The sequence below is a fragment of the Solanum verrucosum genome, unplaced genomic scaffold (genome assembly GCF_900185275.1).
Source record: "Solanum verrucosum unplaced genomic scaffold, falcon-dt-bn FXZP01000207.1, whole genome shotgun sequence".
NCBI classification, from domain to species: Eukaryota; Viridiplantae; Streptophyta; class Magnoliopsida; order Solanales; family Solanaceae; genus Solanum; species Solanum verrucosum.
This window is the reverse complement of record NW_026019996.1, coordinates 3,707,537-3,779,625: the sequence shown is the minus strand read 5'-3', so window position 1 is coordinate 3,779,625 and position 72,089 is coordinate 3,707,537. Positions and strand designations below refer to the sequence as shown.

Sequence of the window (72,089 nt, the reverse complement as noted above, 5' to 3'; positions counted from 1 at the left end):
GTTCTTGTTATATATTTTGTTGAAGTTTATGGGAACTTCAGTTTTTAGCTATTATTTCTGCTTTCAAATACTTAAATGCCTTAGTTTTGATTTGTTGCTTGGTTTGGGTTGTAGTAGTGGTTCTCCCACTAGAGTGTTAGTGTGGGTGTCAATCACAACGGTCTGGGTCGTGACAGATCTTCATCAAAGTAAAGAACATATCATGTCACTATCTTTTCTATGATTTCGAAAAAGATGAAGAATAATTTTTTTTTTAAAAAAAAAAGAGAAAAAAACTACACTATTAGAAAGAAAGAATGAGAAAAAAATTACACTATTAGAAAGAAAGAATGAGAAAAACCTACACTAATAGAAAGAAAAAATGAGAATGAAAAATAAATATTCAACCTCTCCATGGGTGATTGTAATTTATAGAATAATCCATAAGAATAAGTTGAAGAGACTTGTTATTTAAGTAGAGAATAAGAATATATGGAGGTTTTTTGTTACTCATTAGATATAATTAGAATAGTAAATATGATTGGTTTTTTTTATTTAATAAATAAAATATTTAATGAAAAGAATTAAGGAAAAAATCTCAAAAAAAGGAGAAAACAGATAAATATGAATGGAGGTCATAGAGGGGGGTCACATCACCTTGTCTATGTTTCTCCTTTATATTATATATAGATTATTTTTATCTTTCATCTTTCCTTATATTAACTTTTAACGAATAATTTTTCATATTATTATACCGCCCCTATATATGTGATAACACGGGGTTGTTATTTTTCCTTTGACGAATCATGCTTGGTTGAATAAATTGAAAATTGTTTACAAGTATATGAACTATATCTTTGTTGGGTGTATGATGAACATGTGATTATATATATGATTTCACAAATAGAATATATTCTTTAATTTTAATTTTTTTCATTTTTTCGGTAAAAAAAAAGATGAAACATTTCTCAGTTAACTATTGACAGTCAGATAACTATCATTGATTTATGTACACAGTCAATTGAGAAGTCACATATGAGAGCTAACAACAAGAACATCATCTATTATGTTATAACTTATAAAAGAAAAACTAATATACAAAAAATAGTTCTAAAAGATAAAATGCAGTTGTTCTCTTCACATGTTCATATGACATCTAAACAGTTTAATGTGGAATACACATGCAAAGCACATCTGGTTAGATGACAAGAAAAATACACAACAAATATCGTCTATAAGGTAATATTAGTGAGATACGACTAATTACATGATTCAACCTCATCAAATTGAATTAAATATATACATTATTGCATTTGATTAATAAACAATTTCTTGACCATCTTCATAGGTTCACGTGAATAAGAGATATATATGGCGATCCACATTGTACATTCACAAAAAAATCTACAATATTATTTTGTGCTAAGCTTATAATTTAAATTTTCGCTTAAATAAACAATACTATTTACTATAACATATATTTTCAAAATTGGTAATCACGTGCAACGCACTTGTCAAGAAACTAGTAGTTACTATATATAAGAAAGAAAACATTGGTCAAACACGGCAAAATTTGTGCCAATATAACTTAAACAAATACTTTCTGAATTTGCTTCTTTTTTCTTTTTTGGTTGAATTCAATAAAATGTTACCAAAATCATACTTTCTGCATCATCAAAATTAAAACATCACAATACATGCTCTAGCCCCTAGCTAGATTAATGGTAATCTTTTTTTAAAAGCTTATTTATCACTAGACAGAGTGCCTAGCAGCCTTTTATTGAAAATAAGAAAAAGGGTCTGATATACCTTTTAAATTTCTATTTAGAAGTGATATAGCCTGCATTATGAAAGTGACTCATATATACCCCTATTGTTTTACAAATGACCACATATACCCTTTTCTTTAAGGGAAGTGAAAAAAATAATTTTAATTTAATTTTTAATAGCTTTTTAAAAAAATATAATCTATATGGGGTATATTTGATCCTCCCCATACATATTTTTTTTGACTTTTTTGTTTCAACAACCAATTTAAATTTATTATTTTGATGGTCAAATTTACTTATGTTTCACTTTTTCTTGTAAAATTTATTATAGATGCTCCAATATTTACTCTACAAATACAAAAACTAAATTACAATATAGCCGGAAAAATTAGTTTTAAATTTTTCTCGTTACACTAAAGAATGAAAGAAAAATAAAATAAGAAACTCAAGAAATGATAATCAAAGAAATCAAAAAATCATTTATATATGAAAAGATTAAAATATCAAACTTTGCTAGAAGGATCATGTATACCCCTACATGATTATTTTAAAAACAAATTAAAAGTCAAAAATATAATTTAAAACTAATTTTCTTACTTTTGTTAGATGAAGGTTATATGTGAGCTCCTTTTGTAACTGTAGAGGTATATGTGAGTCATTTGTATAATGGTAAGAGTATATATGAACCACTTTCTGTAACGACCCAGACCGTCGTGATTGGCACCTACACTAACCCTCCAGTGGGAGAACCATTAATACTAATTAATTAACCCAAGAACTAAACAACTTAATCAAATACTAGGCATTTAAAGATACGGAAGCAGGTTTAAATGCAAGAATCAAATAGAGTTTCCATAAACTCCAAAAGTCTAACCACGACTAACAAAACATTGCGGAAATTATTCCCTAGAACCTGAAAGTCAATGTACCAAAACTCTAACAAGGAACCATAAGTCTAAAGAAAATGGGTACAACCTAATTAAATATGTGAATATCTAAAGTACTAATCTAAGTTCGAATAAGATGGACTTAGCAAAAGGAGAACTCATGGTACCCTGGAAGAACTGGCTCACCCTTGAATTTGAATCGATCATTGGTCTTCTAAACGAGGTCTGTCAATAGCCACCTGAAGATGCCCTGTACTCAACAAAAAAAGAGCAAGTGCAACATCAGTACACAACCACAGTGTACTGGTAGGATCACACAGATATTTCAATAATTGAAACATATACAACTAACCACAACATAATTAAACAGGCATATACCGAACATATACAATATCAATCATCATTTCAGGATCAATGTACAATTCCACATTCTCAATAGGGAAAAAGGGAAAATATACCCCTGAATTATCGTAAATGGTATGCAAATACCCTCTGTCATACTTTTAGGACATTGGTGTCCCTACCTTTCAAAAACTAGAGCATATATACCATTTACGATAATTCAGGGGTATATTTGTCCTTTTTCCCTTAAACACATGTATGTGACAAGTCAATGGTCCTCTCATGGAACCCATACCCAAACTGTTAGTGTACCGGAATGTGGTACCCGATCCCAATTAGTGTGCCGGACGTGACACCAATCATATATATGCACCGGAACGTGGCACTCGATCCAAGTTAGTGTGTTGGAACGTAACACCTGATCTCCATTCAATAAGCCACAATCACAATGTACATTCTCATAATCATACAATCAAGTGTTGGTTCATGGCATACAATCAATCATTCATGCTCATTTAAGATTAGTGTGATCAATTGTGCAACATTCGCATACATACATGCATTAAAATAAAGTAATTACTAACATACATCACACCAACATGAAATCACAACCATCACTTAATACCTCTAACAAAGCTTGATTCCTCCTAAGAAACTTGATTCTTCCCTTTCCGATTTTTTTCCGCTTGTTCTTGGTCTACAAACAATCAATATAACGCAAGGATCAATAAACGAGGCCTAATTACTCGGATTACAATCAACACTATCATGTCTAGGCCAAACCCATGATCCTAATATGCAGCTAGGGGTTTTTTCCCACCATCCAAATAGTTCCAAAACCCTCCCCCAACAATAATTACCCATGAATTTATATTCTACGGATCGAAAAACGGATTCGGGGAGTGAAAACCTTACCTTTAGCTTCAAGAATGGTGAAAAACTGTCAAGAAGTCGCCCTGGTTAGTCTCCTAACTATTTAAGAATGAAGTTTGCAGAATAATGACGTTTTTGGGTTTATTTCCGACTTAATTCGCAACTGGCTCGCTATGGTGGCCACCATCCCACCACAGCGGCCCCGTCCTGGCGAGAATAATCCCGCCCTGGCGGCTTGCACGGAAACAGTGAGTCGAATTAAGAGTTCCAAACTCCCATTTCACCACACACCTTCAACCCATGACACTCAGAAACTACCTGTTCACACTAAGATCAATTTCGGGAGTTCTACTTGCCCGTATTCAATTCCGTAAAGTCGTACGAGTTCCTTTACGTCTTAGTTATCCACTCGTGCAATCAAATTCATTATTAGATCTCTCATTTGTTACTAGATTTCCCTAGACCTCATTGACTCCAATTTCGTCCAAAACTGGACTAGGCTAGGAATTCTCAAGTTACTATGGAAAAAAAAATCGGCCCAAAAATTTTCCCCGATGGCTTTTTCTATAACGACGGGAACAAGTTGTTACACTTTCATAACGAGGGGTATATTAGCTCTAAATGACAAAGTTGAGAAGTATTTAAGATCCTTTTCCCTTAAAAATAAAAAAATATCAATAGAAATAAGTACAAATAAGGGGATATCCAAAAAGATTAATGATACTCAATATACACTTGAGCGTGTTTTTTTCATTAACCTTTTACCACTTTGTATACATATAATTCCTTTAGGGATATCCAATAAAATTGAAAAATACATTAGTAATGGTTAGCATGGTACTTGAGCATGAAAGACACAATCTATATACACATATATTTAGTAATTCCAATATATTTTTCATGTACAAATCTAACAAAGAAATAAAACCTTGCCATTATACATCATGTCCCTTACTTTAAAATTTATTATTTCCTTTGTTTCAATTTTTGTGACACATTTCAAATATTGAGATTCAAACAAGTTAACCTTTCGCCATATATAATTTTTTTATATATCTTTTAAATATTTTGGATTGTCAATTATTGTGACTTTATAGTACTTTTAACGTAGTTTACAAATATATAAATTTCATTTAATTTTTTTTTGAAGATTTCATGCGTAAATTTCCAATCAAACTTAAATTATTTGACTCACGAAAAATGAAAAGTATTACATAAATTGAAACGGAGGAAATACAATATTATCATTAATTAGCAACCTTGTATTGGAATGATGATGGTTGTTATCTAAAAGAATGTGAATAAACCCTTTGAGGAGCTTGCAAAAGTTGAAGGGCAAAAGTAGGTGTATTGGCTTGTGAATATTATTAAAATACAGTTTGGTTCACTTCCAAGCAGCCAACCTGTAAAGTCAACTCCTAACAGTACCTATGTTTTCTTATGTTAATTAATTTTCTAATTAAACACTGCCCTCCTATTATAGTTTTATTTTAATTATATGATATGGCTGAAATTGGTGAAGCTATTAATGCAGATCTATCATCCTTAGAGAATGAGGAGGCATGTCTGTCCTTTTCTTAAGGTCAAAACACATATACAGCCTAGACACTTTAACTCGACTTTGTTTCATTATCCTCTAACTTTATTTTTACGTACCATTTAAAAAAGAAAAATTTATTAGTATAAATATTTAGCGGGTGTTAGATAAATATTAAAAGGGTAAAGCTATATCTAATTAAATAATGGCATGTATTTTATTTTCTCCAACTCCTTTGGATTAACTTTATGTTTACATTAATTATATCAATTTATCATTTTTAAGCAAAATTAAAAATATATAATTAATTAACTATATATATTCAATTATTACAAAATTTATTGCTCAGATCGATTAGTGATACTGATTAATCTAAGTATCAAATTTATATTATTATGAATATATCTATTTTTTCAATTTATGTGGCGTCGATAAAATATTTGACATCATTCTAATAATTATAATTTTAAAATTTGATATAATGTCGTTCTCCTTGATCTACCTCTTGACTTATCATTTTAACAAGACAAAAAGGACAAATATACCCCCGAACTATTATAAATGATATGCAGATACCCCGTGTCATACTTTTGGGACATTGGTGCCCCTACCGTCCAAAAACTAGAGCATATATACCATTTATACTAATGGACATACACGTGTCATAATCTTATCCACCAACCCAATATTTATTAAATATCGGATCGACATATAAAATTGCGCCACGTGTCCCTATTCTAGTTTTTGGACGGCAGGGGCACCAATGTCCCAAAAGTATGACAAAAGGTATCTGCATACCATTTACGATAATTCGGTGATATATTTGTCTTTTTTCCCTTTTAACATTTTGTTTAGTCCTTTATAATATAATGTAGAATATAAGTGATATTTGTAATTTCATGTAGACCAAATGAATTATATAAATTAAAATAAAAACAATATTATCTTTAGCATAGAAAGAGTTAAATAAAAAAAGGAGGTGCATGAAGAAAATAAAAAGATAAGTAAAGTAGATGAAGTAAAATTAACGATAAAAAAATGTTGATTACTGACGTTAAAAAAGATCTCTCATTCGCTTACAAGGTGAGTAATCTCATCAATTTATCCAGCATTTTGTGTTTAAATAGTAAATAAAAATTGACATGGAGAATTAAAATAAAACAAGATTGAGTTGAAGTGTGAAAATGAAACTTAAAAACAAACTAAAGGAGTTGCATATTGTTTGGCCTTTTCATAATATCCACAAGTTAAAAAGCTACTCATTAATTCCCCATCATCTTCACCACACAAACATAAAATACATACATGCTACATGACATGCATAAACATATAGTAGTATCACATACATGAGAGAGCCCATGCATATATGTCACAACTGCTACCATAAATAAAAAATATGTCGATGGGGATCGAGAAGAAATCAATATTCCCACTTATTCCTTAGTGTCACATCATACATTAGTATATTAATTAAAAATAATAGGATAAGGTGGATCGTCGATCGAGTGAAGGTTGTTGAAATCGGAGGGGTGAAATTTCCTACATGAATACCTAAAAATGCTTCTAACCTAATGAAGAATTCAAAGGCATATTAAAAGAGGATTAAATTCATCTACGTACCCTAAACGTATGCATGAGTGAATGAGAATAAAAATGATAATTATTCTGTGCCAAAGGTATTGTTGGTCTCTACTCTCTTGGTTGTTCATTGATGTGATCCTAAAACTAATGTATACTTAATTAACTATATGTTTAAATTAATTCAACAAGTAAAAATGAATTGGTTATATATTAAGTATTGGGTGGAAGTGATTTTCATTAATTGATTAAATACTCACTCCGTCCATTTTTATTTGTCCACTATATTATTTTGGAATGCTCAATAATATTTGTTCAGCTTATAAAATCAATAAATAATTTATCATGTATGTTGTGTCTATTTTACTCTTGCTATCAAATGCTAATTTATTTTTCAATGTTTAGATGAGTACTTGTATTCAATATGGGTGATTTGGTAAAATTACCCAGTTTTTCAATGTTTAGATGACGTGTATTTAATATGGGTGATTTGGTAAAATTACCCTTATATATCATTTAGGGGTCGTTTGGTGTGAGGGATAATACCAAATAGTCCCGGGATTAAATTATAGTACCGCTTATTTAGTTGTTTGGTTGGCAAGTTCGGGATAACTTATCCCGGGATTAATAATTAATACCGGGATAAGTTATCCCTCTCTTGGGGTGGTATAGTAATCCCGGGATAACTTATCCCGGGATAAAATAGGTAAATGACAAAAATGTCTCTTTCAACCCTTTTGTTATATCACTTTTTACATTAATGAAGGGCATTTTTGTAAACAAATAAATTGTTCTTAAAATTTATTATTTTGAATACAACAAACCAAACACTCAATAAAAAATAATCTCAACACAACTTATCCCATCATAACTTATCCCAACATAATTTATCCCATCATAACTCATTTTCAAACCAAACGACCCCTTAGGGCCTCTTAATCCCTGTGTCAAGTTAGTGGACAATGAATAGTGTACCATATGAAATTTAGATCCAACTCTCTTGAAACTTTTTTTTTTACCTTTTCCTAGGAGCTCTAATCTTTTTGCTCCATTAGTGACTCGAACTCACAATCTTCAGGTTGAAAGTGAGGGGCACTTACTAACTAAGCAACTCCTTCTTGTCTTTTCAAACTTATCAAAAAATTAACTATATTAAAGGTTATAATTCATAGTGTCCTGAAGCTAAATGTTGATGGATGCTCCGAAGGCAGTTCTGACAGAGCAAGAGGTGGTGAAATTCTCAGACCAGGCTCGTGGCATGCATGCATATACTAAATTGTATGGCCAAAAAGAATAATAATTATGCATAGCCCTGGCTATCTTTCCAGGTATTCAAATTTTGATAGTGTGGTCATAGGAATAACCTCAATCAAGTCACTATTTATTCATATCACTTCTTGGCAAGTAATTAAGTGATATTATTCAACAGATAGATCAAGGACCTCAATAAAAATGAAAGCTTTCTATTTTTCAACATTGATTCCAAGAAGAAAATATATATGTTGGCTAACTTGGGTGAAAGTATTGGGAGAAATAGGTTCTTCAATTTTTCTGGCGTTTTTTCAAGTTAAAGCTCTCATGAAGAATGATCAAGATAGTCCCCTATGTGTTGGCATTAGAAATGTCAAAGGGCAATTAATACATTTTTGCTTAGTTATATTTTGACTTATGTTTCTATAGCTAAGATAGGTTATTTTCTCTATGATGATGAACTTTTCATTAATAATATATCCCAAGGTTTTTTGCCAACTTATGATCAATAGGTTGGGGTTTATATCTAACCCTCCGTCAAAGGGTAGAGAAACTCTGGTATATATAAAGATTATACACGCAACATATATCTTGCATTAATTGGTTTGCTAAACACAAGTTTATGCTAGTAGATAGATTATTACTCCGTCCACTTTATAAGAAATGAAAAAGTTCACAAGTAATTAGCTTGGAGATGGCATAGTATCTACACATAACAAACTTGTGGTACAAATATACATGAGGTGATCCTAATGATTAGATCAGTTTCAAATTTAAGAAATTATCCATGACTCATACCCTTAAATATAAAAGAAATCACGATATATATAGTTGTGGCAAATATATATATAGCATTAAATTGATCGAGTCCTCTATCTAAAACTAAATATGCAATTCATTGCTATAATGTACTATCTTATTCAAGAGGCAACATATATTCTATCAATCAATTTGGAATTTTATCTCAGTATTAATGAGCATTATTTCTAAAACATGCTTGACTTTGGTGAGGACATCTTATAATTTCTTCGCAAAAATATTTTTCACAGAAAAGAGTCATATATATCATTCGTTTTGCATGTTTAGCTCTTATTTTTACTTTTATAAATACTCAGGATACATACTGTTAAAACTAAAATGAAAATTTCAATGAATTTATAATTAATTTTTAAGCTAAGCCCATTCTACACTGAAACATATACACATGCATTCAAGGAGATTCCCAAAACAATGACAAAATAAAATCAAAGTATCTCTTAGATATATAATTATTTGCACTGCTAACTGACAAAGAAAGTAGTTTTTCAAGAAAATTAGGTGGATTTAATTTATTTTTCATTTATTCCCATTAGCCAACAATGTTGAAGAGTAAACTAAAATGATGAGATAAATAAAACTAATTAATTGTTACCTAGGTTTCCTCAATGATATATGCGTACAAATTGTGAATAACAACAAGACAAGTAATATACATAGGACAAATTAAAGATCATAATGAAACAAGTACCTCAAAATCTCACTTAGAATTAATATTGTCTTCATTCACAAAGTCAGATCTAGGGTACTTGCCTTTTTTGCATTATTTTCCTCTGAAGTAGTTGTAGTAGTAGTATTTGATGAGAACAAAGAAAGGGAAAGAAGGTCCCCAACTTGTTCACCTTTCAATCTTTTTTGATGATACTCACTTGTTGTTTTCAATGAAAGGTTCAAATCGAGATCGATTTCTGAATCTTGAATCTTTCTTTTATTTGATGAGGATGTGTTTGTTGTCGTTCCTACAACTTCTTCTCTCATCCACCATTTTCCCCTTGAGGAAAGAGAATTATTCTCTTTAGTCCGCATTTGTGTCATCATTTCTTGTTCTGATGATCTCCTGTTGAATTGTTTGGCTATCTCATCTTTATCTCTATATGTCATTAGGAGATTTTGTTTTGCTGAGCTTGTTCCAATTTGAGTTGGCGGCCAAAATCTTTGATTATGACGATTTTGGTTTTTCTCAATTTCAATGTTTTTATTCCATGAAAACAAGTGTTCATGTGATGAGTGACCATTGATGTGACTTGCAAAACCATGCCTTGTACTAATACTAGAGCCAACCCCAATATTCATGTTATAAGGGTTGTACAACGAATTAGCTTGACGATTCCACAAAGCATTATCGTACCTGAAATATATATAATCAGAGACAAATATATGAAAAACAAATATTATATAACCAAATGAAATTCAAGTTTCTTTACCAAACTTGGAATAAATTATTTAAGATATCATAATAATAATTTGTACCTTAAGCTCGAACTAGAAGTTTGATTAAACCCTTGTAGCCTAGGAAGTTGTGTAAGATTGAAAATATGATGATCTCCATTCTCAAGTAGAAATCTTCCGTCTGTAGAAACTGCTAAGCCATATAGAATTTTAATAAGACAACTATTTCAGAAACCCTAATTTTGGCAAAACGTAACTAATTAATGAGACAACAAAAACTTACTTTGATTTGGGTCATCAGTTTTCTTGCTTCTATACATCTAAAATGGTACCCCAAATAAAGAAATCAGATGATTAAATTAAGCTGTAAATTTCAGAAACTAGTGAGATTTAATTATCTCGTATTATACCTGTAGATGGCTCTTGACATGTGCTATGCTAAGGCCTTTAATGTTCATAAATTGAAGAACCAATTTTGGTGTAGCTCCTAAAAATAAAATAAAACAAAATCATTACAACTAATTAACTTTGAATTAAATTACAAAGATCTATTTGATGAATTGGTTTTGTAAGAATTTGAGATAATATATAATAAAATAAGATTATGTGATGAATTATACTTACTATCTTGGCCACCTAATCTTTCAACAGCATGAACAAAGCGAAGATGGAGCTCAGGCGTCCACCGTAGCCTCGGTGTTTTGGAACGGACATATTGCCGTACACTTGCTGAATTAGTTTTTTTACCGTTCTCTTCAACAGTACTGTTACTAGAGCTGGATCTTGTTGTACCTTGAGCTTTACTATTTTCTTCTGTCTCGATATCGTCTTCCTCCTCCCCCTCCTCCTCCTCTTCTTCGAATTCAATTTGGTTTTTGGGGTTCGATTTTGAATCTTCTGTACTACTACTACTTCCACCTTTCATCTTACCTCTTCCCCGAACAAATTAAAACACTAATTATATCTCTTTACAAGATCGATGTTGAAAACAATAAGAAAGAAGAAAAAAGAATTTGGTGTACTCCTTGTAGCAAAAGTAAGAAAAAGTTGCTAGAATTAGGAATGAAATTTCTTCAAGAGGCATATAAAGAAAGAACAATTATATTGTTCTCTCTCTACATTTGTGGACTTTTTGCGTGATTTGCATGGATGATGTAGTAAAGTATACATGTACATGTGTGGTGATAAATACTTGCATGTGTACGTCGACTCTTTATGTTTATGTAATTATGTGTGTATGTATATACATACTAATTAATTAAATCGTACATGTTGAATTCTAGTCAATTGAAGTAAGTAAATGGCACATTCAAAGGATAATAATAATGACCTATATATAACATACCAACTTGTATGTGTATCCACAACTCAACAAGATCAAGATGTTCTTCATTATATATTACATTAAAAAAGTATGACATACTTTCCTTTATATAGTCGGTTTAAAGAAGAATATATAACACTTTTTTATTTTCTACAACACTTTAATTTCAACTTTTCACGTGACATGTTTAAGTCAAATTAGGTCATTCTATATTTTATTTTCTTAAAAATCTTCTATATATTTATCTTCATATTGTTGACGAAAAATTAAAATTAATGAAACAAGTATGTTTTCCAGAATATATATAATATTCATGCTTGACTCAGAGTTGTACTAATGATAAGGTTTGTCAATTACTACTAATTTGTTCCATTTTATATGCGGTTTGGCAGTACACGAAGTTTAAAATGTCAATTTGATTTTATTTTTAATATATTGTGTATTATAAATAGTGAGAAAAATATGATGAATAAATATTTTAAATTTTAAATAATGGAATTGTGTCAAAGAATAATTGTGGAAATAGTGAAAGTATTATTTGGAAAGAATTGGAGCATATGATTTTGTATAAAATGTGTTAGAAAAGTAGTTAGATGAATATAGAGGGGTAAGCTAAGGTTAAGTTTAATATTTTCTTATATTATTTTGAGATAGGTTTGAATGCAACATTTAATATATTTTTCAATGTAAAGTAGGAAATCCAGAATGATATTGGGTTTTTGTAAGTCCTAAAAATTAATTACTAGGATTGATAATGAACTAGGATACAAACTTGATAATGAACATAGCAATCTAGAATAGGATACAAACTTGATAATATAATGAGCATAGTAATTAAAGAATAATATTTTTTTTTCCTTTTCATTTTTATTTTGCTTCTTGTAGTTTGTTGTTGGCAGTTTGCATTGAAGACCTATCCTACTTAAAGTCAAAATTAAATTTGAGACGTCTATACATTGTACCCTTTTTAGTTTTGAGGTCCATGATTCTGAATAGACCATTTGAAGGTTGTTTAAAATAATTACTCTATAGCCATGTTCTATTTGTGTGGCAGTACATACATTGTTTTTTATTACTAATATGTTTAATTAAAAAGGTAGGAGTGTATTGACTTGTTCTTCATTCTAATAGTTGTAATATTACTCTTATTTCTTATTCTTCGATTTCAGTTATTATATATTGTTTCATATAGTTGATTACAGTACTATTTTACTGTAGTATATATATATATATATATATATATATATATTGCTCATTTGCTCTGCTAATATAAAAAAAAAAAACCGTTCTACTATCGAGGTAGCTAAAGATTAGATATATATATATATATATTAGATGTATGTTATTGTTATAATAAATAAGATTAGATGTATATTCTAACATTACAAATATTATTTTGTCTCAAGTAAAATAATATCACATAAATCGAATTAGAAAATCTGAGTGCATTGTGATCAACTTAGGGGTGTACAAAATCGAACCAAAAACCGAACCAAACCGTAAATCGAGTCAAACCAAAAAAAAAAACTGACTAGTAGTTTGGTTTGACTTGGTTTGGTATCGGAAAAAAAAACCCGACTATATTTGGGTTGGTTTGGTTTTAACTAAAAAACACCAACCCGAGACCAAACCAACCCGACATTATATATGTAATTTTAAAATTTTATTTTATACATAAAAATATTTATTTTGATATAATTTTAAAATATTTCTTATACTATTTCATAGTTTTTATCTTTTAATATATTATTTCAAGTTTAAAACTTAGAATTCGGAATGGTCCAATAAAGATTATAGTTCATAGATCGATGTTGATAATTATAACAAAACTTAATCAAAATCAAATTAATACTAATGCAAAAAGAAAATCAATTCAACACTAAGAATGACAATAATATTGAATATTTGTTCTTTAGTTTTACATTGGTTTAGACAATTAAAACACATAATCTAATTTTAATTTTTCTTAAATATTTAGTAATGTAACTAATACTTATTAAACTTATTTTAGCATGATTTAGTACTTTTAAATTATGATCATTTTCATGACTTTGCAATATTTATTTTATATGATGATTTCATTATTATTTTTTATTGAATATTTTTGTGTCATCGGTACTCATCTCATATTTTATGTTATTTTTTTAAGAAACACCTTAGATAATTGTATTTTGGTTGGATTAAAGAAATATTTGGAGCACAAGTTAATTTTATGTTTGTATGCAAACTTTATCGAAAAAATTCAAAAATCTGAAAAAAATCGAAGTTTATTAGTTTGGTTTGATTTATAAATTTAAAAATTCGACACAATAGTTTGGTTTGGTATTTGAAAAACCCGAACCAACCCAAGGTTAAAAAATCCGAATTTTATTAGTGTGATTTGATTTATAAATTTAAAAATTTTACACAAATAATTTGATTTGATATTTAAAAAATCCAAACCAATCCGATCATGTAGACCCTAGTGATCATCTTGTTTGCTGCTTTGTAAGATGAAGATTCTGTAAGTAAAGTGGGTAGGTGCAGACAAATTCTATAAATTAAAATAATACTACTAATGAATAAGCAATTGAATTCTTTTTTAACACTTTGCTAACTTATGTCATCTATATCAGAATTATATATGTTCAGTCAGACCATGTCTCCAGTGGTACTTAAAAGACAGAAATTGTCAGATCTGTTTCACCTTTTATTATTTAATTATCATAGACAACAGTATCTTCAAATTAAATTAGTATGAAATATGATGATAATAGATAATCCAGATAACTACTTTCATATGTCTCAAACTATAAGATTTGAGAATCTCAGATGCACATGCCCAATATGCTTTTATAATATAAGCTCTATATTGCAAATTCCAAAGTTATATACCTCATCTCGATTGATCACATATGAATGATATATATAGTTTCTAATAATTATTCCGATAATATGTATATAATAAAAATCATGATTAGAGTTAGTCCAGATAAAAATCTCCTTGTTTTTGACTTATTGACATTACAACAGGCTTAAGAGCAAGGAATGTGTAACATTCCGGAAATTTCTAAGTTAAAATTCGAATCATTCTTCATTTGTGTATAAGATTGTATCGTGTGATTCTTAAATTGTTCTTAGGTGTTATGATCAATTCTTAAATGTGGGAATGATTTTGGATATGAATTAAGGTCACTAGAACCCCCTAGCACAAAGTAAAAGTTATGATTGTTTTATCAGAAACTACCACAACAAAGTTTTCTGAGTCTGTGACCTATGAATCCCTTCTAAGGACGTAGTTCAAACTACGGCCCGTACTGTCAACTCGTGAAAATTTTTAGAGAGTCCAATTCCTACAGATCCATCTACGGGTCGTAGTTTGGACCCGTAGAATGAACTTTTCAGCCTTGAAAGTTCAATATGAATTCCACGGATGGGATCTACAGTCCGTAGATCAAACCACGAACTGTAGATGGCCCCATGGAAGGCTTTCGACAACTTTTTGAGTGGAGTTTCTTTTGTCTTTTTACTTTTTCTAAGCCCAAGCCATGACGCTTTAACTTCAATTAGGGGAATATATTCCACCAAGTACTTAGCTTTCTTTTATTTTACTCTCCCAATTCGCTCAATTCAAAGAAAACTTCAAAGCAGACAAACTAGGGTTTCAAGGCTTCCAATCAAGTTCTTCTTCAAACTTCTTCGATAACTTTGTTCAGGTATATATGTAAGGTTATTCATAGTGTTGGACTAAGTTCATCTTCACGCCCTACATCTAAATTCAGTGAGTAAGAGTTAAATCTAGTTTACTCAAATTAAAGTTCTATGATTTTTCCTGAATTTGAATTGTGTTATTATTCCGAGTTTGATTTCCTAACTATGAGATTATGGTATTCTATTCATTGAGATCCTTGAATTGTTGTTCATGCTTATATTTTCACATGAACCCTAGTTAATGAGATTTTGTTGAAAATTTTTGTTCGATTATTTCCATGCATTGATTTTGGAATTTAAAGTGAGTCAAAGTATATTTTAAAAGTATTTTTTTAGAAGAGTTTTAAGGTGAACGTTAATGGCCCCAAATGTTTTATTTTTACATTGAGAAAAAAAGTATTGTTTCAAGAAAAGTATATAAAGTGTCACGACAATACATGGCTCACAAGGCTCAATAATCACAGCCCAATAGGCACAATTCTACAATCAACATGTATCAAGTAACTCAATGTCAAGTAGATCAATCACACGTAATAAGTGCACCAATCACAGTTAACAAGTAAGTCAAACATAAGCATCAGAATGCATCAAATCACAATAATCACTCTTTTGCTGGAACCATTTTCCGTCAACTTTGTATCGTATCACTAGCCATAATCATTTCTCATTGGTCTTAGATCATGTCACTAGCCGGAACCATTTTTCATAAGCTTTATATAACTAGCCGGAATCATTTTTCCCATTGGTTTTATATCACGAGTCGGAACCATTTCACATCGGCTTTGTATCACTAGTTGGAACCATTTTCCATCGGCTTTATATCATATTACTAGCCGAAACCATTCCTCATCGGCTTTATATCACATGTCTCACCGCGGTGTACAACAATCAATGCACATAAGCAAGTTCATACCATAAGGATGAGACAACAATTCATGCCCACATTCATGCTATCACAGCATTTCATCAATCAATCAATAGGGACCACAACAAGGCAATTCACAAGCATTATGATCAACACATAACCTTTTCATCTCAACACATTTGTATTCATTAAGATTTGTCAAGTGGAACAATTAACCCTTCACCTCATTCTCATTACTCCCAAGACACATACAATATATGAAGGGAATACACGAATTCTACTAGATTACAAGGTTTAGGAGATCACTTGCATCATTTCAACCAACTAGTCCCTCCAAGACTTGAGTCTTTCCCTTCTGACCAATGTCCAAAGTCACACAATCTACATCAATCAAGTATTCATAATAAATTTCTGGAAAAAAATACCCAACTCATATACTTGAAAAAATAGGTCAATCAACAAAAATCCAATTTCGAAAATGAAGTTTGAATTCGAAATTCTTTATTTGAAATCATTACCCAAGGCATTTGAAATCCATTGGTGAAAACCATTTCGAAAAAGGACTTCAAATTAGTTCACAATCTCCATTTGAGTTTAGAATTCGAGTTCTTGAAAAACCTTGTCATTTGCTAAATAAATTCCCAAATTTTTATGTTAAGATCCATAAATAATCAAAGGAAAAATGAAGTTTTAGGGTCACAAAAGCTTACCCAAATGATTTAGCACAAGAAATCTCTTCAAAAATCGCCTCCAAGGATTTACCAAGCTCAAAAATGAAAAATTAGGCTTAAACCCCGAAAATGACAAGTCAAAACCCCTCTCTAACCCGCAAAAGTCAGGGTCTTCGCTTTCGCGAAGGTCACCAAGGTGACCAACCCTAGGCGATCGCGATGGTCAACCTGGCGTTTCGCTTTTGCGAAGGTCAAGAAAGCGACAATTCCTTCGCAAACGTGAAACACAACATATTCCAAGCACCAGAAAATCAGCCAACTCTCAACATCAAAAGGACCCTCATAATTTATTCAGAACCCCGTCCACACAAACTATATAAGTAAATTGATTAACTTGAAGTTCTGGACTCAATGGAACAGTCGAAACACAAATTTGGGGTCTCCTTGACTTGACATCCGTAAAAACCACAAGAAACTAACACAATGCCTAAAAGGCTAAATCAAGCTCGCGACCTCTCAAAAATCAACCAAAACCTCACCTAAGCCTAAAATCATCCCCCGAATCCAAAGGAACTCTTAGAATATTGATATGAGCATTTGAATCCCGAATGATGATCAAAGTCAACTCAAAGGCTAAATTTCCACAATTTTCCAACTTAGGATCTCAAATCCTCAAAAAGACTCCAAATCTTAAACCGTCAACTCTCACATATCAGATTACACATTCTAGGGCCGATGAAATCGAAGGAATTCCATTCTGACACTCAAAACTTCAAAAGACACCGAAAACTATTTTTTAACAATTTAAGCCTTTCAAATTCAAAGCATACCAAATCCTCAACTTACAACTCAAAGTTCGAAACCAATTTTTAAAACTCAATTAAAAACAACTCGGGGTCAATATCGGAATTGTCAAAATGGTAAATTCATGAAACTTTTCAAAAATGACCGACCGAGTCATTACATAAAGAGTTTTTCAGAAGCATTTCAGTCAGATAAATAGAAGTTATATTACCCTTAAAGAGGGTATTGGTTTCACATTGAAAAGAGAGTTCTATTTTTAGAAAGGTATAAAAAGTTTTTCAGAATTTTAGAAAGATTGAGTATAGAGTAGTTACCTCTTAAAGAGGTCCTTTGAGAACTTATCTCAACCATAGAATACTTTTACTTGAGAATTGAGTTATATATATTGGGAGTAATATTGAGAACTGATATGGGGAAGAGCTCAGACAACTCTAATTCTCCATAAACCACGTAGCTAGCTTGGGTTAGGATCGCACTGACTTTCGGGCAACTCTTCACTGCCTTTGAGCAGATCTTTTAGTGGTTTCATGAGCTGAGTTTGTTTTATGCCCCAGCAATAGTATAGGACAATTCTGATAGAGTGGGCGATACGTTGTATCATCACGAGTCTCATAGTGATGGTTTTCGGTTAGAGAAACTTCAAAGTGAAGTAAAATATATTTTAATATATATTTCAGTTCAGTATTTGCTATTATTACATCCTTAGCGTAAGAGCTTAAATTATTTTTTCCATAATGATTTATACTATATTTCATTTGAGTTACCTTCAGACTTTTAGCTCAGTTATTTGTTATTCAACTATATTACATACTCATGCATTCAATGTGTTGATGTCATTTTACCAACATTTTTTTATGATGCAGATTCAGGTACTTAGGATCTTCAACAGGATTTCCATTGAGATCTGTTGGAATGTATGCGTCCACTTAAGTCGATGGGACTAGGTCCTCAACACAGTTACAATATTGACAGTAGAGAATAAATGCTGAAAGTAAAGATTGACAAGAGAGTTTACGTGGAAACCTCCTTGCTCAAGGGAGTAAAACCACGACCTGGCCTGCCAGGACTTTTAGAACTGTTTTTCACTAATCTTCTCCAAGCAAAAGTAAAAGCCAGTTACAAACCGAGATTAGCCTGCTAATCCCAACTCTAAGTAACACCTCTTATTACTTAGATGAGCTAGAGTAGATACTACACTACCCACTATACTAATCCTATTCAGATTAATATAGACTTTTAGAGTAAGAACCTAAGTTACCATTAACCTAGTTCTTACAATGATTCAAACAGGTTGAAACGTTTCTTATCACAATGAAACGAATTCTACAATGTAAGCACTATTACAAGCAAACAAAATACAGCTGGTACAAAAAGTAAATATATCGCAGCACTTCTATCAAGTCCCTTGCTGTTTTTAAGCTTGAAAGTTTCTCTCTTTGAATGAATGAATAATTTGTTGTTTGTTCTTGGGTATATTTAGACATGAAAAGTTATTATCCAATGAACAAGCAACCTCGTTGCTTCTGATTGGTGAAGTACTCTGCAGCTTCACCAACCTTCTGACGCAGACATCTTTCCAGTTGTACAACACTTTGACCACTGGACGAGTATTCATACTCTGCAGAAGACCAGGTCCCTACACTTGTGAGGAGATTATCAAAACATCAAGAAGCATAAACACTTATCAATTTCCCCCTTTTTGATGATGACAAACAACCTGCATAACTCCTCACATGAGTGAACAAACATTCATTTAAATACATAACAAATTCCCCATTTGTTAGTGCACAAGTAAACCACAGTTCCCCATTAGTTCAATGCCCCTATTCCATAGCCAAGTTACAACAAGACTTCCCCCTTTTGACATCATTGAAAAGGTGAAGCAGTAAACATATACAAATTAAATGCAAGGAAATGAAGAATTCAGGGCCTTGGGCCATACAGAACATGTGTATGTAAGCATAAAGAGAATATTAAACCACACATGAACAGGGCACAAAACAAAAGAGAGGTTCATATCATATATTCTGGCCACTGTAGTTTGTCAAACTAACAAAAAGCCACAGGAGTATATGATGACAAAGCGGAACTTCAAAAGAAAAGACAGACAACAAAAGAAACAAGACACATTTAGGACAGAGGAAGAGAGGGAGTAAAAGTACGCATCAACAACATCATGCGTTCATTTGCACACTCATGGGCCTGTATCAGTTGCTTGTTTAGGGACTTAATTTCCTCGTTGAGAGAGGCATTTGTCTTCACCAACATTGTTTTTTCATTTCTTAACTCTTTGAGCGTCAGCTCGTGACCCTCACTGGTACCAGGTCCCCTGGAAATAGTCTTCTGCAATTCAGACTTGAGCCTAGTGATTTCAAACTCCTTATCACTCAGAATATTGGTCAGATCAGTCACCTCTCTCCTAAGAGTAGCCTGCTGCTCTAGAACATCCGCCACTTGAGATCTTCATTTAGCCTATCCCTCAATGCACTCACATTCTAGTAGAGTAGACATAGTGAACATCTGTTTGGTGGTACCAGGTACCCCTTTTCCCACTAGAACTTCAAAATGATTAAAGACAAAGTTCAGTAAATACCCATAGGGAATGTCGTGCTTAGCATTCTTCCATGTCATTACTCTATGCATATGTTCCAGCATGATGGCATGGAGGTTGATTTCCTCAAGCTCATCAAGCTTTTCCATGAGGAAAAGATCGGCAGCAAAAGCCACTGTTCTCTTCTCAGTCCTGGGCACCACTACTTTGTTAATGAACTCGAACATCAACTGATACTCTCCCTTAAGAAACTTCTTAGGCATCCCTACACGCATGACATCTCCTCATTTTGTAGCAAGCTTTGAGAAATCACCAGTAGGTTTATAGCCCTCAATAGTTTGAACTTCTGCCACAGGCACTCCCAGAATGATTCCCAAAGTTTCTTCATCAAGGTGAATCTGCACATTCCTGACAATAGTTGTGATTCCACCATCTTCCAGTAATTCCATTTTGTAGAAGAATTCACGCACTTCAGGTTCGTGCAAGTATGGAATTGGTGGTTCAAACAGATGATTCCAGCCTTGAATGGTAACAGCATCAACTAGATTGGCCATATTAAAAGTTGTTAAACTATCAGGGTCAAAGACTCTACCGTTTAAAACTCTTTGTTGCTCCATTTTCTCTACCTGCTCTACTCTAGTCAATTTCTTCTCTTTGATTTGATTTGTAACCTTGGGACCAGGTCCTTTTACGGGTTGTTCCTCTGACTGCTTTCTTTCCTTTCTCCTTTTGTAAGAGGTTTCTATTTTTTAACTTTCACATTCATCGCAGGAGATTTCTTCCTCCCCGTTTGATTTCCCTTTGATTTAACCCTTTTTTTCTTCAATTTCTCTCCTCTTTTTTGCCACATACTTGGCAGCATCCTCAGATTCAGTCTCATTGTTCTCAATAATCAGAGGAGTAGAGGTAGGTTGGTTAGGTTCAAGCCCTTCTCTTCTCCTCTTCCTAGTTCTTTCAGTATGGGCTTTGCTTGCCGCAACTGCACTCCCCATAAACTTTTGTGTTTCGCTCCTTGTAACATACTTCATTTTGTCTCCTTTAGAGTGAGACAGAGCCAACTTTCCCTTCCCCTTTCTCTGTAGCTCCTTTTCTTGTTTACCAGATTTACCAACACTGTCAATCTCAGACGTACCTTGATTGTTTCCAACTCAGGAACATTTACATGAGATTGGTTTCCTCCTCGCATTCTCCTTGAACACCATCTTAGTGGAACATCTTCTTCTTCTTCTTCCTTCTCGTTCACAACATCAGAGGATTTTGGTGTTTGGTCGAAGACAGGCTCACTTCTGTGAGGGACCTGATCCGGTGACTCCAATTCATGCTCACTTCTGTGAGGGACATAGATTTTTTGGGAGCCGGTTTATGATTTTTAATTTTGAATAGGAGATGGAAGCTAAATAGTAACCCTCCAAGAGAGATTTAAATTTAAAGGGTATCGGGTCCCAAAAGAGGCGACCCTTGGTATTAAAAGCGACAAGACGTTTTGAAACTGACGCGATGAATGGGAGAGTGACACGTGGCAGTGATGTTGATATTTAGACAGTGTAGTATAATTGATACTCACCTCATGAGGACCAGGTCCTTCTTTCAGTTTGTAACTCTGCCTGTGTGATTAAACCTTCCTTTCATCTAAACACACCATGAGTGTATACCTGCATTAAGGTGCCAGAAGTGAATTCTTTTATGACAAACAGTAAAACAAGCATAGATACCTGCCCTCCTTAACATAATCAATAAGAAGGATTTTTGTGCAAATCTTGTCACGCCCCGAGCCTACACCCTGGGCGGGACCGGCACTCGGAGACCATTGCTGGCCCCAAGCGAACCCTTGGCCTGGCTTTCTTAACTCAGTGGAAACCTAACTCAACAGAATAACTTAATGCAATGAAAGGTTATAAAATAACCAACTGATAAAATCTGGCCAAAACGGCAACTCGAGTCTCAAAATATAATATTTACATATATACATAGATGAGAGACTCAAAACCAACTAACTGACTGACTGACTGTCTATGAAGCAAGCCTCTAAAATACTGAGATGGATGTTGGGACAGACCCCACAACATCCTAATAAAACAAAACTAGGAACACAAAATATCTGAGTTCTCTGGAATGCAAAGAGGCTCACCACTGACTCTGGAGTGCTCGACTGGATCAACGGCGTGCTGGATGCTGATCTTGGGTACCTGCGTCTGCATCATAAGACGATGCAGGCCAACTGGAATCAGTACTTGGAATGTACGAGTATGCGAGCTGGACCGCTAAACAACAACTTAAGCTTGAAAGAAATACAAAAGAGAACTTACCTTGGCTCTGTTCAACTCATGAATAACTAAACTCAATATAAAGCAATAAGACACATGCAATATATATAAAGCTTTGTAAAACTATTTAAAACATGACGTAAAAATCATATTTATAATATCATGAAAATACCATGCTTCCTCTCAAAGTCTACTTGCGCAATGCATGAATGAAGTCCCATACCCCCATCCATACTAAGCAGAACTTATCGAGGAACCAAGCTCTTTCTACTGCTGTGGGAGTTTCTCTAACCGATAACCACCACTATGAAACTAAGTGGTGATACAACGTTTTACCTCACGTTGCCCAAGGACCATCATATACCTTGTCGTGATATAGGACCTTACTATTGCTTAGTGGATCCGCTAGCTTAACTTTTGTGGTCATCTAAAAAGTATGACCCGAGAAATCCCATGTTGGCTACATGGTTCTATGGGGGCTGTGAGTTCTTTGAACGCTCCCCCAATTCAGTGCTCAAGACTACTCCCAAAAATACTTTAGCTCATAAGTGTTTTAAACACATCTTTCTTTAGTTGAGATAATTACTCAAAACTTAGCCCGAAGGCACTTGAAAACTCTTTCTAAAAATAACAAATCAAAACCATATTTTTTTTAATATGATCATTGATGACTCAGGATATTCATACTGCTTAAACATTGATGGTATATCTAGAGACCATACTGTTTAAACATTGATGACATACTCGATTTGTCATGCTAATCATATTTTAGAAACTCTTTTACAAAACTCATTTTTTCTTTTTAAAAGAGATAGTGCTCAACTTCTCAACACTCTTTTGGAAATCTCAGTTTCATCTCAACTTAAATATGAAAACACTTATAAACTTCTTTGGGAAATACTTAGTTCCCTAATTACTTTTGAGAAATGAACTCAACTCTTGACTCTTGACTTAACTCGAAACTCTTGACTTAACTGAAAACTCGATAATCTTTACTCGACTTGAAACTTGAAACTCTTTACTTAGCTTGAAACTCTATACTCTTTGCTTGACTTGAAACTCTATACTTAACTTGGAACTCGATACTCAACTTGGAACTCGAGCCTTAGAATGAAGTTAAAACGTTCGACAACGACTCTTGGAAAGCTTTAAAGACTTGATTTGACTTGCTTAACTTCTAAGCTTGGCTCTAACTTCACTTGACTTCTAACTTCACTTGACTTTGATCCTAACTCACCTTGAATTGGATTATGGATTCAAGGGTAATGATCTCATGTTTACGACACTTCTCATTTTCTTACTCACTTGCTCGAGTCTTGAAACAAGTTAGTAGAAATTGTAGACAACTCCTCACAAAGACTCAAAGGGATTTCCTTAGAATATTTGAAAGAATTCTCAAAACATAACTCTCAACTCTACCTTGAATTATGAATTCAAGATTTTGATCATGTTAGGAATGACTTTTAGGTGCTTAGAAGTAGCTTTGAGTAGTTGGAATCGAAAAGGAGTGAATGTGCACTTTAAATGAACTCAAACGGGGCAACCGACGACAACTAGATGGGGCAAGTGACCCTGGCGCCATGGGTGGCGCGGGGCACCAGCCCCTAAACTTCAGAGGTGAGTTTGGGGCGCTCAAGAAGGCGCGTCGCGCCAGGCCCCCAACCCAGAAATTTCAGCAAGCTCATTTTCTCATTTTCTCACCTTATTTCACCTAAAATCGAATGGTTTCTTCCCCAAATCACTTAGAATCATTAAAACCCTCAATATACCATAGATTCAACTCAAAAACACCACCGGAAACATACACCAAACCAACAAGAAACTTCAACAACACAACCACAAACTTCAACCAACACAACCACAAACTTTAACAAATACAACCAACAACTTCAACAAACACAATCAATCTTTTTCTCGAAAGTAAAACGAGTTTGGCGTGTGGGGGAAAGGATCACCCAACACTAAAAGCTCACATACCTTAATAGGGATCACCCCCGACGATACCACGACAATCTTCTTGCTTGATCTTCTCTTTCTCCTCTTCTTCTCTTCTTCTTCTCTTCTTCACTCAAAACCCTCACTGTCACTCTTTTAAAATGGTAAAACTGATCTAAAAACCAGTCCAACACTAATATATAACCAAAAGAATTGGTTAGTGAAAAGACCAAAATGCCCTTAAATTTCCGGACGGATTCCCTGTCAACTGCCCAACTTTAAATGGCCATATCTCACTCATACAAACTCGAAATCGAGCAAAATCGGTGGAGTTGGAAAGATCATTCCACAAGTTTCGCAACCATAACTAGAACTACTCCTAACTCATCCTGAGCTAGGAGTTACGACTGCTCGAAGTTGGCCAAAAATTCACTGATTTCCATACTTAGCCAAATTTCCAAAACTTTAAAATTCTTTCCAAAAATGAAAATTTCCAATTCTAAGCCTCTTCAATTATTTCACATTGCCGGATGTTACAAATCTGTCGAGGGGTTAGGTGATTTTGTGCATCCCTAGCCTCATCCTATTTTTGATGAAGAATTCTTTACTTAATGGTTTTGTAAAGATGTCAGCCAACTGGTCTTCAGTTTTACAGAACCTCATCACCACATTTTGTTTTTCAACATTGTCTGTTAGAAAGTGATGCCTTACATCTATGTGCTTTGTCCTCTTGTGCTGGACCAGATTTTTGGCCATGTTCATGGCACTAGGTATTATCACAAAAAAAGGAATGGTGTTTGTAAGTACACCAAAATCTTCCAGTTGCTGCTTGATCCATAACAGTTGTGCACAACATGATGCAACAGCCACATACTCTGCCTCTGCCGTAGACAATGCAACGGAATTATGCTTCTTTGTCCCCCATGAAATCAAAGCTGATCCAAGGAAGTGTGACATGTCTGACGTGCTTTTTCGATCCATCAAAAATCCTGCATAATCAGCATCAGCATAACCTTTAAGATCAAAAGAGTCACCAGTAGGGTAGAAGAGGACTAGGTCCTGAGTTGCCTCAAGTATCTCAGGATGTGTTTGGCTGCCTTCAGGTGAGACTCATTTGGTGCTTCTTGAAACCTTGCACACATCTACGATGAACACTATGTCTGGCCTGCTTGCAGTTAGGTATAGGAGTGATCCTATGATTCCCCTGTACATAGTTTGATTTACCTCCACACAATCTTCATTTATATCTAGTTTCACACTTATGCTCATAGGAGTATCCAACACCCTTGCTTCGAGTAGGTTGAATTTCTTGAGCAACTATTTGATGTACTTCTCTTGGCATATTGAAGTGCCTTGAGAGGACTGTTTGATCTGTAAGCCTAGAAAGTAGGTGAGTTCCCCATCATGCTCATTTCGAACTCACTACTCATCAAATCAGCAAACTCTTTGCAGAGTAAGTTTGAAGTTGCTCCAAATATGATATCGTCCACATATACCTGCACAATTAAAAATTTCTTACCTCTGGATTTTAAGAACAATGTATTATCAATTTTACCTCTCTTGAACCCATTGGTGAGAAGAAACTTTGACAGGCGTTCATACTAAGCTCTGGGAGCATGTTTTAACCTATACAAAGCCTTGTCCAATTTCAGCACATGATTGGGCAGGTCTTCATCTTCAAAGCCTGGAGGCTGCTTGACATATACTTCTTCCTTCAGATTCCCATTCAAGAAAGCACTCATGACATCCATTTGAAATAATTTGAATTCCATGTGAGCAGCAAAAGCTATCAAGATTCTAATGGTTTCCATTCTGGCTACAGAGGCAAAGGTCTCATCATAATCAATTCCCTCTTCTTGATTGTAACCCTGTACCACCAGTCGTGACTTATTTCTAGTAATGATCCCATGTTCATCAAGTTTGTTTCTGAAGACCCATTTGGTCCCTATAATGGTCTTGTAGAGTGGTTTGGGGACCAGGTGCCACACATTGCTTCTCTCAAACTAATGAAGCTCCTCCTGCATTGAAGTTACCCAGTCTACATTCTTCAAAGCTTCCTTGATGTTCTTGGGTTTAGTGGATGATATGAATGCTGAATGTGCAACTAGATTTCTTGATTTAGACCTAGTTTGAATTCCTGAGTCAAGTGGAGAGATGAGATTGTCTAGTGGATGTGACGATTGATGTTTCCATCCGGACTTTCTGGTAATCTTTTCTTCTCTGTCAGCATCAGAATCACCTTCATCTTCTTCAAGATTTTGAGACAATGTTTCATGTGATGAGCCAGAGGGACCAGGTCCTCCTGAGTGTCCTGCATCATTCTTTTTTGTACCCTGATCATTCTGCTGCTTGTTCATCAGTTCCTTAAACTCATATTCCTCATCGTTCTCATTTATTGTACCTAATTCATCAAACTTGATGTGCATTCTTTCTTCAACACAAAGAGTTCTTTTGTTGAACACCCTGTATGCTTTGCTTATAGAAGAGTACCCAACAAATACACTTTCATCACTCCTGGCATCAAACTTGCCTAAATCATTCTTTCCATTATTCAAGACAAAATATTTGCACCCAAATGGTTTAAGATGCGCAATTGAAGGTTTTATGTCATTTAACAGCTCATAGGGGGTTTTCTTGACGATCGATCTGATAAGGCATCTGTTTGTCACATAGCACGCTGTATTAACTGCTTCAGCTTAGAAATTCATTGCAAGTCCTGAATCAATCAACATAGTTCTAGCAATCTCCACCAGAGTTTTGTTCTTTCTTTCAACAACTCCATTTTGCTGAGGAGTTCTTGGTGCTGAGAAATTGTGATTGATTCCATTTTCTACACAAAACCCTTCAAATTGAGAGTTCTCAAACTCTGTACCATGATCAAATCTGATACTGGCTATCCTGCAATTTATCTTCATTTGAATGGCTTTGGCAAAGGTGATCAGTTGTCCAGCTGTCTCATTTTTCGTCCACAGAAACATGTTCAAGTAAACCTGGAAAAATCATCAACAATGACAAGAATATATCTCTTACCTCCTCTGCTTTGGATTCTAATAGGTCCATGTGGAGCAGCTCTAGAGGTCTCGTTGTACTGACTCCCTTCTTGGATTTGAAAGATAACTTGGTTTGTTTCCCTTTAGCACAGACATCACAAATTTTATCGTTTGAAAACTTCAGTTTTGGTAACCCGCGGACAGGTCCCCTGCAACAAGCTTGTTTAGTAAAGAGGAACTTACATGACCTAATCGCCAATGCCAAAGATTTGCATCGTCAGCTTGAGCACTCAGGCTGAGAGATTGGCCCCTTCAATAGAATCAAGATTAGCAATGTACATATTCTTAACTCTTTCAGCAGACATCACAATTTTCTTGGTTGCAAAGTTTGTAACTAGACATTTATCAACCATGAACTTGACTTCATTTCCTTTATCACAGATTTGTGAAATGCTCAAAAGATTGTATTTTAAACCCTCCACATAATGAACATTATTTATCGAATTATTAGCCGATCTCTCTATTATGCCAATACCAAGGATAGAGCACTTCTTTCCACCACCAAACGACATACCACCACCTTGGTGTGCTTTCAAAGAGAGAAAGTTTGAAGTGTCTCCAGTCATGTGCCTTGAGCATCCACTGTCCATATACCAGCACTGACTCCTTCCTCTCTTCTGCATAAAAATCATTTATTAGATTTAGGAACCCACTTCAAACGGAGTTCCCAGTACTTATCAAGAGGCCTAATAAGAAGCCTTCCTATCCAGGGAGGCAGGATGTTCTTATTGAAATTATAAAGGGGACCAGGTCCCTTGTGTCCCTTTTTAACCTCATTTTTAGATCTAACAAATTTCACATGCCTTTCTTTAGCTTTTCTCAGACTCTCACACTTTTCTGTCAAATGTCCATTTCGACCACAGTGAGTGCATAAAAGGTTGTCAGATACAGATACATATTTTCTATGGGGATTGTAGGGGGGTTCTATTGGTCTGCGTCCCAGCCCTTTCTTTCCATTGAAACTTTGATTGGACAAATTAGAAAGTATCTTAGAGGAGTCAGTCCATTTTAGGGAGTGACTTAACTCCTCCTTAACCTTACTCAGATCCTTTCTCAGTTGAGAATTTGTTTCAAGAGAAGCAACTAGCTTAGACTCAGAAATTTTTAGCTTTTCTTCTAGTTCCTCCTCAAGAATGCTAAGCTTTCTCTTTCCTCCTACTAAGGTGTCAGGGTCCTTCTCATGAGTTATGTTACTGGTCTCTAGAGTACCTATCCTTTCACTTATTTCAGTAACTTGAGACATAAGAGCAGAGTTCTTATCTTCACACAAACTTAATTTTTTATTCAACATTAAGTTTTTAGTGGTTCGTTCATCAACACAGTCAATAAGCAGGGTAGCAAGTTTCCTTAGGTTTTCAATAGGCAGATTATCTAGATCATCTTTAAGATCAAAAAGAGTTACCTCGTTTGAATCCTCTTCATCATTAGAATTAGCCATCAAGGAGAAAATAGAGTTGAAAATGCTTTCATCATCTTCAATGACCATCATTGAAACATCCTCATGACATTCTTCATCTTCTTCTGATTCACTTGAGTCATTTCCCCACACAACAAAGGTTTTCTTCACCAGCTGATCAGCATGTGCCTTTCTTCGAGCATGGTCTTGGACCAGGTCCCTCTTGTGAGGTCTGGTGTCATGAGTTTTCTGCTTTTGACTGGGGCAGTTCCTCATGAAGTGACCAGGCTTGCCACACTTATGGTAAAGATCATTTGCAGTAGTAGTTCTGCTGGCAGGGGTTTTTTTTTGGAAGCATTCATGCTTCTTTAAGATCTTCTGAAATCTTCTAGTGACATATGTCATCTCATCCTCCTCTTCAGTCACCTCACTTTGAGATGTTTTCAATGCAATGGACTTTTCATTCTTTCCTTTCTTCACATTCGTCCCCTGTTTCTTGTTCATCTCGTAGGTCTGAAGATTCCCAATCAGTTCATCCATGGGAAACGTCATTAGATCTTTGGCTTCTGTTATGGCATCCACCTTGCTTTCCCAAGAAATTGGAAGCACCTTGAGGATCTTGCGATTTTGCTTACGGATAGGAATAGGTTCACCCAAACCTCTCAGCTCGTTAGTGATAGAGGTGAATCTTGAGTTCATCTCAAAGATGGTTTCCCCTTCCTTCATAATGAAATTTTCATACTGAGTGGTAAGCATATCAACCTTAGACTCTTTCACTCGCTGAGTTCCTTCGTGGGTTGTTTGAAGACAGTCTCATATCTCTTTGGCAGTCTCACAAGCAGAAATCCTGTTGTACTCATCTGCTCCAATTCCATACACCAAAATCTTCTTTGATTTGTAGTTCTTTTCTATCTTCTTCCTATCTGCTTCATTGTACTCTTTTCTGGTTTTGACAGCAGTAGTGGTGAGCTCTCCATCCTTCACCTTCTTTGTAGGAATATATGATCCATCAAGGATAATGTCCCACAACTTAGTATCCTCAGTGTTGATGTAGTCGTGCATTCAATTTTTGCCACCATCCATAGTAATGACCATTAAAGCGAGGTGGCCTGGTAGAAGACTGACCTTTCTCCATATTAGGTAGGGCAGCCATTCCTTCTGGATCTTTTCTTTTCTAGGTGTTAACCAAAATGAAAAGTCAAGCTCTGATACCACTTGTTGGAGTGTATGCGTCCACTTAAGTCGATGGGACCAGGTCATCAACACAGTTACAATATTTGACAGTAGAGAACAAATGCTGAAAGTAAAGATTGACAAGAGAGTTTGCGTGGAAACCTCCTTGCTCAAGGGAGTAAAACCACGACTTGGTCTGCCAGGACTTTTAGAACTGCTTTTCACTAATCTTATCCAAGCCAAAGTAAAAGTCAGTTACAAACCGAGATTAGCCTGCTAATCCCAACTCTAAGTAACACCTCATATTACTTAGACGAGCTAAAGTAGATACCACACTACCCACTATACTAATCCTATTCAAATTAATATAGACTTTTAGAGTAAGAACCTAAGTTACCCTTAACCTAGTTCTTACAATGATTCAAACAAGTTGAAACGTTTCTTATCACAACGAAACAAATCCTACGATGTAAGCATTATTACAAGCAAACAAAATACAACTGGTACAGAAAGTAAATATACCGCAGCACTTCTATCAAGTCCCTTGTTGTTTTTAAGATTGAAAGTTTCTCGCTTTGAACGAATGAATAATTTGTTGTTTGTTCTTGGATATATTTAGACATGAAAAGTTATTATCCAATGAACAAGTAACCTCGTTGCTTCTGATTGGTGGAGTACTCTGTAGCTTCACCAATCTTCTGACGCAGACAGCTTTCCAGTTGTACAACACTTTGACCACTGGACGAGTATTCATACTCTGCAGAGGACCAGGTCCTTGCACTTGTGAGGAGATCATCAAAACATCAAGAAGCATAAGCACTTATCAAGATCACTTCATCTGTTCGTCAGCTTTTGAGTGGGGCGTCATTGCATCCGGAGGACTTTAGTTTTAATGAATTGTTAGTAGCAGCATTTTGAGGTGTCGTGGGTCTTTTTTTGACACTCATCTTTATACAGTAGAGGCTTCATAGATAGACAGTTTTGGAGAGTCTTTCAATTTCACATGTTTTATTGAAAACTTATGTTGCATACTTAGCATATTCAGAGAGTTTTGAGATTCAGCAAATTTTTGTTAAATATTTCTTTCAGTTTAATGTTTGTGTATGCTTGAGTTAGTCTTCCGCTTGTAGTCAGCAAGGATAAGGGTTCACTTGGAGACCAACAATAGTTCTCGAGTGCCGGCCACGTCCAAGGTGTAGGCTCGGGTCGTGACAAAATGTCTCAACTCTCTAATTCCCAAGGGTAAGGGCCTAAGGGGCGAACCTTCTAGTGTACTTTGATTCATCTCATCTATTCTTGCTTTCGAATCGACTTTTTAGATATAAGTATAGGGAAGTGTGTCTGGATCTTCTATAATAAATATGAATCAGAAAATAATGTCTAACAAAATTAACCACTCTATAAAATCAGATTTATTCTTGTACATTAGTCCTCTCCTCCTTATTCTTCCGAATTTTCGTGATCATTATGGGAAATGAGACTGCATGGAAATTCAACAAGGAGCAATCAAAAACTCCCCTTTGTAAGGAGAGTTAGCTTTAAGTTAAATTGTGAACATAAAATTATGTGTGTGCCGCTGGATATATAGCCTTTTGACTATATATAGGTTAATTTGATCAAGTGCTAGTCTAGTAACTACGGTTATTAATTCAATTATCAGTCCTTTCTCATACATTTTGATACGTGACACATGTTAAAAATTGAATTCATTAAATTCAAATTTTGGCCTTCTCTGGCAGGATGTAGGACATTTTAACTGCCCAACATGATAAAAATGTTTGCCAAAATGTTTTATTATGAGACCACAAACGTAGTTTCCAAAAGGTTTCAAGACAACCATGCAGTTTTATACATTAATTATAATAAAAAGTAAAAAAAAAATAAAAAAAAATTATACATTAATTATCATCACAACATTGACCTTAAAGTTTTTTTTTTTCTGGTTTAATTTTCTTGTGAAATGAGTAGGCAATACATTCTTTGTTCGTGCGAACTGTCATTAAAAGAGCAGCTATAATATATACAAAGTTTTCTACTTTTGGCATATGAATTACACGAGAGCTTCATGACATGTTCACAGCCGTCCAAGACAAAAACAAACCTTAAAGCTATCCGCTCTTGTGATCAATAGAGAAAGTGTAAATATATGATTCTTTTTTCATATAATCCAGACACAAATATTATGAGAGGTAAAAGTGAAAGCCTTTTTAGTACGGATGGCATAGACGAACCCAAAATATGAAGATTTCTGGTGCACCAATAAACTTAAAATAAAAGCAAAGAAATAGGACTCTAGCTAGATTCAAACCCTAGTCTCGTGAATGGTTCATTTAGCTTGTACTAGTAACACAAGGCAACTCCTATACTCCTCATGAGTGAACTGTTAATTATATTCTAGTTTTGGTTAGTTTCTCAAAATATATATACACATGATTTTTTCTGAAATTAACTGGTGAACGTGCACCCCGGGACATATGATCATATTGATCTGTGACTAGCGATGAGATTCAATCTCAGGATCTCTACATACTCTGATACCATGTTGTGTGAGCATACTTTTATTATTTAATTATATTCTTAATAAAGATGATGGGTGTTGAAACGTTAAAAGTTACTACTAATGTGGAATGTTACACATCTAAAAGAAATTTCTATATTTCTATTAAAGAAGTTATTTTCCTCATTTTTAATGATTTTAAAAAAATATATTTTTCAAAAATTTTAATCAATCTAACGAGAGAGAAAAAATCAGAAAAATATTCTCCTCTCATACCTTTGATGACAAGCTTGAAAAAGTTGGAAGGGCAACAGTAGGTGTATTGGCTTGTGAATATTATTAAAATACAGTTTGGTTTGCAAGATTCACTTACCTGTAAAGTCAACTCCCAACAGTACCTATATATGTTTTCTTATGTTAATTAATTTTCTAATTAAACACTGCCCTCCTATTCTTTTTTAATTTATTATATGATATGGCTGAAATTGGTGAAGCTATTAATGCGGATCTATCATCCTTAGAGAATGAGGAGGCATGTTTGTCTTTTTCTTAATTTCCACAAGTTAAAAAGCTATTCATTATTTAATCCCCCCATCTTCATTATCACACATACATACAATGCATATATGCTACATGACATGCATAAACATATATTCCCTCCATTTAAAAATCGATAGTGTTTTAAGCTTAGATACACCCCTTAAGAAAATTATTCATTCACTAAAGGTTAACCATATATACTAATTTCTTTAACTTGTCTCAAAATTTCATTCTATCAGATTACTCACCTTTTAAAGTATGTGGGGATATTTTGTAACGTTAATATTTAACATTTTTATCGTTAACAACTTTTACCATATTTATATTCTTTATTTTCTCTTCAACCCCATTTTTTCCTTCATCTATTTTACTTTTTCATTTTTTTATTTACCTCCTTTTCTATTTAACTCTATCTATGTTAAAGATAATATTTTTTTATATTTTAATTTATATAATTCATTTTTTTCTATATAAAATTTAAAATATATGTTATATTCTATCTTATGAAAGACTAAATTTCATGTTAAAATAATAAGTAAAGAGTTAGATTGAGAAGAATGATATCATATCAAAATTTGGAATTATAATTATCCGATTATGTCAAATATCTAATTAGTTGATGCCACATAAATTGAAAAAGATATATATATATATATATATATATATATATATATATATATAGAGAGAGAGAGAGAGAGAGAGTAACATAAACTTGATGTTTATATTAACTTGGACTAATCGATCTCAACAATAAATTTGTAATCAATTGAATATATATATATATATATATTGCTTAATGATGATAAAGTGATACAATTAATGTAAATGACAAGTAAACCCAGATGTTTTGGAGAAAACAAAATATGTGGTATTATTCAATTGGACATTTTTGTTTATCCTTTTAACGTTTATCTAACATGCAATGCATTGAACATTTATATTGGGTTAAGGGTTTTTTATGTTTAGATGATACATGAAAAATGAAGTTGGAGTGTAAGAATGGAATAAGATTGAGTTTGAAATGCCAAAATAAAAGGCCAAACACATACACATCATTTTTTATTTTTTATTTTTTATTTGTCCTTAAATTTCATTTTGACATTTCAATTCAATCTTGTTTCATTTTAATTATCTTCCAACTTCATTTCCAATGTACTATTAAAAACAAAATGCTAACGGGAGAAATTATACATGTGAGGGATCCTTTTTATAGAGTTAATATTTAACATTTTTATTATTAACATCCCTTCTCCTTTATATATTTTATTTTTCTTCTCTTCAATCTCATTTTACCCTCCATCTACTTAACTTAACCATTTATTTTGTTCATCTACCAGCTCATTTTCGACTTATACTCTCTCTATTCAAAATATAATATTCTTTTAATTTTTATTTATATACATTTTGTCTATATAAAATTTAAAATATCAATTATATTATATATTATAAATGACTAAGTAAAAAGTTGAATATATTTATATTTATAGAAGCATAAACTCAATATTTATATTAACTTGTGTAATCAATCGATCTCTATATTATAATTAGTTTGTAATCAATTGAATATATATTTTCTTATATTGCAAAAAGATGATAAATTGATACCATTAATGTAAATGTCAAGTAAATTTTGATGATTTGGAGAAAACAAAATATATAGCGTTATTTAATTAGATGTTTTTATTTACCTTTTTAAAGTTTGTCTTACACGCATTGAACATTTATATTGTGTACAACATGAAAAATGGATTTGGGGGGTTAAAATAGAACAAGGTTGAGTTAAAGTGTCAAAATAAAATTTTGAGACAAGTTAAAAGAGTTGTGTACATGATTGGCCTAAAAATTAAGATGTATTTTTACTAATTACTCTTAATAAATATCTTGAAATAATTGTAGTCCTTTAATACGTACGTAGTTGCTGATTAAAACATCATTTATTTTAAAACAATAAATATCTTGAAATAATTATAGTTCTTTAATACGTACGTAGTTGTTGATTATCTAAAACATCATTATTGTGAAATAAAATGAAAAAGATATATACCATTTATTCTTTAGTGTCACATCATGCCTTTTTTTTAAAAAAAATATACAAGAGTATATTAATTAAAAATAATAGAATAACAAGAGTATATTAATTAAAAATAATAGAATACCTAAAAATGCTTTGTAACATAATGAGGAATTCAAAGGCATATTAAAATGGTATTAAATTCACGTACCCTAACGTATCAATAATTGTATTGTGCCAAAGGTATTGTTCGTCTCTTTGTCAAGCATTTTTTTGTGTCCCACGTGAGTGACATCTCACCAGCCATGTTCAATCTCCCTGTTGTTCATTGATGTGATCCTTAAACTAATCTATACTTAATTAACTCTGTTTAAAATTCAACAAGTAAAAATGAATTGATTATATGTCTGGTGAAAGGGTCTTGTAGAATCATGGACACAAAAATGCGAGGCAATGTGTTTTTATTTTCCTCGATAGTGAGTGATAGTTAGATTCGAAATATGTCCCGTGACTCATATAAAAAGTATAAGAGCAAATATGATGGATTAATATCTCATATGGTCAGTTAACTAATATTTCTTTTCATAGAAAGTCACTTTAACTTTCATTTATAACCTCAAAGTCACTCAACTATGAATATTTTTCACAGAATGTCACTCAACTAATAGTTATTTTCACAAAATGTCACTCACCTTTCTTTTATGGGAAAATTGTATAAAATAACAAACTATAAATTCAAATTAAATGCTATAACCACAGTTTCATTTAATTCTAATCCGTAGCAAACACTTGTCATTCGCCTCTCGGCTCTCTCCCCATAAATATCACTCGCCACTCTCCCTCGCCTCTCTCACTTTTATACAAACACAAATGTATAAATTGCGTTTGTGTTTGTTTAATGCGAGAGAAAACTGTATATACAAATACATATATTTTCGTCATATACACTTATAATTATACAAAATACAGATCTTCTCCTACCAGTTCTCTTTTGACTTTCTCCCTTTCTCGCTTTATACATAATTTGTGTTTTATAAAGCGGGAGAGAAAGAGATTTGATATACAAATGTTTTATTTCAATTCAATTGTATGAAAATTCAAATTTCATGCAAGATATACAAACAATCATTGATACATATACATAGTAGTTATATATATACAATTGTCTAACCGATATATATTTATACAATCGATGTGCTTTTATACAAACGAATGTCTGCCTGCTATTTATATAAATCTGATGCTCCATAGCAAACATAAAATTTGTTATGGAGCGCAATTATACAAACTATAACTATAACATACAAATATGATTTTTGTGTTTGCTAAACCTAAAACTTACTCTTCTTTTATAACCTCAAAATAACTCAACTATGAATATTTTACCTACAAAGTCACTCAACTGTTGATATTTCATTTTGAAAGTCACCCAACCAATTTAAATGATTTTCTTATTAAAGTTTGTTAGAATACAATTTATTTTTTAAAAACAATAAGATGCTCATTTTAATCATTTTATTAAATTTTATTGAAAGATAATTTTTGTTTTCAACTAATTTCTTAAAAAATAATAAGACTCTCATTTTAATTATTTTATTAAATTTATTGAAACACAATTTTTGTTTTAAACTAATTTCTTAACAAATAGTAAGATACTAATTTGATTATTTTATTTAATTTTTTTGAAAGACAAATTTATTTTTAAAAAATGTTGTGCTGCCAGGCACCATCACTAGTAACAGTTGCATTTTCGTCTTTCGAACTTAAAAGATGCTACTGTGTAAACCTTATTACTATTGTGTTAGATTTACAATAGTAATTATTTCTTAAAAAAATTAGCTTAAAATAAAAATTGTATTTCAATAAAATAATTAAAAATGCGCATCTTCTTATTTATTTTATTTTTAAAAAACTAGTTTAAAACAAAAATTGTGTTTCAACAAAATTTAATAAAATAATTATTATTAAATAAAAAATAAAAAAATACAGGCTAATAGTTACATTGATCTATTTAAATAACAAAAAAAATACATTAAAACGGAAAAATAAAAAAAGAAATTAAAAAGTAATCAGCCTGTAGTTACACCGTGTAATTGCCAGCAATTCATTGCCTCCCCCTTGTGAATTAGAGAGTGTAATTACCCCCTACAAATTACACTCAATTACATGTTGACTAGGTAATTACATGGCCACCCAAACAAGACAGACAAGTGTAATTACACTCAATTACACCAAATTCAATTACCATGGTGTCCTTCCAAATAGGCTCCAAATGAAATATCAATAGCTGAGTAACTTTGTGGGTAAAATATTCATAGTTAAGTGACCTTGGGGTTATAAAAGAAAGTTGAGTGACTTTCTATTAAAAGAACTATTAGTTGAGTGACTTTCTATGAGAAGAATTCATAGTTGAGTGACTTTGAAATTATAAATGAAAATTGAGTGGCTTTCTGTGAAAAGAAGTATTAGTTGTGTGATCATATGCGATATTAACTCCAAGTATAACCTTAAAATTGAAAGAAAAATGACAAATATATTGAAGAATGGGGATTTAATATCGTAGGAGTAAATATGCCCCTTTTTAAGAGTGCAAGGATAAATATGACCATATAAAGTTGAATGAAAATGACAAATATGTTGAAAACGTATAATGAAGGACACAAATATAACATATTTGTAAAAGTATAAGAACAAATATGACCCTTTTTTAATTAAAAATGTAACATCAAACACATAATGTTTCATGCAAGAAATTGACTAGATCAAGACTAGCCTTTCAAGTGAGATCTTGATGGATCTTATAATAGTAATTAATTTGGAATTTTATTATTAATAATGTTCAAATCCAGGTATTTTAGAGATTGTTTATATTGAAGGTGGGATTCTTTAAGTAATGGGGAGATTCTTTTTTTTTAAAAATTGACCAGTGGCAAGTATATCTGTCCCTATGGATGCATAATTTATTATATCTCAAATATTAAACCTAAAACCAATGTACGGATTGAATTTTACAATTCAACCTATCCAAGACAAGTCCTCCTAAACATAACAATTCTTTATTCAACACAGTTCAAGCATAAGTCATATGCAGGTCATCTTATCTAGTCAGAGATTATAGTAAAAATTCTAAACAATCTTTTCCCAAATTAGATTTTATTTCAAATATTTTTAATGGGGAAATTATATGAATAAGTAAACATATACAAGTTAATTAACTAATTAATATAGCTATAGTTTGAATTAATTACGACTCGCAGCTTAATTTTAGTTGTAATTACGCCGTCTCTCTCCTCTCTTCCTCTCGCTCATCTCTCTCCTCTTTTATACATATACAAATACAAATTATACATATACATATACAATTATATGATAGATATACAAATACAATTAGTCTCTCTCCCATCTCTGCCCTCTCTTGCTCGCCTCTCTCCTCCCTCTCCCAATATCGCTCGCCAAATACACAAATACATATGTATACCAGTTACATATATACAATTATCTGACAAATATACATATATAGTTTGCCTCTCTCCACTCTTTGCCCTCTCTCACTCCCCTCTCTCCTCCCTCTCCCAATCTCACGCTAGATATACAAATACATGTGTATACCAGTTACATATATACAATTATTTGACAAATATACATATACAATTCGCCTCTCTCGATTCCCTGCTCTCTCTCACTCACCTCTCTCCTCCCTCTCCCAATCTCGCTCGCATTTCTCCTCCCTCTAACATATAGCTATGTATCGTAATAAGTAAACTATAGCTATGGAGCATAATTAAGTTATTTTTGAGTGACTATATGCGAAAATTCCTCTTTTTAAAACTATTTTATAGTATACTTTTATTTGCAAATTGTTGAGTGTAGATAAGTCTAGGCGTGGCAATAAGGCTGGTCGGGTTAAATTTGGACGGGTCATAATAGGTCAAGACTAGGGGTGGCAAATTAGTGGATTGAATATGTATTGATTAAAATGGATTAGATCACAATCTACCCATATAAAATATGGGTAAATATAGATTTGGTCAAATATGATTTGGCGTAAAATGGTTGTAACCCACTTTAATCTCCTAAAGCTAAAAAAATTATATCAAAGCAAAATTGTGAATACCTCAACCCCTACCATCCCATGCCACCCTACCCTTATATTATTATTTTCTAAAAAAATATAATTTCATACAAAAAAAAGATTTTTTTTAACCTTCTACCCCGCCCCCACCTCCCCCCACCCCAAAAAAATATTGTCAACCCTACCCCCCCCCCCTCCCAATTTTTTTTTTTTATAAAAACTTTATTTTTTGAGAAAAAAAAATTGCCAACCCTAACCCCCACCCCCACCCCAGGACACCTCCCGCCCACACCTTAAAAAAAAATTCTAAAAATTTCCAAAAAAAATAAAATAAAAATTGCCCCCAACCCATCCTATCCCCCACCCCCACATCCACCCCCAACCCCTCAATTTTTTATTTTCAAAAATAGTGCAATTAGGGATTTTTATTACAAGTGGGTGATATATGGGTATATATGGATTCTCATGTTTACTCATTTTGTCCATACATAAATAGGTTGAAGTCCATATTTACCCATTTAAGTAAATATGATTGATCCATTTAATTCAACATGGAAAAAATGGATTCATTTAACTTATTTGGGCTGAAATTGTCACCCCTAGTCAAGAAAATAAGACTCAATTCAATTTAAATTTATTTGGATCAAAACGAGTCAAATAATAGGTAAAAGAATGGGTCAAGACCCAACCTAATTCATTTTTTCCTAAGTTTAATTGTTTTATTTGTTCTTTTCAAATATTTTAGTACCTAATAAATTAAAATTATTATTTTTCGTTATTATGCCTCTATAGAACATATAAAAAAAATAAAAAATATTTTGATAAGATTTCTCATGAATCAATTTGGGTTACATATCAACCGAATTTTTAATGGATTGAAATTAATTGAGTTGAAATAGTTTGAACTAATAAATAGTCGGGTCAACAACCTACTCAAACTTAAACGAGGTGGGGGATTTGAGTTTAAATTTTTCATCCCTAATCAAGTCTACTCAAGATGATGTTACATGAACTAGTTTAAAATTATGTTAGTTAAGTTAGTTAATTCCTAAATGATCACCCAAGTTTTAAAAATCGTCTGATAAAATTACTTTTAATTTGTTTCTTTTCTGATCATAAAATCATCTAACTATGATTATTTTCATCAAAAATTACTAAACGCGACAAAAACTCCATTCACTCCTAATTAACATGACACATCACATTAAAACATTATATTTTTTAAGGGGAATTTTCGCATATAGTCACTCAAAAATAACTTAATTATGCTCCATAGCTATAGTTTGCTAATTACGAATCGTAGCTACATGTTAGAGGGAGGAGAGAGGCGAGCGAGATTGGGAGAGGGAGAAGAGAGGCGAGCAAGAGAGGGCAGAGAGTGGAGATAGACGAATTGTATATGTATATCTGTCAAATAATTGTATATATGTAAGTAGTATACATATGTATTGTATATATGATGAGCGATATTGGGAGAGGGAGGAGAGAGACGAGCGAGATTTGAAAAGGGAGGAGAGAGGCGTGCGAGAGATGGCAGAGAGTGGAAAGATGTGAACTGTATATGTATATATATAAGATAATTGTATATATGTAACTGATATACATATGTATTTGTATTTGGCGAGCGGGATTGGGAGAGAGAGGAGAGAGGAGAGAGGCGAGCGAGATTGGGAGAGAGGTGAGTGAGAGAAAGCAGAGAGTGGAGAGATGCTAATTGTATTTGTATATCTGTCATATATATATATAATTTGTATTTGTATATGTATAAAAGACAAAGACACGAATTACAACAAAAATTAAGCTGCGAGCCGTAATTAATTCAAACTGTAGCTATATTAACTAATTATCTAGTATATGTTTGCTTATTCACATAATTTCCCATTTTTTTAATAAGAAATCTATTTAATAACTAATATACATCATAACCATTTAACTCAATCCAACCCATGTCTTAACCCAATTTTATACCTGGTTAAAAAAGGTTCAAAATGCATCCATCGATAAATATGGATTTTGGCAACTACTAGCAATTTCAGAGTTTCAAACTTACTTTTTTCTTTCTTTTGCCTCAATAATATATGTGTGCGCTGACGTGCATTTTAACTTGTGGATTTAATATATATATGCGCGCGTGTGTGTGCGGGTGCGTGTGTATGTGTGTGTTAATCAGTTAAATATATCTCAATTTGCGGCTGATAGAATGTATGCGCCCATTAACAGTCAATGGATCAGGTATCTTGACAGAATAACAGTACTGTAGAAAATAAATAACTTAAAGTAAATCAGACACAAGATTTTACGTGGAAACTCTCTAGCTCAAGGAAGGAGAAAACCACAATTTGTTTTCACAAGATTTTCAACTCAACTCTATTTCACTCAAAACTGAGTAAAGATTTAGATTACATACCTAGTAATCTAGGAATTAACCTATTAATTCCCACCCCACCCCCCTTACAGTAACAACTCTGTTACCCAACGAGACTAAGCAACACATTTGTTTCCCACTACACCAACTAACTCTAGCTGATATAGACTTCACGATCCGAACATAGCTAACTCTAGCTAAACTTTGAAATGATAATCAAGAACTTGACACCAATCTAAATCCTTTATAGCTTAGGAATAGATCTTACAAGAACGAGCATTGAAATCTTATAGCTCTCTTGTTTTTCTTCGAGTAATATATGACTTTTGCTTTCAAAATTTCTAATTTGCAAAAACTTCATTGTGTCAATATGGAATGGACATTTATGGATTGGACACAAACCATTGAAGCAATACCATTGGCGGAGAGTTTGGCACTGCAGAGGACGCACACCAACCACAACAGGTGCTGCAAAGTTGCAGTTGTAGGTTTTTGACAGCTGTCATTTTCATGTACGAAACTCTCAATCTCTTTTGGGATCTGGTCCCTTATTAGATCCCAATATTTATTAAATTATCAAAATTTTAGAGTCAGTTCAAAATAACATCGGCTATATTTTAGTGTCCTTGTTGAATCAATTAATTTAATTAGCAATTTGGATAAGTGATGGAAAATCATGAAAACAAAGGACTTTGGGATATAAGACATTGGTTGGGTTGGATTAAGTGAGAATGATGTATATTAGTTAAATAGATTTATTATTTAAAAAATAAAATTTTAACGTGACATGTCATGTCAATTAGGAGTGAAGGAAACTTTTGTAGTGTTTGATATTTTAAAAAATAATATAATAGTTGAATAATTTTATCATCCTAAAAGAAACAAAAGTACTTTTAAAAAATAGTTCTCAAGATTTGGATAAACATTCAGAAAATTATCTTAGATGTCAATTGGTTAGTTATTAGAACCTTAGAATAGTAAACTTATATATAAAAACATCACCTACAATATTATTGATGACCAGTTGACCACCAAAGGATGTGGTGCAGTGGATGATGCTGCTTTACTTAACTAAAGGTAGAGCAAACATATATTTTATTTATACAATCAACAACACATATAGATCACAACGATATTATAATAATCAGTTGAGGCTATTTTTATGGTGAACACCCTAATTCACATGCTCGTAGCCCTAAATATGTTGTGCCTCCCAACTCTACAATGTAGAGTGTATCACTAATCAAATCTAAAATAATAGTAAACTATGACCTACCTCAAAGTTGAGTTATTGCCCCAATTTTCATGCAACCTCGCTTCTGTTTGGTGATCTGGTTTTGGTTTGGTGAAGAATTTGAAGGAAGACTCGGTGTAACATCTTACAGAAAAATGACAGTTATACAAATTAGTATATTTTACATATTTTTTGTGTTTCTCACACACTTTAACAAGGTGAAAATAATTTTTTTGTCACGTTATCTTTTGAGGTTATTAGTGCTTCTACTTTAAATAGTAGAGGCTTCATAGATATACAATTTTGCGTAGTCTTTTAGTATTCCATTTCAGATGCTTTATTTAAAATTTTATGTTTCATACTCGGTATATAGTTTTGAGATTCATTAAACTGTTTTAAACAATTTTTTTAGTTTTGATGCTTGTGTATGCTTGAGTTAGTCTTCTATTTAGTAGTAAGTTAGGACAAGGGTTCGCTTGGGGATCAACAATGGTTCTCGAGTGCCGATCAGGTCTAGGGTGTAGGCTCGGTGCGTGACATAACCATTCAGATTCAGACCTCCATTAAGTGCAAACAAATGAAACAAATGAGACAAGAGCTCAAAAGATTTGGCTAGCGTTTGGCCACAAATTCCCAAATATTATTGGTAAATTATTTTTGGGTGAAGTTTCACCACCATGCGTCTGGCCACCAATTTTTTCAAGAATATTTGACTATTTCTAAAAATATAATTTATACCCATAAATTTTAAAAATTATTAAAAATACCCATAAGTTTGTATTATCGTTTTATAATGAACATGTTCTGTTAAAAAATAACCTTATAACATAATTGATAACAATCAACAACAACAAAATAGCAATATGCAGGGAAAGAGCAATACATTAATCGCATACTGAAACTTGTTACTCATTCATTTGGAATTATAACTCATTAAAAACAAATTGTTCTTTTTTCTCAATCTTGTCACTCAAATTATAAATCAAACTTTTTTCAGAGAAGGTAGATAAATATTCGTTGGAATTAATGAATAATGAATGTTTTTAAATAAAATATAAAGTATGGGGTAACTTTAAAATTTTTAAAAATTTCCAAATACTAGAACTTGGCCGAAATAGTAGTTTTTTCAAGTATTTGGGAACTTGAGCTGTTTGCATAATATATTTGCCAAGTTATACATCCAAACACCACTTTCCAAAAAATTTCAAAGTTTTTTCCAAATATATTTGTGACCAAACGGGTCCTTTGTCATTTGAAGGAGTGAAAATGTTATATTTTGAAGTTTTGGGGCAAAGTGAAATATAAAAAGCATATGAAAGATTTCACGGCGGTCTCCTAAAATTCAAATTAGGGTCTGTGTTGAATACCAATTTTTGCTCTCTCAGTGGATTCAAATGTCTGTTATGTACAATGAACTCTTCTCTTCTCTGATTTCCGACATCAAATCCTACAATGGCAAAGACCCTCTTCTCCCTTGGCTCCGGTAAGCACCCTTTCAAACAAAACTCTAAATTCTTTTGAATCCATTTTTCTAACTTCTCATTTTGGTTTGATTTGATTTGATAAGAGGAATTAAGAAGATGAAAGAGTCACTTCCTCCGCAGCTTCTCAAGGAGAAACTCCCAAGATTTCTTCAGAAATGTGCACAGACTTTTGAGACCGATCGCCGTTATGCTAATGATATGCGTTATCTTCGAGTCTGGTTACAACTGGTAATTTTCTTTTTGAAATGTAGTGAAATTATTGAGTTTATTGAAGAAAATATATTCGTTATACTTTGCAAATATTAATAATTTAAAGAAATGAACAATTTCATTGATTTGCTTTACATTTTGAGTCATTAACTATACTCAAATTTTCATTTATTTTTTTGTTTATGTAGATGGACTATGTGCATGACCCAAAATCGGTACTTAAAACCATGGAGTCAAATCGTATCGGGATGAAAAAGTCTATGTTTTACCAAGCATATGCTCTTTATTATGAAAAGATTAAAAAGTTTGAGGCTGCGGAGAAGATGTACCAATTGGGTGTGCAGAAGTAAGTAACTAATAGCTAGTTGTGATTTTAAATTTATTGATTTTAAGAGTACCTTTATTTGACATTCTTTTTGCATCCAATTTTTTTTTTTTTTTTTTGATTATAGAAATGTGGTGAAAGAGTTGTTGACAAATGCTGTGTATTGATCATTTCACATTCAGTTCAATCGACATTCCAAATTGTTGTCGCATTTCAATGAAAAGGATTATTCATTGATTTGCATTTGTTTAGGGGTAAGTTAAGGGAAGGGGGCAGCCTTGGAGAAATGGTAAAGTTGTCTTTCTTTGACCTGTATGCCATGGGTTCGAGTTGTAGAAGCAGTTGTTGGGAAAAAACGCGGACAAACACAAAAATATATATGGTAAAAGTAATGGAAATAAGAAAAGAACATAATGACACCAAGAATTTTACGTGGAAACCCTTCTAAATAAGGGAAAAACCACGGGCCAAGAGGAACAACTGATATCACTATAGTAAGAAATTTTACACTGTGTAGTCACGAATACAATACTCAAAGTGACTACTACACACTCAAAAGGAATAATACTCTTTTGATTTCCACCTTACTAAAATATCGCTCACACTCTATTTTTCTTCACAGACTATTTTCTTATATAGTCTATGGAAACCTCACAGCTCTCTAAATATTTTACTCTCTTTGTGAATTGGTGTATCTCAAATGAGGAGCTGAAGAGCTCCTTTTATAGATGCAATTGCATTGCACTATTCAAAAATCATGCCACCGAAAATTTGCATTGCTGCAAACTTTGTTGACAAAAGAAAAAGGTTTGCAGCTATTGTTGACAAACAAATTCAGCTGCGTTTTCTTTACAACAATTGCAGCCGCAATTGTTGACCCAAAAACTCATGGGATGGACCCCACAAATCTCCCCCTCCAGTCCCATGTACTAGAAAGAGGTATCTTCATCTTCTCAGAGAGAGCTCATGCCAACAAATTCTTTGCATAACTCGAACTTGTCCCTTGTTACCACTTTGGTCAGCATATCTGCAAGATTCTCATTTGTAGAGATCTTTTCAACCTGCATAAATTCGTCTTCTATCTTTTCTCGAATCCAGTGATATCTCACGTCTATGTGTTTCGTCCTTGCATAGTACATAGAGTTCTTGCTCAAGTCTATTGCACTTTGACTGTCACAATAGACGACATACTCCTTTTGATGCAAGCCAAGCTCTTGAAGAAATTGCTTGAGCCATATCATTTCCTTGCCAGCTTCGGTAGCCGCAATATACTCAGCTTCAGTTGTAGATAGTGCAACACACTTCTGCAACTTCGACTGCCATGATATAGCTCTCCATGAAAAAGTAAACAAATATCCAATAGTGGATTTTCTGTTATCAAGGTCACCTGCCATATCAGCATCTGTATAGCCCTTTAAGATTGGATCTGATGCTCCAAAACACAAGCATTCATCTGAGCTTCCTTTAAGATACCTGAGTATCCACTTCACACCTTCCCAATGCTCTTTTCCCGGATTGTCGAGAAATCTGCTGACAACACCAACCGCGTGAGCAATATCAGGTCTAGTGCATACCATTGCATACATTAGACTTTCGACGACGAAGGAATATGGAAATTTGGCCATGCTCTCTTTTTCCTCCCTAACTGTAGGACACATCGTCTTGCTCAACTTCATATGACCAGAAAGAGGTGTACTAACAGGCTTAGCATTTTTCATATTGAAGCGCTCTAGTACACGTTCAATGTACTTCTTCTGTGACAAATAAATCTTCCTTTCATCTCTGAGACGAGTAATTCTCATGCCCAAAATTTGCTTGGCATGACCCAAGTCTTTCATAGCAAAAGACTTACGCAACTCTTTCTTCAACTCGTCAATCTTGGAAGTATTCTTGCCTACAATCAACATATCATCCACATACAACAAGAGGATGATAAAATCATTGTTTGAAAATTTTTGTACAAATACACAATGATCTGAAGAAGTCTTCTTATAGCCTTGCTCCCCCATAACAGATTCAAATTTCTTGTACCACTGTCTAGGAGCTTGCTTTAGGCCATAAAAACTCTTTTTGAGTTTGCACACAAAATTTTCTTTACCTTCTACTTTGAAGCCCTCAGGTTGTTCTATATAAATTTCTTCTTCTAGGTCACCGTAAAGGAAAGCCGTCTTCACATCCATCTGCTCAATCTCTAAATTAAGACTAGCAGCCAAACCCAGAACTGTGCGAATCGAGGACATTTTGACAACAGGAGAAAATATTTCGTCAAAGTCAATACCCTTCCTTTGACCAAATCCCTTAACAACCAATCTAGCTTTGTACCTGGGCTTCAAGTTGTGTTCTTCAACTTTAACTTTGAACACCCACTTGTTCTTCAAAGCTCTCATGCCCTTGGACAATTTTACCAACTCATAAGTGTGGTTCTCATGTAGAGACTTCATCTCATCTTGCATGGCTTCAATCCATTGATCCTTGTGCTCATCTTCTATGGCCTCCTCATAATATTCAGGTTCTCTCCCATCAGTGAGTAATACATACTCATTAGGTGAATAACGAGAGGAAGGAACCCGCTGCCTTGTGGACCTCCTGAGCGGAATATTTGATTCGTCCACAACTTCATGAGCAGGAGGATCATCAATAACAATATCATTGTTATTATCAACATCAACATGTTGATTCGATACATGATTATGGGCGTCACCGTGATCATCAAACCCAATAACATCATGCATACTTGTGTGAGGAACTTCTTCTAGATGAATTATAGCATCAAAACTTGAAGATTCTAACTTCTCCGCTTTGTCAATATCTTCAATTGTTTGATTCTCCATGAAAATAATATCACGGCTTCTCACAAGTTTCTTCTCAATTGGATCATATAGCCTGTAACCAAATTCATCAAGACCATATCCAACAAAGATGCACTGCCTTGTCTTGGCATCTAACTTTGACCTCTCATCTTTCGGCACATGTACAAAAGCTTTGCAACCAAATACTCTCAAATGGTCATAGGAAACATCCTTTCCATACCAAACACTATTTGGTACATCACTTTGCAAAGCAACAACAGGAGATAGATTAATAACATGTGCAGCGGTCAATAAAGCCTCACCCCAAAATGAGCTCGGCAATTTTGCTTCAGAAAGCAAACATCTAACTCTTTCCATCAAGGTCCTGTTCATCCTCTCAGCCAAACCATTTAGCTGAGGAGTCTTCGGAGGAGTCTTCTGGTGTCTAATGCCTTGATGCTTGCAATATTCGTCAAATGGTCCACAATATTCACCACCATTATCAGTACGAATACATTTCAATTTCTTTCCAGTTTCTCTTTCAACTGAAGCCTGAAACTGCTTGAAGACACCTAACACTTGGTCTTTAGTCTTCAAGACATAGACCCAAAGTTTTCTCGAGCAGTCGTCAATAAAAGTGACAAAGTAGAATGCACCACCCAATGTCTTTGTCTTCATTGGACCGCATAAATCAGAGTGCACCAATTCAAGCAACTCTGTCTTTCTTGAAGGGGGGGTAAGACTTAAAAGAAACTCTATTTTGTTTACCAGCCAAGCAGTGCTCACACTTTTCTAATTTAGCACTTTTGAAATTTAACAATAATTTCTTCTTGGCTAGAACATTAAGTCCTTTCTCGTTGATGTGGCTAAGCCTCTTGTGCCATAACGTTGAAGAGTTATCGCTCTCAACTACATTCACCATATCAACACAAGAAGAAGCCGTAGTCCAGTATAGACCACAACGTTTGTTACCACGAGCCACAACCAAGGAACCCTTAATGAGTTTCCATTTAACATCACCGTTGGTACTAACATATCCTTCATCATCCAAAACACCAACAGAAATCAGGTGCAGACGAACATCAGGAGCATGCTTCACATTGTTCAAAACTAGTTTAGTTCCAACACTAGTTTTCAAACAAATTGTACCAATACCAACTACCTTAGAAATAGTCTCATTACCCATACTCAAGGTTCCAAAATCACCAGGAGTATAGGAAGAGAAAAAGTGTCCACAACCCAGCTTGACTCATCACAAGCAATATTTTTCATATTCGCATCAAGGACAGTAACAAGATCTTCGGTGGTGACGGTGGCTAGGCAATTTTCATTGCCATCTTCTTTAGTTTCCTCTTTGTTTTTGTTCTCCCTCTTCAATTTCCTGCAAAACTTCTTTGTGTGCCCCTTCATGCCACAATGATAGCACTCAATATCCTTAAGTCTGCCTCTGAATTTGCTCCTATTTTGAGAACCACGAGTTTTGTTTCTCCCCCTGGAGCCAGTTATCAGGACATCCGACGAAGAAGAACCTTGAGATTTTCTTCTCATCTCTTCGTTCAAGACGCTACTCTTGGCAGAATCCATTGAGATCACATCATTCGGAGTAGAATTTGACAATGAAGTTCTAAATGTTTCCCAAGAGTCTGGTAGGGAACCAAGTAGAAGCAAGCCTTGAATTTCTTCATCAAATTTAATGCCCATAGCAGATAACTGGTTCATGATCCCCTGAAAATTATTCAGATGGTCCGTCATCGGAGAACCATCATGATACTTTAAACTCAACATCTGCTTTATTAAGAACATTTTATTGTTGCCAGTTTTCCGAGCATACAAACTTTCAAGATGCTCCCATAGGGTTCGAGCATGTGTCTCCCCAGAAATATGGTTCAACACATTATCGTCAACCCATTGCCTAATGAATCCACAAACCTGTCTTGCAACAAATTCCACTCTTCATCTGTTTTATTATCAGGCTTTACAGTGGTAAAGACTGGTTGATAAAAATTCTTGACATAAAGCAGATCTTCCATTTTTCCCTTCCAAATGGCATAATTAACACCATTTAAAGTAACCATTCTACTTGTGTTGGCTTCCATTGTTTATCCCCAAAAAATATAGATATTGCAAACCAAAGTAAATCTTTTTGATTTGGAAGTTCAGACTGTGCTGCAACCACAGAGCATACTCAGATAAAACCTTGGCTCTGATACCAGTTTGTTGGAAAAAAACGCGGACAAGCACAAAAATATGTATGGTAAAAGTAATGGAAATAAGAAAAGAAAATAATGTCACCAAGAATTTTACGTGGAAACCCTTCTAAATAAGGGAAAAACCACGGGCCAAGAGGAGCAACTGATATCACTATAGTAAGGAATTTTACACTGTGTAGTCACGAATACAATACTCAAAGTGACTACTACACACTCAAAAGGAATAATACTCTTTTGATTTCCACCTTACTAAAATATCGCTCACACTCTATTTTTCTTCACAGACTATTTTCTTATATAGTCTATGGAAACCTCACAGCTCTCTAAATATTTTACTCTCTTAGTGAATTGGTGTATCTCAAATGAGGAGCTGAAGAGCTCCTTTTATAGATGCAATTGCATTGCACTATTCAAAAATCATGCCACCGAAAATTTTCATTGCTGCAAACTTTGTTGACAAAAGAAAAAGGTTTGCAGCTATTGTTGACAAACAAATTCAGCTGCGTTTTCTTTACAACAATTGCAGCCGTAATTGTTGACCCAAAAACTCATGGGATGGACCCCACAACAGTCACTAGTACTTACATTAGGGTACGCTGTCTACATCACACTCCTTGGGGTGCATCCCTTCGCTGGACCATGCTAGCGCAGCTTTGTCAACCGGGCTGCCCCCTTTTTTAGGGGGTATCTCAAGCCATTTTGTTCTCTAGGATATGTTAACCCTTTTAGAAAACCTTGTTCATTTTGTCATACTTCGTGAAGATTAATTATCCTTTCAAAAGTGCATTGCAGAATTTAATCGTAGGGTGCAAACCAAATGTAACCCTCAGCCAAATTGATTACCCTATTTGCACATACTTTCTTCTTGAGTTATGAATATTTGATACTGTAGAATGTCTGGTAGCAGTTTCTTTCCTATGGCCAATTTTGGGACGTGATCAAGCAGTATTAGAGCAGGTGCATATCTTTGCAGCATTAGTTTTGGTAATTTAAGTTGATTTACTTTACTTGCTTCATAGGAAATTATCTGAACTTCTTGGCAAAGTTACTGCATTGTGTATTTTTAAAATATGTTTTCAAATTCAAAAGCAGCATTGTTCCATAGATCTATTTATGAGAGAAGTGCCATCTGGTGCCCAATGTTTTTTCTTACTCCTTTTCCCTCCATGATTTAGGGATATTTGTAAGGCTTTCCTTCCTATCTGTACAAATTTCCTTTCTATTATTCCTTTTTATTCGCAGGGCCTGTTATCAGTCCTAACAAATTATCTAATCTTTTGATCCTGGTGAATTATAGAATCCTTTTTTTAATCATTATCTGATTGCAACAACTTAACTAGGTGACAGCCCCTTTGCCCTTGCTTAATTACTTGAATAGTGAAACTTGGTTTATGTTGGTTATGTTTTTATCCACTAAACGCATGAATGGCAGTTCTGGAAACAAGTGGTTTCAAACATTTCTTACAGATTTCTGTTTCATTCTTCAATTAACAGGCTTGCAGAGCCACTTGATGAGTTACATACGTCATATGAGCAGTTCCTTCATCGCATGGAGCAGCGTAAGAATAAGAGGATACAGGTTGGTTACAATGGCCATATTGTCTACCAAATGTCTTCCTTTTGTTTATATGAGCCATTAACTGATAATAGGGATATGTTCTGCAGCGCCAAGAAGGAAAAAATAAAATATGTTCTCTTGGTGCTAAAAACACTACTTTGAAGAACAATGAGATTAAGGAAAACATTGAGAATTTAAGTGGAAATGAAAACAATCCTGTCATCACCGAGGATCAGTTACCCAATGCACAATCCAAGCATTTAAATATGAAAAATGAAGTTGCCATTTCACAGGGCTCCAGGAGAGAGTCACAAGTGAACGAAACTACTCATGGTGGTCCAGCCTTTCAGAAGGAACTCAGTCGAAAAAATTATGTTGGAGACACTATAGAAACAGATAGATGCCGAAATTTTACTGGTGAAGACACAGTTGTAGTTAAATTTGTAGGTAATGCCATTGTTGGGAAGTCTGATGTCGAAGATGCACGACATCATGGTCTGGTGGAACCTACCATTAATACAAAGGAGGCCATGCATGCAATTAATAGCATGTTTCAAGAGCCATTAGAGCCATCTCTAGCTGGAAAACATTCGCGTAGAAATCAGCCAAAAGTTGATCAGATATCAAACAATGGTTTTGAGGTATTTGCCGACGAAAACACTGATAGTGCTGTTGGATCTTCTCACCAAGCCATGTCAAATGATGCATCGGTGACACAAAGCACAAGAGTTGAGACTCAAGAGCCCATGCAGGATCCATTTCACATATATATTGATGATGACGACACCAATGATGTGATGGAGGGAGTACATGAGCTGGATATATTAGATATGGGTAACCTTAACAATTTGACTGGATGTTCTATTGAAGGTGGAATCGTTAAGGGTTTTGTGTTTCCTAGTCCAACTGATAATACCTCAGAATACTCTAGAGATCCAAATGCTGAAAGGCCTCCTCAAGGAAGACTCCGTAGGGAGGACACAGTTGTATACAAATTTGTTGGCTCCACCATTTCAGAAGAATCAGCCGTTGAAAATGTTTACCATCATGGCCTTGTTGAACCAACAATTAACTTGAAGGAGGCTATGGATGATATTAATAGCATGTTCGGAAGGCCAATTGAGTTTACAAGGAAAAGCAAACCAAAGAAACAGGGATTAGCACCTAAGATGGAGGGAGATGGCAGTAGGTTCTTGATACTTCCAGATGATGAGCCACACCATCAACCTAAGAGTTCCCTGCCAACTTTGTCGTCAAAAAGGGATAATGACTTGTTTGAGAAAACCTTATGCACAAAGGAGGCTATGGATGAGATAAATAAAATGTTTGCGATGCCATTGGATTTCTAAGATGCTGGTAAACTCTTATTTTTTCTTTCAAGCTGGTGATTTATTCCTTTTATCTTTCAAACTCTTTGTGCAACTTTCTTCACAAAGCTGCTGGTAATTTTGTGTCCTGACTAAATTTTGAGACGTGTGAGATGGATCTGACAGATCTAATTAGGTCATATTTATGTTGAAGGTTGAAATTTCACTGTACAAAATTATAGAGAGAGAGAGAGAGAGGAGAGTCAATTATGAAATGAGCAAAATGTTGCATGCAATGTGAAGAATGTTGCACAATTGGCTTACAGAGAAAAGGAAAATTTATACTTAATACTCTTATGAAAGCATAAAACCAGTAAAAAGTTCAAAATATAAAAGTACATGATGGAATTCAATTAATATTCTGGCTTAGGAGGGCAGTGAGCTGGTCGGAAAGCGAAGGGACCTGCAGCATAAATTACAGCCTCGTAATTACTTCGCTTCAATGTCTTGTCTAAAAATCGAAGTCGAGCACCGGTGATTCCATAGTTGACATTAGTGAACACATCACAGTTTTCGAGAGGAGAGTCGACCAGTTTTACGCTGCATGAATGTAGAGGATGGTCAAGATAAGAATGCCCCATTTTGAAGCCATCCAGCTCTGCAAATAAGTAGCCAGTTTCATCTGTTTTAAATGCCTTGTAGAAGCTGACTCTTTTCTTGTAATTTTTGCAGATAACACTAACTTTAGCTCCTGCAATGGGCTTAGCTTTTGACAGAGACCATGATCCATAGTTATCACAGCTCTGGCAGTAGACCATGCCTTCAACAACCACTTGGTCAGTCTTCTCTACTGACTTAGTTGGCACTTTGTCATAGGCAGTTATCAGTGGAACGGCTAATGCAAGGAGCAACGAAACAATCAGGACAAGTTGGCTGCTTGCCATCTTCTTGAAAATATATTGTGAGTTTTGGAATGTGATTCTGCTTTGATGTTAAGTTCATTTGAGTTAGATTCCTTTATATAGTTTTTGGCATGGCTGTTGTTTGTAGTGTTGTCAAGAACGTGAATGCTACTATACAACATTTGTTGTTGAGTGAGTATTGATCCTCAATTGTTTCCAGACGTGATGACCATCTTCACAAGTTTATACTTTGTATAATAGTGTATGCCCACTTAGATTCTTCTACGTGCAAACCACTTACTTGAAAATTTAGTGAGAAGGGCTAGGAATTAGGATTATCATTATAGTTTATCTCATCCTAAGTGTCATACCAATAAAAAGAAACAATCAAATTAATGTACTCTTGCTATCACAAATTGAATATTGATTTCAAAATACTGGAAAAAGTTAAATAGAAATAATGCTTAATATTCAATTGTTCAACATGTGAATCCATATGGTTGACCTTTATCTATAATAAAAATATAAAATAGAATGAAATATTTTCTAAATTAAGAAAAATTAAATATGATTTCATGTTACTCTTGCTGTTAGTCCCCCAATCTCAAGAAGTGAAATATGGCATATGCAGGTACTGTTTATCGGTAAAGATACAGTTAAATTTATTATGAGGTCAAAGATATGCATATTGATTTAACTCGATGATTTATGTATTAGCAATTAAATTAATTAATAAATGATCTTAATTTATAAGAAAGTGATGAAGCAAAAATAAATCGAATGAAACAGTAGAGCTCAATCGTTTGATGTTTCAAGCTAGATCCGAATATGATTTAATTATGACGTTTAAGAGCAAGGACTTAGTAGTAAAATATAGATAACTTAAAGTACAAAGAGCATGAGTGTATTATTTTTGTGTTGTCTAGAATTCAACCCCTTAACAAATAATTGGAGACTACTTCTTACACAGGAAACAAAAGTAATACATTAATCAATAGGAAAACTCACTTGTTCACTAAAATACTATGTCGAATACAACATTCCATCTGAAAATATCATTATCATTAGACGTGCCATCTTATAATAGGAAAAGTACACAAAATGGACCCAATTGTGAAACTAAACTATTTATCCAAATTGGATCCAATTTAAATTATTTATTCTTAATGGATCCATGACCCAAATTATTTATATGTTTACCCCACTTTTTTCTTTCTCATTTCGTGCATGACATCAGCATCACTAATATGAATTAATCATTTGTGATACTCTGTCGGTATATTAATATCATATTGATATCATATAGGACTAAGCTTAATCCCCTGTGATACTCCGTCGATATATTGATACCTTATTGGTATCAGATAAGACCACTAATGTAGACATATCATCGAGAATGTTGTACATACTAGTATGGTATCTGGTGGAGGGTGCATTGATGCCTCATATGTTTTAATTAAAAACTCCCTCCCATCATAATATACATATACATACTCTAATGGCATGTAAGAGTAACTGAGTAGTGTTTGTATTGAAGCACTGCTTCTTCCTCTTTGATGAAATTATAGTAAATAGTAATTAAGCGATCTTTTTCATTGAAACATTGCATGTCCCTCCTTGATGTTATCATCATATATATATATCTTTGATGATATGTTTCATTGAATCTCTGCCTAGTACATAATCACTGATAGGATCATTCCTGAAATTAACAAATAATTAATGGGCACTTTGAAGCAAGTTGATCCTAGAAGACTAACCTCGTAGCTCACTTAGATCAATCAGTTCAAGCATCTTCCTCCTTGATACGATCAGAGTAAATATATCTAATGGTATCAAACAATAATTGTGCAGTCTTTTCACTGAAGCAATGCATGTCCTTCCTTGATGTCATCGTAGTATATATATTCTCAAATGGTATCAAGGAGTAACTGAATAGTGTTCTTCACTGAAGCATTGTTACTCCTTCTATGGTACCATCAGATTACATATATACTTCGATGTATATTCTATGCTGGTGTCATACCTTTTTTATAAGATTTTTGAGTTTGATATTGAAATTTTTCTTGCAGCGACTGTTGTTCTTGAATTATTTTTTTACTGGATTTGTTTTATCAATTCAAAATAGACTTTTACGTCCATGTTATTCGTGATTTTCAGTTGTGGATATCTGTGTGAAAGTGCATATTTGATTTCACCATTGCTTGTAGCAGCATCCTTCTATAGCTGTGTTGCTATTGAATTTGTGAATTGAAAGTAGAATTGATTAAAATTGCATCAACATGATAAGTAGTACTGTAGTTTGTTGTTTAAATCTCAAGTTTCATTGTATTGCACTAAAATTGTAACGTTATCTATCACTGGTATAAGCTAGCTTGGGGAAGATGAAGGCAACTTTGGGAAAGAAGGAGGCAAAATTCGCGTGAGTAATTTGGCGCTATGTGATAAAAAAAGAGGCATAAAAGTAATAGGGTGTGAGCTTGTAAATAGTTTTACTTTTTAGGGTACAAATTAATTTTTTTTTATAATAATCTTGTACAATTTACAGAATCATGTTATTCCATCTTCAGGATGTGGATGGAACACAAATTTATGTATTTTTTTTTTGTTAATGACCATGCATCTGACAAATCTTACAATGAGACAAAATCAAATTAATCGGCCAACCTCAGATTCAATCATTTGATCAATGAAATTTATATGGACACCTCCTCGATCATCTATGCCACCTCATCATCAGGATTCATCATGGATTGATGTCATATGTCCACTCTTCATGCAACCGCCATTCTTTTGAGCATATCCTTTATTAATTTGAATCTTGGGATTATATATATTAAATCCAAAATCGAATTAAGCACATTTTAGTTACAACTACTATTATTTTCTTGAGATTGAATAAGTTTAATTTGGCAAGCTGCTTGTTTTCCTTACCTAATTGTATTTGTCTGTTTCATTTAGAAGGTGACTATATATTCTTGAGAAGTAGCGCTACCTACCTACCATTTATTCCATCTTCAGGACATGGATCCTTTCCCTCTGGAAAATCCGACAATGAAACAAAATCAAATTAATCGGCAGCCTCAGATTCAATTATTCGACCAATGATTATTGTGCTATTCATTTTTGAGATTAAATTCAAAATAATTAAAGTTGGATTAAGCACATTTTAGTTACTAGTCTGCGTTGCGTTGCACGTGTGTTGTTCTATGTGAATTTTTATAGATTCCTTAAAACAATAAAAAAATTATGCAAATCGTGTGAAGTGAGTTATATTTTTTTAATGTGCGTCAAGAAACACCAAATGAGGGGCACATTGTAATGTTTAAAATCAATTTCTTTGAAGCTACCATCGGTAAATCAATTCCGTTGAAGCTATTATCGGTAATTTTTAAACTTTATTTAATAGTTAACACACTTCAAATAAAGTCACAAATGACTAATTTGAGACAAATATCAATACAGACTTACGATAATGATAAAAAAAATCATAAAAATTAGATTGGTGAAGTCTAATAGAAAAAAACACACACAAAAAAAGAAAGAGAAGAAAATACAACATACACATCATTCGTAAGACTTTATTCATATAGATTATAGATAGAAAATAAATATAGAATCAATAAGTTATCCATATTCGGAATTCGGAAGCTACAAGTTTAAAGAGGAAAAACAAAAGGCACAGACCATGAGAGGGAAGTAATTGCCCTGACAAATCCTATAATTCGCAAATTATGTATAACGAAGTATGCATCATATTTTTCTCCAGAACAAGATAATACTTATTTCTGATAAAAGTAGATATCATATTCATTGCTTCACACACACACACTATATATATTTAAGGAACATGCTTTGCATATATATTTTCAGCTTTTATTATAAAATTTGTGTAACAAAATAATAAATCAAAAATGTATTTTAAAATCTATGTCACGTGAGAAAATATTTGTTGTAATGATACGGAGACACCATTTAATATTTGTGAATCTAAAATTTGAACTTGTATTGTGTTTACTGTAATTCATTACTTTAGTTATTTATTTGCTGAATAGAAATAAACTCGAAAAAGCGGACAAACACAGTTACCATCTAGCAATAAATACGTGAAGAAAATCAATATCATATAACCCCATAATGATATATAGAAATATGCCGATTGAATTTCATGCCCTAGATTCATGTAAATACCTCTAACTCTAAATACTAAATTAACTAAGAGAATTGAAATTTAAAGACAAAAGAAATCTTAAAATTATCAATAACTGATCAAACATGATAAACAAACATATTTCTCGACAAAACTTGCTAACAAAGCAAAATAGATGTACATTTATCAATTCAGCCCAAACGTTTAAATTTGTTGTCTGATTTTATATCTATTTCTTTTATAATAATAACATATCTCGTGAAATTTGTCTAGGGAGTGTAGGGTGTGCATAGACCTTACCTCAATTCAGAAGATCCTCAACTTGATTCGAGTATAGCAAATCAGAGTAAATATGAAAAAGAAAAATGACAGTGAAGAGAATATAATATATATAATATAATATAATATAATATAATATAATATAATATAATATAATATAACAACTATTACGAAAACAGTAACAACAACAAAAAAAAAAGTTCAATAATCGAAACATCATAAAAATAATTGGTGGTAGAAAGCAAAAGCAAGACAGTACAAGAATAAAAGTACTACTACGACAGACACCACTAAGCCTAAATCCTTCGGAAAGCAGGAGAACACTCCAGTACAACTTTCTACCTTAATCGGCGATCTCCATGCTTAAGCATTTTCTGTAATTGATGAAATCAAATTCTTTTTTTCTTATGAGCTTTGAAAGGCGAATTAGCTTATGTATCTGTCAATAATAATTTTACCTCATGCACATGATATTTCTCGGAGATGTATGTTGTCCCCAGTCCCATTGAATTTGATTTTCAGAGGCTTGGGGTGCTGCCTAGCTCCTATGATGAGAGCGACAAAATCAACCTGGACTCATAATGGTTATGTACATTTGTCCGAAGTTGTAGCTTCGAATTTTGTGATGTCAAGCTTTCTTTCAACTAAATAGAAGCTAAGCAATCAAACATTAGTGAAATCATCATCATCATCATGTGTCTAGTATAATCGATAGCAACATCCTTTGGCCTGCTATTTATGTATTCATGTTGTTGATCGGATTTATATTCTCTAAATCTTAATCGGCATTTGTAGTCTGCTCCTCCTGAAGACATATATATTTGATCTCGGATAGCAATAGGGAGTTAGTTGCACTTCAACTACATTATCCTTGTTTGTAATTTTGCTCCATCATTTTTATGACTTGTTCCTAGAAAAAAAAAACAGCTAATAACTAAGTAGATTAGTGAGTTAAACCAACACATGTCTTAGACCCACAGTGGACCCCAAATTATATATCCAATTGTTATAAGGTCAAGACATGCATATTGATTTAACTCGTTGGTTTCTGTATTAAAAGTTAAATCTATTAATGTATGATCTTAACAAGAAAAGTAACGAAGCAAAAATAAATTGAGTGAAATAGTAGAGCTTATTTACTTCATGTTTTAGTTAGATCCATTGACGATAAAGTATGACCAGTCTCAGATACAAAGATGACTTAATATATAGTGCTTGAGAGCTACGACTTAGTAAAATATAGAAAACTTGGGACGCAAGAATATCAATGTACTATTTTTTTATTGTCTAGAGAATCCAACCCCTTTATAAGAAAATAAATACTACTATTTATAAGCAACAAAAGTAATACATCAGTTAATAAGAAGGCTTCACTCAAGTCTTAAAGTACTACGTCAAATAGAATCGTTCCACCAGAAAATATCATTATAGGTGACAATTAATATTCCTTTTCAATTTACATGATATTGTATGAATATATCTGACGTATCTCTCCTTTTATTCTATCTTCGGGATATGGGTCCTTCACTAACTTCGAGCCATGAGTTCCTACCTTAGCTTATTTTCAATAACACCATCCGACATATTTAGTAATCAGGCAAAATCAAGTTAATCAACCAACCTTTGATCTAATCACTCGATCAACGATACTTATATTGCACTTCTCTTCGATCCTCTATGCATACCTAATGTAACACATGTGAGTCAATAGGATAGAATATATGTAGACCTAGCTAGTAACATGAGTTGAAGGATGACAAACTATGAGAGTAGTGCTTATACTACTACTATGAAAGAAGTAACAAGTATAGGGCATCAAATACCACCAAGCCTATACCGTAAGAAAGCAAGACACTCAACAACCTACTAACCTTCTTAGAGGTGAACCCATGATTTGAAAACTCCGGGTGCATCAATATTAAGCTAAAAAAGAAGAAGAGGTTCTACCTAGGATAGAATCCTAGTCGCATGAGCAAAGCACTGTTGCATGCTTTCTATGTGGGCATTATTAATTATATTTAGCTTCTGCCAGTTTCTCAAGATAGATTTACATATATATATGATTTTTTTTCAGGGCCGATTTTTTAAGTATACAACTTAACAATTGTATTTACACCAACATAGCAATACTTTTTTTTTCAAAAGTAGAATTTAAATTAAAATAAAAAAGATTTTCCAAATCAGCCATGCTTATCCCGATTCCCATAAATTTCTCCAATAATTTTACCTTCCCTAATTTATTCAAATATGTTATATATTATCTCCCATAAATAGAGGTTTCCTACCAAAACAAAACTCCATTTCTCTGAGAAGAACGACTATCGAAAAAATGCATACCAATAATTTCTCAATTCTAATTCAACACAACGGGCGATGGAACTCATCATATAATTATATAAAAAATAATTCTCATGGTGTTTTATTACGTGGTTGAATTTGATTTTTCACAAATATCTATTTTGTACTTTTTGGTAGTTATTTTGTTTTGTTTAATTTGTCAATTTTGGTGTAAATTAATTCATACAATTTGATTGATGTTCTGGATCGTCGAAATTTTGGTGTAATTACAACAACTTCATATGATTTTGTTGTACACTGATGTGTCAAATTTATTTTTTGTTAAAGTTTAGATTTAATTGGTTTGATGTGTGCCGTATGGTAGCAAATATTTTATATCAATAGGTTTGTGATATGTATTTCTGTATTTGTTTTGGTATGTGATATGGTATAATTGTCGCTAATAACTGACACCAAACATATAACCTGCTGTATGTTTTGGTGTATTGTTTGGACAAATTTATATTATCTTTACATATGAACATACATATTTTAGTGTATTTTCAGTATTTGAATTGGTGTAAATAATAATATGAAAAATAGTTCCTACATTTATTGATGGTAACCTGATAAAATCATAAATTTAAAAATTGGTTTAAGGGTATGTAATCTTTGACTGTTTATTTTAAAAGCTTATTAAATGGTTAAAATTTTGGTAAAATACTTTGGTATTTCTTTGACTGTTTTTTTTAAGTTCATTAAATGGTTAAAATTTTGGTAAAATATTTTGGTATTTCAATAATTGGCTTATATACCAACGAAAATCAATGTAAAAACAAAGCTAAATAAGTTGATGACTGTAGTAAGTAATTCTAAAAGTTCCATTTAAAATTAACGAAGAATTTGTTATTTTAAACAAGCAATTACGTGGATTACAATATTGAAGGAGTTATGTATGATCTAACCACCAAATACGAAGGCTTGATTCCAGCTATATCTTTACAATTGGGAGTGGACACAACAATTTATCATTTGAAACTCAATTATTTCGTGAGTGGTCCATCTCCACCAATGAAGATACATAACGATATGGGAGTGAAAGTTTATTTAGATCAAAAGAGATGCAATTCGGATTTCTTTTCAAAATATCCTTTATGTGTGACATGTGTGGACAGAGCTATGGAATCCATTGAGTACCAAACTAATGTCAACATATTTTGGGATCCAACACACTATGTTTGACTAGCATGGATCCAATTTTGGAAGGTTACATTGAAGAATATGAAGGTACTGAAATAATTTCAAATCCTCAACACAATTTGGTGGCCGAGGATCAAGTTTATATAAACAAGCAAACTATATCGGAACTTAGCATCTACATTTTTTTCAAATTTTTCCAACTCATTACGAACCTAACAAAAATTAAAATGACATTAATGTTTCTTCAACCAAAATTCTGACAGTAAGTAAATAGTATTTATAATCAAACCTTCACAACTTCTTGGGCTATTTTCTGCAAATCCTTATTAAATGACAAACTTGGATCACTTCCAACTTTTTGTGCAGAAATATGAGGCAAGTCTTTGTCATTCTGTCGAACGACACAATGAGTCTGTAAATTCTCATTTTGCCTTACAGATCTATCACGTTTACTCTTCTTATTGAATAGAATATCAATCAAAACAATTAGGTTTTCCGCCTCAATGATAGCAAGCTCCTCATCCATGAACACAAGATCTTCAAATATATACTAACACAATAATAATAAATTATGAATATACACTACTCATAAAAAAGAAAATTAATTAATAATAACGATATAACTTCTATTACCTGATTGCCGTATTTTCTGAATATTCCTTTCTTGAGATGGTCAAAATATATCTTGTTTTTTGATATATCCCAATTGAATATTCTAGGCGTTCGATTGGATTTACGAATTGCAATTGAACCATCAACTTTGTTACAACATTCGTAAAATCAAATTTGCAACGCGAGCGGAAACCCTTCAAACTTCACATAATCCGAATCTTTTGCCATTTGACTCGATATGAAATGACGAAGATTGAAAAAGGAGAAATTGCCCCAGGGATACGTAATGTACTGTCCCGACTCAACACATAAGAAGTGATCTTTTGGAATATGTGAAAATTGTGGTGGAGATGACAATATGAATGTACTAATGAAATAAATCCTAGACATATTAAAAAAGTCTTCTTCCTGAATCAACCCATCTTCTTTAAGCACTCTTATGAAATCAGCTTTCAAAACCTTATCAACAACATTTGGAAAGTAACGAGAAAGTAACTTTGATGTACTGTTAGGATCATGATCAAAATCCATACACTCACTACACTTAAAATCAATAATTACCAAAAATTCTCTAAGCCAAAATGCATTTCTTTACCATTTATGTCAAACACAAACATGTCATCCCGATTGTTAGATAAATGATGAACAAGACTTCTAATAATCTGAGGTTGGACTTTCAATTGGGATAAGTCTAATAGATAATCAAAAGGAGACTCTTTAAACAAATGAACGCTGTCAATTTTTTCAAGTAGCTTTGTTATATCAACAAAAACGTTGACATTAACGTAAGAACACCAACGCGATTGTTTCTTCTTGATCTAAAAATAATATATTAAAAATCAATAAATTATAATAGTCATAAAATGCAAAATTTATAATATAAACAAAGAAATATTTGCATCAAACAGTACATTACTAGAAAACGACCGTAAAAACATACCTTTGGTGGTACTTGTGTTGCATTTTTCCTTTTATTATTAATCAACCTATCCCATTTTTTACTTAAACCCTTCATACCTTTGCTCACCGAACCCCATCAACATTCTAGGGCAGAATTTTTTTTAATTAATGTTACAAATCTTTCTAATAAGAACAAGATTCAACACTTGCATGTCACAAAAAAATAGAAATTTAATCAAATAAATAAATACCTTTAAATCCTGATCATTATTTACTCTTAATCTTTTAGAGAGGGGGATTTCATCCTTAAAATCGATGTCATGTGGATAATGATCTTCTAGCAATTTTTCCTTGCCCTTCGATTTTGTATCATCCCCATAATCATTTTTTTGTTGAACTTCGTAGGATGGTGAAGAATTTATAACAATACACTCATTAGTTCTACCAAATTGTCTTGAACAACTGATCGGCGGGCTATCAACGACTACCACAGATTTGTTAAGTCTAGGACTTTTATGTGGAGTCTTTTCCATCGAACAATGGTAAATTTTTTAGTTAGTTGGATTGTGAATCGTTTCTGTGAAGAAGATTAAAGGTTTAAGAAAAATAGAAGAAGAATATGGAAGAGATAACCCTTTTGATTGCCTAAAATATTTTCAAGATTTCTTGAAACTATAACTCCACATTGATAAGTACACCGCCTTTCTTGGTAATAAAACAACTTTATCAAAAAAGGAATAAACTAATTATGATCCCAAAAAGGTCCACTAAGCCTAAAAAAGGGGAAAAAAAATAAAAGTCATGAAATGTGTGTATTTGAAACTGTTTAGGAGAGAGAATATTTGATAATTATTAATATCCTAATTATACTCCATATAAAAGGCACGAAATACTAATAGTATGAGAGAGAAAAATCTGTGAAACAAAATTAAATTAAATACAAAAATTAAATGTTTTGTTGTGTATGTAGTTTAAAAACTTAGTTTGTAATTAAATATAAGTATATTGATATTTTGTTAATAAAAGTCTTAAGTAGTATATTTTTGTAATTTTCACTTTTTGGTTAAGTTAACGGATGCACATAAACATGTGGATCCACCTCTGAACCTTCTACCCTAACATGCAACCACCATATCGTCCTATCTAAAGTCACGTCCTTGATAAGAAGAAAAGCCAACTAAACATTGTAATGAATTATAAGACGATTATTTTTTCTTGTACGACCAATAAAAAATTGAATAATTCTTGCGAAGTTTGATGCTAGAACTGTTTTTGTTAATGCGATAAAGCCAAACGACCCCTTAGGTTTTATCCCTTTTGTCTAGGGTCCTTATAATAGTTTGCATAAGCAATAGAATTGATCCCAAGCCGCCAAGAAAGCAAATTAAGGCGATTTAGAAATTACTTACATACATACTAAAATATAAAATAAAAAAAGAAATTTTTTTTACTTACTAAAATTTCCATTTTTGTACCCAAACAAAAACTTCTCTTTAGCCCCCACAGTCGATATGCTCTTGTTATCCACACAAAAGAAAAATCTTTGTATATACAGGCGCTATATTAATTACCATCTAAAGGCAAATCTGAGGTACCTATGCATTAACAAGCCTCAGTTGATATAATCTCAAGCTCAGCCCACCATAGAGGAGAGAGTCTTGGGGTTGCCCCATCTGGTCCAATATCTGTTATCTCTCTCAATCTGGAAGAAACCTCTCTCATTGTCGGTCTTCGTCTTGGCTCAGGATGTACACACATTTTAATCACAACAGCTATTCTCTCTAGCTGCTCTACTTGGAAAGAATTTAAATTTGGATCAACCATTTCTCTCAGGGATTCTCCTCCCCTAAGATAGTCTGATGCCCAGTCGTCAAGAGAGCTACTGTTTGCTGAGTAAGGGAGCCTACCAGTCATCATCTCAAACAGAATGACACCAAAGCTGTAAACATTACTTTCTGGACTCGACACCATTTCAGCTGCATCTGTCTCATTCCAGAACCCAAAATCCGATATTTTGGCTGCAGAGTCTTCTGTGAGGTATACGGCAGAGGAGGTCAGGTTTTTATGAGGTAACGATGGCGACAAATTGTGCATGTGCTCAAGGCAGTATGCCATTCCCATTGTTATCCTCATTCGCATCTTCCAGTCCAAGTGTTCAGCTTCCCTTACTGCAAAACACTACAATTAGAGATCTTTTCGGTCATAATAGAGTACATAAGAATAGTTGTTTACCACAGGGAAAGCTAAACATAAATTGTTGAAAGAGCATGTAAAGTGAAATACCAAAGATGTCTTGTACAGGTATGAACATTCTGTCCAGAATCAATGATTCTTCGAGTTAATAAGCGAGATAATTTGAAGTACAATGGTCAAACATCTTATGAGGCTAAAGTGAAAATGGTTACTTCTCAAATTACAGACAAATTATCGACACGAGACCAAAGACACGTCCGTATACATCATACTCGAGGTAGAGAAAAAACTTATTCACACCTGGTGTTTACACCACCCAATGAATACATAAGATGTGTTTTCACACCCACTAGTATCATTGAACCAAAATTAATTAATACACATTCTCACGTCAACTTATCACTTAACAATGGTAAATTAATATGGTTCGTGTAAACACCAAATGCAGGTATGTTTTTACCTGCTATATAAAAGTATAGCCTAGTGCAGTTCAATCAAGCAGATGTAGATGAGTTGGGTAACAATATTGAGTAAATCACAACAGATACACCATTAGAATCAGAAACTTACTGTGCAGATGTTCAAAGAGGGTCCCATTAGGAGCATACTCAAAAACCATCATTCTGGTAAATGGATCCTCTTCTTCACAAAACCCAAGGAGGCTGACAAAGTTCTTGTGATTGACCTTTGACAATGTATCGATCTGGTAAAAGGAGGAGAAAAGCATTTAGCAACTCACATATTGGAAAAAATGAGATGTAAAATTCCAACTGGAAAACCTAAATCACCTTTTTCCTAAAATGGGCTTCCATATCTTTTGACCAATCCTTAGTAGATGCCACTGTACGAGATATCACAGCTATCTCAACTCCACTGGATAATGTGCCCTTATATAGTGTGCAAACAGATGAGGAACCGATCACATTGCTGAAATCTTCACAGGCTGACTCAAGTTCTGATCTCTTAAGCTTTGGCACACCTGTTCACAGTAAGAATGATAAAACTCAGCTCTCTATCTAAGACTATTTGCTCATATTGATAAACAAAAGTTTCGAGATATCAAGAAGAAAAAAGGGAAAAGGGAAAAGATCATTAACAATTAGAAAAGAAGCTTGTAACAAGCTCATAATGGGAGCGAAAAGGTCCATTTAAGCTTCTCCCATTTGGGTGATACTTTTAAGGCAAAATTTTGGTTTTACAGCTACATATGTTCATATAAGCTTCTATTTTATGGATCTGATTTTTAAGACAACTATTTTGGTTCTACAAATAGAAATACTATTCATTCATCGAAAGATAGAAAATTACCAGTAATGAATGCTCTCTGCAACTGTCCACTCAATCCAGTGGCCCAAGGCTTTACAACAGCCATTTTGTTGCTTCGAAAGACGATTGTGCCAGTTATCAATATTATTAGTAGAACGGAACCTCCTACAGCTGCAGACAATATTAAAACTCGATGATTACTTCGTCTGGCATCTTCAACTCTACTGCTGTTCTCTGCAGGACTGGGAAGTGAAGATGGAGAAGGAGAGGATCTTGGTGAATGAGCCATATGAGGTTCTGCAGTAATTGCCGGTGTAGGAGACGGGGAAAGAGAAGGACTCGGTGATGGAGATGGTGATGATGAAGGTGCGCTGTTCTCAACAGCAACTTTAGGACGGTCTAGAAGTCGGAAGACTGGCAGAAATTGCTTCTGGAAGTTATTCAGGACAGAAAAAGATGATACTCTTAGTAATTTTCTTCCAGCTACATTTCCAAGTGCTTCAGTAGTCCTACAAATAATTTAAATTTCATGATAACTATGTAAGTTGTTACCATAGAAGTATATACCCATAAAAGAAGCTAGTGCAAAGCTTGATTGAAAATGAGGAATATTATCACAAGATGAAAAGAAAAGATTAGTAGTGTCTTTTCAGAAATATCAGAAAATTAACTGAACATTGTTTGTGCAAACATGAATCAAAATGTGCTTAACCATCACCTATCAGGCCATTAAGGGAAACAAGAGACGTTCAATGTGAAGGGCAACCATAAGAAAACTAAAAGACAACTAGAAGACAGGGAAAATTGATGGGACTTCTAAACGTCTTCGCAAGCATCAGGGAGGTCAAAAGGACTAGCAATGAATTGCTACAGATGCATACTTATTCCAGGAATATGTATTCCAATAACTGAATCTAATGATTTAAGTCATTTTACTATTACTATGTTGGACATTTAAAGTTACAAATACACATGATTGCTCTTAAAATATACATTTCATTTGATTGAAAGATGTTTACCTTAATATCAATCTCCCATTGGGAAGTGACAAAGGTTGGGCTCTCGTAGCGTGGTTGTTATTTTCTTGGACTTCTGGGACCATTTCAAGTCTATCGGTTCCAGGAAATATGCTGCTAAACAGCTCATTGTTGTCTGATAAGCTGCATTAGTGTAACTCTGTAAGTAAGGGAACAAGGAGGTAAAATTAGAAAATGACACCACCTCTGTTTGAACTCACATTATTTCCAGAGAGGGATTATTGCAAAGCTCGGAAGGCAGCGGCTGGCTAAAGTTATTAGATCCCAGGTCCAGAATCTCCAATTCTTTTAGCTTTGCAATCTCATCAGGTATGAACCCAGTAAAGGAATTGTTATGTAAAATTCTGTAAAGAAGTCTCCAGTGAGTTGCGAATTATCTTAAAGAAAAAGACTTAAATTAAGAGTTTGTAATGACAGTGACTAGGAAAATGAAGATATCTAGTTTAAATGTGCACATACATAAACTTCAAGTGAACCAAGCGCGCGAGATCAGGAGCTAGGGTACCACATATATGGAGATCTTTCAAGTCCCTGTGAGTAGATAAAAAACACAGATTAGAACATCAGTATCATGGATAATTTTACAATAGCCAATTCAACTTAGACACTATGCTACTTACCGACTTGAAAATTATATTTATGATAATAAATGGAGATAATTGTGTATGAAAATTATTGCATTTACGAAAATGAATACAGTAAAATGCGTTTCTAAAGTTAGCTAGGGATGAATATATTCTAGCTATGATATAATTACCCGTTTCACAAAATTCGACTGCCAGTTAATTCATAGAAATATAGAATCATGTATCAGGTCAAGAAACAAAGAGATCATGTTATACATGTAGATCTAATTATCTAGTTTACATTTATTTGAGAAAGATAAATAAACTGGAGAAAGTTGACATCGAAGGTAGTATGTGAAATTTGCCTCCTTTTATTTGATCTCTGATAATATTTATATCTTTGTTACTATATCTAACGCCATGTTTGCCCTTTCTAGAGGAGGGCGGGTTTTCCAAATCTCTCCCTTCCATTAGACCCACGGTCAGATGCTTCATCATTCTGAATTTAGACATCAACTTATTACATCCATTCTCAAGGCTATGTTTAATTATCTTGATCACAACATATCATAAGATTGTGCTTAGCCTCTCAAAATATTTGAGTAATAAAATCAAATTTTAAAATAGCTCCCTCTTTACAAGAACACAATTAGCTACCACTCCAGGTACAAAACACCAAAAGATGTTCATTACACTAAAGCTTCAACAGGAATTGGTGCCAAAAGCTTCTCATTTATTCATACCCCTTCTGGAATCACCGCCAACTCATGGAATAAAAGTTTCAGAATTCAATCAGAGACCAAATTTAGAATCATCTATATAAGCCAACCAGATCAAAATTGAAAAAGAAGACTTCTGCAGAACCAAATAACAAGAGAAAAGAGCAATTTTTAGTACTTACAGAAGACACAACATTCCCATTAACGCACCCAACTCCTAACCAAGTACATGGATTTTCCACTCCATCACCATCTTTCCAATTCAACAAAGCCCCAAATGGATCACTCTCCACTCTCTCCCTGAATCTTAACAGTGCCAAACCTGCAGCAATAAAGACTAAAACTTTAAGCAAAATAACAAATTTTTTATTGCCATTTCTAACAAAGTAAGTCTTAAATAGCAAATAATAACAAGAAGAAGAGTAATACCCTCATCATTGAGAGACCAACAGAAAACACAATTCCTGATGCACCAAACACAAGAACAGCACAATAACCAACAACAAGCTATTCTCACTGAATTTCCCATTGCCAATTCATTTCACACAAAACATAAACAAAACCCACTAGTATATCTTATACCCAAACTGAAAAACAATCGCTAAAATTCACAATTAATTAAAAGTCCACCGCTTCAAACTTCAAACTCGTCAAAAACCAAAACCCAGAAATTGAATAAATCCAGTAAATAAAATAGTAGAAGAAAGAGGGAAAAACAAATAGGAGACTGAGTTTGTTCGAAAAAACGCGTAAAAAACAAACAAAACCAAGCAAACAAAAACTGGAAGCTCTTTTTTGACTTTATTCACTTTAGGCAAAAATGGTATTGTCTTCTTCGCCAATAGAAAAACAAGGAGAAGAAAGGTTTACTGTGAAAAACGTGAATTTTTTCTTTTTGTGAGTTTCAGATAGAATTTTCAATACAAGTTGCCTACTTCTTCTATTCAAAATAACTGTGACGTAGAAAAATGGTTGAGACTTGAGAGAGAGATTGAAAGATTCACAAAGTTTGATGACTGAGTAAAAGCTAACGACATATCATCAGAATATGACAAAGCCCTTTGTTATAATCTTCACTTGTTTATTCAAGGACTTTACTTGGAAACTTCATTTGGTACCCTAGCCTACGTTCATGACTTTTTAAAAAAAATAATATTTCTCTCAAAATCTCTTTAAGCCTAATGTTTTCATCTGCTAATGGTGACATTAATTATTTTATAAATATTTGGTTGTTGGGAACTGATTAACATGTTAGGAGAATGAGTTTCTAGCAAAGTAACATATGTACAAGTACAACCAAATAGGGTTATTTCACTAGTCCTACGCTTAATTAGAGTACATCTTTCATATGAGTCTTGTTGTAGTGCACGATTTGAATTTAGTTGGAACTCCAATAAGTAGCTTCTCATTAACAAGTTTTTATTTGGGAAATTTACAAAAATCCTATCTGTTTAGGAACTAAAATATTTGTATACACTCTAGTTGTAATATTACAAATTTTATCAAATTTTTAGTGCATTCATACACATCCAGATACATATATCTGGGATACGTTGGGGTTAAAATTAAGTGTAATTTGTTCTAGATATACTACATCCAAGAAGATTCGCATGTACTTGGGATACATAGACAAATCTTGCTCACCACTTTCCTATGTATTTGGTATTCCAGATACATGTGTATCACACCATATACATATAGATACATGTATTAATTGTGATCTAATGTGATGCACATGTATTTGGGATATATAACTATCTCGCTCGTCTCTCTTCATATTTTAATGTATTTGATAGCAAAAATACTAGATATATTTTTCTTAATATATAATATAAAACTCTTAATTAATAGTAAGATATGTAATTATTTAAAACTATTGATATATGTATCAAGGAGAAAGTGATTTCTATTATTTTATCACATTTTAAAATAATTTTACATGCAGATTTTGATAAGTCGGCTAGAAATTTTTGGATATCAAATATAATTAAACTAAAACGGAAAAAAAGAATGAATGTTTTTTTTTTACTTGAAAAAAATATTTTAAGAGAAACAGGTGATTCCCAAGCTTTGCTAGATCTTGATTGATATTTGAGGAAAATTATAAGGTAAGCAATATTCATTTTCATTAGTGACAAGTAGTTGACACAACCAATCGAGGAAGGTCTGCAATCTAATTAAATAGGTACATCGAAAATTGCTTATGAATTTCAGTACTAATACGGTGAAAGGTGTACTTCAAATTTTAACTTTATGATTCTGAATTTTGTAACAATGATTTCCAAATGTCATTAACTAAATTCTAAACTTAATATAGGTACATATCTAATAAACTTCTTAATACAAATATACTATTTAAACAAAAGTTGCTGAGTTCGACTGAACACGTACCCAGACTTCTAGCTGATCCGCCCCTAAATACTGTGATCATACAAACTATATTTCAACATCAGCAACAAATTCCTCCCTACCCCACCCCCACCCACCCCACCCAAAAAAAAACACACAAAGAAGACCAAGACCAATTCAAATGAAAATGATAGAATCACCCAAATCTGAAAAGTATAAGTGTGCGTGTGGCTGTATGTCTCTCTCAATGTATGTATATATATCCTTTCACAATTGTGTGACTAAGCTTTACCAAAGAAAAATTGGGAGTTTGTAACACTTGTTGTTAGGAAATGTTTGTCTCATTCTCTTTTTCTTTATAACTCTTGTTGCTATGTGGGTGAAATAAATGAAATTTATATATATACTATAATTTTTAAATTAGGGAACTTACATAAATCCCATTAATTTAAAAACTAATTACTTAGATATACTTTAGTTTGTAATATTATGTATATTATCAAATTTTGGTGCCTCCAGATACATCCAAATACATGTATCTCAGTTACATGAGATCAAAATTATGTGTAATGTGTTCTAGATACATTGTATCCAAGTGGATTCGCATGTATCTGGGATACGTAAAAAATCCCCTTCACCTCCCTCGCCCCTCTCCCATATATCTGGTATCCCAGATACATGTCGCATCAAATGCATACATATACATGTATCTAGTATGTATCTAGTGTGATTCACATGTATCTGGGATACATGTGAATCACGCTCGCCTCCTTCCCCAATTTCGCTCACCTCTCTTCCTATTTTTGTGTATCTGATAGCAAAAATACAAGTATCTAAGTGTATTTTCTTCAATATATGGTAGGAAACTCTTAACTTGTGGTAAGATACTTAAT

The 72,089-nt window shown here is 33.4% G+C and overlaps 3 protein-coding genes and 1 pseudogene across 4 annotated transcripts; 1 reads left to right on the top strand and 3 right to left on the bottom strand.

The window, feature by feature from the left end:
• Positions 1-9,529: 9,529 nt before the first annotated feature.
• On the bottom strand, positions 9,530-11,346 carry LOC125819257 (putative two-component response regulator ARR21). The gene is made up of 5 exons (XM_049498726.1): positions 11,046-11,346; positions 10,832-10,908; positions 10,705-10,741; positions 10,503-10,614; positions 9,530-10,380 (listed from the first exon to the last, which is right to left on the bottom strand). Exons 1-5 carry the CDS (start codon positions 11,344-11,346, stop codon positions 9,759-9,761), a joined length of 1,149 nt encoding a protein of 382 aa, XP_049354683.1. The 3' UTR covers positions 9,530-9,758.
• Positions 11,347-44,257: 32,911 nt separating this feature from the next.
• Positions 44,258-53,701, top strand: LOC125819253 (uncharacterized). 2 transcript variants are annotated; one of them, XM_049498722.1, is made up of 6 exons: positions 44,258-44,346; positions 44,431-44,575; positions 44,746-44,903; positions 51,376-51,460; positions 51,547-52,795; positions 53,479-53,701. In XM_049498722.1, exons 1-5 carry the CDS (start codon positions 44,258-44,260, stop codon positions 52,786-52,788), a joined length of 1,719 nt encoding a protein of 572 aa, XP_049354679.1. In that variant the 3' UTR covers positions 52,789-52,795; positions 53,479-53,701. The 2 variants fall into 2 exon arrangements, with proteins under 2 accessions (XP_049354679.1, XP_049354678.1); XM_049498721.1 differs by lacking the exon at positions 53,479-53,701 and adding an exon at positions 53,177-53,278.
• On the bottom strand, positions 53,160-53,748 carry LOC125819266 (non-classical arabinogalactan protein 30-like; annotated as a pseudogene).
• A 10,784-nt stretch (positions 53,749-64,532) lies between these two features.
• Positions 64,533-69,383, bottom strand: LOC125819366 (inactive receptor-like serine/threonine-protein kinase At2g40270; the record flags this gene model as incomplete). The annotated part of the gene is given in 10 exon segments (XM_049498813.1): positions 64,533-65,234; positions 65,830-65,962; positions 66,048-66,238; positions 66,568-67,034; positions 67,545-67,685; positions 67,763-67,906; positions 68,022-68,093; positions 69,001-69,169; positions 69,277-69,301; positions 69,303-69,383. Coding segments are annotated over 10 exon segments (1,989 nt in total), but the record flags the coding sequence as incomplete, so codon positions are not given.
• Positions 69,384-72,089: the final 2,706 nt, after the last annotated feature.

What these genes read in the sequence shown, in the direction of transcription:
- LOC125819253 (XM_049498722.1), top strand. Translation starts at nt 44,258, where the DNA reads ATGTCTGTTATGTACAATGAACTCTTCTCTTCTCTGATTTCCGACATC. An exon ending in TTCGAGTCTGGTTACAACTG is followed by an intron (nt 44,576 to 44,745) that starts GTAATTTTCTTT and finishes TTGTTTATGTAG; the next exon opens with ATGGACTATGTGCATGACCC. An exon ending in TACCAATTGGGTGTGCAGAA is followed by an intron (nt 44,904 to 51,375) that starts GTAAGTAACTAA and finishes TTCAATTAACAG; the next exon opens with GCTTGCAGAGCCACTTGATG.
- LOC125819257 (XM_049498726.1), bottom strand. Translation starts at nt 11,346, where the DNA reads ATGAAAGGTGGAAGTAGTAGTAGTACAGAAGATTCAAAATCGAACCCC. An exon ending in AACTGATGACCCAAATCAAA is followed by an intron (nt 10,615 to 10,704) that starts GTAAGTTTTTGT and finishes TATATGGCTTAG; the next exon opens with CAGTTTCTACAGACGGAAGA. An exon ending in ACTTCTAGTTCGAGCTTAAG is followed by an intron (nt 10,381 to 10,502) that starts GTACAAATTATT and finishes TATATATTTCAG; the next exon opens with GTACGATAATGCTTTGTGGA.